Source organism: Budorcas taxicolor, chromosome 14 (genome assembly GCF_023091745.1).
Source record: "Budorcas taxicolor isolate Tak-1 chromosome 14, Takin1.1, whole genome shotgun sequence".
Taxonomy (NCBI): domain Eukaryota; kingdom Metazoa; phylum Chordata; class Mammalia; order Artiodactyla; family Bovidae; genus Budorcas; species Budorcas taxicolor.
Genome location: NC_068923.1, coordinates 54,885,085 through 54,953,439, shown reverse-complemented (window position 1 = coordinate 54,953,439; position 68,355 = coordinate 54,885,085). Strand labels below are relative to the sequence as shown.

The following is a 68,355-nucleotide window of genomic DNA, read 5'->3' as shown; positions in this document are numbered from 1 at the left end:
ACCTTGTTGTAGATGTTATCTGTGGATTTTTGATCTTGCTATCATAGATGCTTTTCTTTCTTTTCTTTGGCGGGGTTGTGCCTATTTATGGGAGGGGTAGGATATTCAGAGATAAAAATCTTCTTTGTAGCCAGCATCATTTCCCCAGAATGTTCTGCCATTCATATTTAAAACAAAATGATAGGAACTATTACCCTCATCCTTACAATAATCTTTACATTGGTTCAGTCTCCTTTTTCAGCCTTCAAGGTGTCCATGACTCCCCACTTTAACATATTAATAACATTGGGCAATGCCTTTCTATACTAGCTCCCTCCTAGTTATGACAGTCTTGTACTCTAGACACAGTCTTCATTACAGATAGGGAATTTAGAAAATAAGGAAACCATGGCTTATTAGCTGAAAGTGGAATTACGTATTATTTTTTTCAGGTAAAAATGTCTTTAGGCCAAAGTTTTAAAATGAATATTGAAAAAATATCCTGGAATCATTTTGCAAAGGCGAATGCCACATAAAGTACACTAGGACTGAATCTAAGGAGTAACATATTTTTAGAGCCTCCAAATTTATAAATTTACTACAATTCTACATTAATTCTTAAGCTGACCGAAGTAAATAATTTTGTGATAAAAATATTGATTTTATTAATATATTTTAGAAGTTTATAAAACTTATAAAAATGTTAAGGCTATATCAGCCTTATCAGTTGTTATTTCTTTTCTAGAATCTTGGATAAAGGAACATTTATTAGAAGGGGAATATGGTATAAAAATGGGGACTCCCAGGCGGCTCAATAGCAAAGAATCTACCTGCCAATCCCTGAGTCAGGAAGATCACCTGGAGAAGGACATGGCAACCCACTCCAGTATTCTTGCCTGGAGAATCCCATGAACAGAGGAGCCTGGAGGGCTACAGTCCATGGAGTTGGATATAACTGAACTGATCACGCATGCACATGATACAAAATGGGAAGCTAATCTAACAGTGAAGATAGCTGTATCTATTCCTGTGTGATGAACCACTCCTAAACTTGGTGGTTTCAAACAGTAGGTGTTTAATCTCCACAAAATTTGGGGGTCAACAGTTTGGGTTGGGACCTGCTGGGTGGATCTGTGTTACTTTTACCTGAGGTGACTACTGAGGCTGTTGTCATCTGGCTACTGGACCAAGGCTGTTTCTCCATGTGTCTGGCCCTTTGGTGCTGGTTGTGGGCTGGGCCAGGTGTCTTCACTAGAGTAGACAGGCTTCCTAACATGGCAGAGTTCCGAGAGGACAAGCTGTAATGCACAAGTACTATTGAAGTTTCAGCACTTGAAATGCCACTGGGTTAAGGCAAGTCACATGACCAAGCCCAGGTCAGTGTGGAAGGGACCTACACAGGGTGAGGAAATGGGAACATTTGCATTGGCGGCCAATAGACTAACAAACTGCTGCAATAATTGTGTAAAGGAAAATACTCCTGAGGACAAATTGTTAAAAAAAAAAAGTTTGGGGAGGAGTGTGCTCCCTTAGCATGGGAGCAAAGGCAGTAATCAGGGGCTACTAAAATCTGAACATCCTTTTATTTTTTGAAAATCCACTGGGATTAAAGTTGTAGCACAGCCATGTTCTGACACCAGAAGAAATTTCCAATTGACCATCAGGGAAGTCTAGCCCTCTTTTTCTAGCCCTTCAATTTTCATGTTCCTTTGACTCAGCATATTTTTAAAATGAATAATGGCTTTCTAGAAAGTTTTTAGTTTATTTTTTCAAAAGAAATATTGACCTCACTTCTATCTACTGTGCCACAAAAATGCCATTGAAAAATATTTCCTCTGTAAAATCTGTTGAATCGCTTACCAAGTGAAATCCTATATATAAACCCAGTAACAAAGAGGCGTTAAGAATCACACTTCATCAACGTTTAAATGTTAATAGTATCCTCCCTCCTCTAAAACTGAAAATAGAATTCCATCTGATTCCTGAAGGATTATTTTCTTCTGTGACAAGGCCTGACTGAGGCCATTTCTTGGTAGTGGAATCTGAGCATAGGGGTCCCTGTCCCACTGGCCTTTGATTCTCACTCACATTTCCTGGGTGAATGTGATGGATGGGCATTCCCTGTGGCTCTGTCCACCAATATTGTTCCTGGTGAAGGTTAATGGCGTGAGCCACTTGAAATCCTAACCAGCAAATTACTGACATCTCAGGTTTCCTATCAAGCTTACCAAATATCTCCCAGTAATTTCTTAGTTTGCACAATATAAAAACACTGATATTGAGCTTAGGAAAGTATGTCATTTAAACAGACACAGAACATTACAAAGTTGCATAAAATTTGTGAGCAACTGCATTAAATAAAGTCTAATATAAATTAATCTAATATAAGTAAACTAATAATTATGAAACTATTGTTTGCTTCAGAAGTAGTGGTTACTGATAACTTCAAAGCTGTTTCTGGAGTTCACTAAGAGGAGCAAGTATTTGCTGTCCGCTTATTTTGGGGGAAGCCTATTCCTTAGTTTGATGCTGATTTGCTTTATGAGTATATGTATAAACTCATAAAGCAAATCATATATATATATATATATAGTATAGTGAAGTCGCTCAGTCGTGTCCGACTCTTTGCGACCCCATGGACTGTAGCCTACCAGGTTCCTCTGTCCATGGGATTTTCCAGGCAATAGTCCTGGAGTGGATTGCCATTTTCTTCTCTAGGGGATCTTCCCAACCCAGGGATCAAACCTGGGTCTACCGCATTGTAGACAGACGCTTTACCGTCTGAACCATTATATATATATAATATAGTAACCATTGCTGGTTCTTCTTTTCCATATTCAATGTGCCATTATAGTTCTATCCTCTTAAGATCTGGATAACTGTTACTGCTACTGTTGGTTGGAGCCTGGGAGAATGTGAGCATGTGATAAGTCACTTCTATCACTTCAGTCTTTGCAATACCATGAACTGTAGCCCACCAGGCTCCTCAGTCCATGGGATTCTCCAGGTAAAAATGCTGGAGTGAGTTGCTGTGCCCACCTCCAGGGGATCTTCCTGACCTAGGGATAGAACCTGTGTTTCTTACATCTCCTGCATTGGCAAACGGGCTCTTTAGCAACAGCACCACCTCGGAGGGGGAAAACGGTACACCAAATGTAATCAAGTGTTAAAACTGTTTAGCATACTCCTGAGAACTTTTTATCTGCTATAATCTTAGAAATAATAATTAAAATTACTTACTGCCTGATCAGTGGGACCACAAGTAAATTTTGGAAGCATCTATGTTTCAGTTATTTCAGCGGATGGGTGTTCCCTGGTATTAACTCTATATCCGTTTATCTGGAAAAGAGAGACCTTTCTCTGTTGAAGCATTTTTATTGTTTCTGGGCCATTTTCAGTTTTCTCTTATTAGGCACTTGTAAAATTTGTAGTGGTTGTTGTTTAGTCTCTAAGTTGTGTCTGACTCTTTTGGGACCCCATGGACTGTAGCCTGCCAGGCCTCTCTGCCCACGGGATTTTCCAGGCAAGAATACTGAAGTGGGTAGCCATTTCCTTCTCCGGCAGTTCTTCCCAGCCCAGGGATTGAACCCTCATCTCTTGCATTGCAGGTGGACTCTTTACCCCTGAGCCATTAGAGAAGCCCTGAAAAACTTACACATACAAACTTATACATAGGCATAAAAAACAAGAAGGGATAGAAGCCTCATCAGAGGATACTGTTTTGTAATAGACACACAAGAGAGATGATATTTTCTGATTGCATTTGCCTCCCCAGCCCATCTCCTCTGTGGAACCTTCACCATTCTGACTTTCTCAGTAGCACACTAATTGGACAGAACCCCACATTGGCATCATTAGGGAACACTGAGGGTCACTCTGGAGACTGTGGTTAGAGCTTATGCACCCAAAGTGCACAGGAAAGAAACAGATCTGTTTAATGTAATACTATGTTTTTCTTAATTAGCACTTATTCCCTGTAAGAGGTTGATTTCTGCTTTGACAGGGAGTAATCTAACTATATCTGCCCAAACCATAAAATTAAGGTTCACATACCTTAGCTTTTCATCTGACTGGAAGAAATGTATGAAATTTAAAGTTATTTTTAAATTGCTACTGTTTAGAATGCCTGAAGCCCATTAGCTGAGCTTGTTAAAGGACAGTGCTAATGAGGGTACTTTTACTTTCCTTCTTTTTTTCCCCACCACTGCACAAATTCTCTGTCCAAAGTGTGCCCTGTTTGCCACAATAGAAACAGGAGGAAAAGTGCAAGTTTGTTACCACTAAGCCATGCTGCTGCTGCTAAGTCACTTCAGTCGGGTCCGACTCTGTGCGACCCCATAGACGGCAGCCCACCAGGCTCCCTCCTCCCTGGGATTCTCCAGGCAAGAACACTGGAGTGGGTTGCCATTTCCTTCTCCAGCGCATGAAAGTGAAAAGTGAAAGTGAAGTCACTCAGTCGTGTCTGACCCTCAGCGACCCCATGGACTGCAGCCTTCCAGGCTCCTCCATCCATGGGGTTTTCCAGGCAAGAGTACTGGAGAGGGGAGACAACTACAAATACTTCTTTCCAGAGTTAACATTAAGGGAAGTCTTCGTGGGAAAGAACTTCCTCTCTTTGCAGAAATACAATACAAATGCCAGTTTTATTCTCCACAATTTCATGACTAGAAAAATAATTTCATGGACCATGCTTTTTATTGGCATTCTAATAACATATGCAGAGTTTACAATAAGCAATAAAGAGGAGATTTTCAATGTAATGTTTCAAGGAGCATTTCCTAGAGGTAGGATCCAGTCCCAACTTTGAGAAATTAGCACACTATGAGATCAAACAATTACCTGCAAAAATTTTCATTGTAAGATCTTTTTCCTTCACACTAGTTTCCTAAAGACACATTGTTACTTCTTGGTAATGTATTAGTCAGAAGTGACTACATGGTAGCCATTTGAGGAAGTACTAACTCTTGAATAAGTGTCTAGTGACCTTACCATTTGTGATAAAAAACCTCTTGGTTTCAGAGGCTTGCGCAGATTTCCTCTCAATAAACTTAATAAGATTTTTCTAGCAATTAATTAATCTAAAAGCAGATTTAAAAATCTACTTCTGAAGCTGTTTTGTTAAGTAATTTTTGGTCACTTCTCTTTCTGATTGGTGCTTCTCTTTTGCCAAACAAATCTATCCCTGCCTTCTGATCACTTGGTATTTCTTGAGATGAGAGCTCACCCCTTCTTTGGGGAAACTTCAGTCGTTGAAATAGAACTTCATTCAAACCAGATCTTCTAATGTCAGTGTAACGCAAATCAGTATGTTATGGTGTGGTTTAGGATGCGTTGTAGCTCAAGTGGATTGAATTATGTTTCTGTGTCACTTTGAACTGGTGGCTCAGAGTTTTAGTAGAGAATCCACCTGCAAAGTGGGACACCTGAAGGGAACGGCTACCCACTCCAGTATGCTGGCCTGGAGAATTCCATGGACAGAGGAGCCTGGGGGGCTACAATCCATGCGGTTGCAAAGAGTCAGACATGACTGAGCGACTTTCACTTTTGAACTGTTTTATTTGAACACTATCTTATCTTCTGTAAAAACACCATCATCATTCACTTACTAATTATTACACAATTAAATGGTGCCTTTTGTTTACTTTCCCCTTTCGATCAGAAGACTCTTTTCCACTCTAGGCTTTGATCTGATTCATCAGATTGTAGCCACTACACTTCTGATTTCTGAAGTCAGACAGATATAGATTCCAGTTCTGGCTTCATTAGTTATAATTTAGCCTCTGATACACTCATACCAGAGCTGGCAATGACAAACTTCTTGCTTCTTCTTTTTCCAGGGTTCTTTGCATTTTAACAGAGGATCATAGCATTGTAAGTAGGATAGGGATGCGGTGGAAGGGAAGAGAATGAAAACATACTTTCAGGAAGGTCTGAAATGCAAATCACATGGAGGTAACTGCTTGAGATAGAAGCGCCCCTACATGAGTATTGTTGATAAAAGTAACACAGGGAGGCAAACATAACTTGTTCACCAAATATTCTTCTTTAGAAGTACAGAATTTACAAGAAAGTTTCATTGCAAATAAAATATATTTATTTTCCTAACAGAAGATACTTGCATACTAGCAGTAAATGTCTGGGCTTCCAGGGTAGTGCAATGGTAAAGAATCCACTTGCCAATGCAGGAGACATAAAGAGATGTGAGTTCCATCCCTGAGTTGGAACAGCAACCCATTCTACTATTCTTACTGGGGAACCCCTGTGGACAGAGGATCCTGGCTGGCTACAGTCCATGGGGTCACAAAAGAGTCAGACACAACTGAGCAACTGAACAACACAAAGTAAATACCCGCTTGATAAGAATCTACACTCTTGAGTACCTTCTGTGTCCCTAGTGCTCTATGTCCACTAAGCTTTATGAACACTACATGGAGGAGAAGACTGACTGAGTCTCAGAGACCAGAAGTAAGAGATGAATCCAAGAGCCTTTGCAGCGTCCATCACACCCATGACTCCGACCAGCTTGTGCTGTGCATCCAGCGAGGTGCTTAGAATATCAGAATGAATATATCTCTTCAAGAGGTTTTTTTAACAGACATTAGATAATAAACTAGTACAACACCTACTGAATAGAACAGGATGCTCTCTTTAAAGCAGAAACAGAGCAAATGCTCATTTAGTATCATTTAAATCACCTTTAAATTCCTTTCGGGATCAACGTGCTTCTACTTGGGAGTATTTTCTTATTTTTTTCCTAGTTCCCTTTACTTGTACCTTCTTTCTTTTTTTCCTTTCCCAGGTGAAATGTTTAAGGTCTCAAAAGTAATTACTTCTTAAAGAAAGTTTTCACGGACACTAAGTGCTGTGCTACATAATGGGAGCCGTAAGCACAGAGTCTGCTAGCATTTGGAGTGTTGTAATATGTATGCCAGGTTGAATCAAGTAGGAGAGAAGGTTAATCATTCTTGTAAATTGGCAGTATTGCTGGAGGTGGATTAATATGCTTTTTGAATCCCTTATGCGCTGTAAAGCTCCTTGATCACAGTCTGAATTAGAGGTGTCTCCTGGGGTCAGTTGGGCCTGACACCCTTAATCTTCTTTGGTCATATTAGGTGATAGTGTTCTCATTTTGCTCCGTGATCTATGTTAGGGGAGTTTTGACTCAGCCAGGTTCTAACATGGGCATCCAGAAAGTGAAAGAATCTCTACTGGTGATTAATCATAACTCTTTTCATTGTGAATATAGTCCTTCCCCTAGGTAAGGCAGGAACAGTATGTACATAGAATGTTCTGGTGTGTCTGTGGAAGCTGGAGTGTGGACCTGTCAGTTCCCTGGCAGAGCAGCTTCACCCAGAAGCCAGAGAACAAAATGTGAAATTGGCACCAGCCGGTCTCTCATTGCACAGGATCTCCCTGTTTAAATTTGACAAGTAGAACATTTTACAATTTGACATTCCTGCAATCTGGTTTTCTTTAGTTTCTTCTTTGAGATGAAAACTCTGAGAAGCTTGTTAAAAAATCTTGACTTCTAATGATGAGGCTTAACCAGAGCTATTGAGTCATCAATCAAGAAATATTGACCAATGCTCACCATTCCCCCAGGTGCTTTAGTAAAGACTTAGACACATCTTAGATAGTGGCCTTGCTCATTCACTGTATTTATAAGACTTTTCTCTAAATGTAACCAGCACTCAGGTAAAGACAATACATTGATTTGAGTCTGAAGTAAACAAAGCTGACTGGTCTGAGCCCTTCAGTTGCCAGAATTATTTCAATTCAGGTAGTAATTTCCCCAGACCAACAGAAATAAGTCCTAACACCTTTCTATTTTTTAAAAAATATTTTTATCACAATAGTCCGTGCCTCTTTGACTTCTATGAGGGGAAAACTAGCATAAGAAACTGAAAGATGACTAGGTTCTATAGGTAAATGCAGATAATTATGAATATAATTGAAAATAAATGCTAAAGGTGGAAGTGTGATTCTGAACAGATTAAGAAAGAGGGTATTTGAAAAATAAGTAGAAAAGATTAAACCTGATACAATAGGAATGGAAATCTGGAAGTTTTTCAATAGGTGAGGAGTTGATACATCTTATTTTTCTTTCCTGTTTTTAAAAAACACATCTGGCAGTTGTATGCTAGATAAAATTATAAGGGAGTTGACCATGTGAATGAAGTCTAGTGAGAACATGGATTCTGTATGCCACTGACGATGTTTTGGAGTTTATTTTTCTAGTACTGTATAGTACTAGAAATTAAGTTAGGAAAGAAAGGTTAATCTGATGTCATTTTAAATGAAATTTCATAAAATATTGGAGCTAAATGGTGTCTTTAGTCACTCAGCCAACACTTGATGAGGACCTATAATGGAGCAGGCACTGTGTTTATGGGCCAGAGATAAAGGAAAAAATAAAGTCCAGAGGAACTCAAAAAAGAGTGTGACTGATTCATAAACAACTCATTAAAATTGTATAAGAAAAGGCTATTAAAAAAGTAGATCATAAAAAAAGTAAAACAAAATTTGGAGTTAATAACCCTGCTTGGAGATATTGACAAGAATGTCAGGAATGAGGAGGTCTTGGAATTAGATTTTGAATGTGTGGAGGAATTATCCAGGTAGAGAAGGTCAGGGACATACCAGGCAGAGGGAACATCCTGGACAAATGAACAAGCGCAGCATATTTAAAGGATTGCGGATGAGTTTTCTTTGACTAGAGCATGGGGTTTGTTCTTCAGTTGCTAAGTTGTATCTGACTCTTTTACGATTCCATGAACTGAATGCCAGTCAGGCTCTTCTGACCATGGGATTTCCCAGGCAAGAACACTGAAGTGAGTTGCCATTTCCTTCTCCCGGGGATCTTCTTCACCCAAGGATTGCACCTGCGTAATTTATGTCTCCTGAATTGGTAGGCAGGCTCTTTATCACTAGCTCCACCTGGGAAGTCCAAGAACATAGAATGTGTGTCTGCTTTGTGATGCCAAGGACCATGGTCTGCCAAATTCTTCCATGCATGGGATTCTTCAGGCAAGAATACTGGAGTAGGTTGCCATAGAACATAGGATACAAATTATAAAATGGTAGAAAATAACGTATGAAAGGTAGGAATAAAAATATAAAGTGTCATATTTCTTATGACATAAGAGGTATTTTCTTACAAAATGGGTTATTTGTAAATATTTTAAAAATAGAGATTGTTGTGTAAGGCTTGAAAAAAATACTAAAAGGGAGCTGTACTGAGCATGGATTTACTGGTAAAAATTTTTGCATTTTGTTTCCAAAGTTGGATACTGCTAAAATTCTTTAACATGTGTTTTTCCTAAGTAAAGGCATATGGTAAAAATATGTGATCCATTTTATCCTGGGGAAGTTTTGTCTTAACTTTTCTTCTATTTATTTTTCCTATTTAAAGTGCCTTAAATAGGAGCAGGTACTTCAAGTATCCAAACTCCATATGATGCATTTTAAAGTGTCACTGATATTTTGACATAATGGGAATGACTAGGAAGTTTTCTCTAAGTTTGAGACTAAAATGAATGCTCTAACATGGTGGTCATTCCTGTAGATGAACCAATTTTAGGCTTGTCTGAGTTATTAGTTAAACTTAATCCTGACAGGTTGACTCAGCTGGAATGACAAGATATTTCAGAAAATGTATCAACATAAAAAGAGATAAATAACAGGAATTTGTATTAAGCACAAAAACAGATAAAGATTATTCACAATTTTTTATAAGATCTTATTTTCTGTCACTTCTTTCTTGTTTTTTTTTTTTTCATAACCTTTCTTTAAAAACTTTTTTTGTTTTTCAGTTTTTGCAATGTTGTTTTGATTTCTGCCATACAATGAAATGAATCAGCCATAATTATACATATATCACCTCCATCTTGAGCCTCCCTCCTTTTCTCCCATTCCACCTCTCTAGGTCATCACAGAACAACAGGCTGGGCTCCCTGTGTTATACAGCCACATCTCACCAACTATCCATTTTACACAAGATAGTGTATTTGATGCTACTTTTATACAAAAAAAGAGGGAATTTACATGATATAACAAAAGATATGCAAAACCTAAGGAGACACAATTTTCTTAATCTTTCAAACTTATCTTTATAGGATGCAGAATACACTTAAAATAATTAAATGACTTAAGCTGGTTCTTTTTTGTTGTGAACAGTTTTAACCCCAGTTAACCAAGCAAGAACCTGAGAGTCATTCTTTACTCTTCTCCCTTCCCTGAACTCTGATTGGAACAGTCCCCAAGACTTGTCATAATTATACTATAAATACATATGTGTGCTAAGAAACAGTAGAAACCTAGTAGACACTGAAGAGATCAAGAAGAGATGGAAATAACTACACAGAAGAGCTGTGCAAAAGACTTTAATGAACCAGATTACTACGATGGTGTGGTCAGCCATCCAGAGCCAGACATTCTGGAGAGCAAAGTCAAGTGGGCCTTAGGAAGTACTGCTGTTAATAAACCTAGTGGGTGGGACAGAATTCCAGTAGAACTATTAAAAACCCTAAAGGATGATGCCATCAAAGTGTTGCATTCAATATGTCAGTAAATCTGGAAGACCCAGCAGTGGCCACAGGACTGGAAAAGGTCCTCATCCCAATTCCCAATAAGGGTAGTACCAAAGAATGTCCTAACCATTGGACAGTGGCACTCATCTCCCATGCAAGTAAGGCAATGCTTAAAATCTTGAATGCTAGGCTTCAGCATTATGTGAAACAAGAACTTCCAGATGTCCAAGCTGGGTGTAGAAAAGGAAGTAGAACTGAGATCAAATTGCCAACAATCGCTGGGTCATAGAGAAAGCTAGGGGATTCCAGAAAAACATCTACCTCTCTTTCATCAGCTGTACCAAAGCCTTTGACTATGTGGATCATAATAAACTGTGGAAAGCTCTTAAAGAGATGGGAATACCAGACCGTCTTACCTGTCTCCTGAGGAACCTGTATGAGGGTCAAGAAGCAACAGTTAGAACCCTGTATGGAAAACTGATTAGTTCAAGGTTGAGAAAGGAGTATGACAGGGCTATCTGCTGTCATCCTGTTTGCTTAATCTATATGCTCAGCACATCATAAGAAACAGGGCTGGATGAGTTACAAGCTGGAATCAAGATAGGCAGGAGAAACAACAACCCCAGATATGAGAATGATGCCACTCTAATAGCAGAAAGTGAAGAAGAACTAAAGAGCCTCTTGATGAGAGTGGAAGAGGAGAGTGAAAGAGCTGGCTTAAAACTAAATATTAAAAAAAAATAAGATCATGACATCTGGCGCCATTACTTCATGGCAAATAGAAAGGGGAAAATGTGGGAATAGTGACAGGTTTCCTCTTCTTGGGCTCTAAAATCACTGTGGATGGTGACTGAAGCCATGAAATTAGAAGACAATTGCTTCTTGGCAGGAAAGTGATGACAAACCTAGACAATGTGTTGAAAAGCAGAGACATTATCCTGCCGACAAGGGTCTGTATAGTCAAGGCTATGGTTTTCCCAGTGGTCAAGAACGATTATGAGAACTGGACCATAAAGAAGGTGGAGTGCTGAAGAGTTGATGCCTTCAAACTATGGTGCTGGAGAAGACTTCTGAGAGTCCCTTGGACAGCAAGGAGATCAAACCAGTCAATTTTATGGAAAATCAACCCTGAATACTCATTGGAAGGAGTGATGCTGAAGCTGAAACTCCAGTATTCTGGTCATCTGATGCAAATGGCTGACTCATTGGAAAAGTCCCTGATGCTGGGAAAGATTGAGGGCAGAAGGAGAAGAGGGCATTAGAGGATGGGATGGCTGGATGGCATCACTGATGCAATGGACATGAACTTGGGAAACCTTCTGGAGATGTGGAAGGACAGGTGGACTGGCATGCTGCAGTCCATGGAGTCACAAAAAGTCGGACACAACTGGGAGACTGAACAACAACACAAAGCTGATCCTTTTGTATTGCAAACAGTTTTAACCTCAACTGACCAAGCAAGAAGCTGAGAGTTATTCTTTACTCTTCTCCCCTCTCTGAACTCTGATTGGAACAGTCCCAGGACTTATTATATTTATACAATATTTATGAGCTAAGTCGCTTCAGTCATATCTGATTCTTTGTGACCCTAGGACCATAGCCCGTTGCCAGTCTCCTCTGTCCATGAGATTCTCCAGGTAAGAATACTGGAGTGGTTTGTCATGCCCTCCTCCAGGGGATCTTCCCTACCCAGGGATTCAACTCACATCTCTTATGTTTTCTGCATTGGAAGACATGTTCTTTATCATACCTGCGAAGCACAGGAGAAGGAAAGCTGTGTATATATAGCCCATTCTTCTCTATGTCCATTGTCTTACCCTTTACATTTCTTACTCAGATATAACATCCCAGTTCACTTTCTCCTCTTTTATTTATTCTCCACATTGCAACTTGAATTTCATTACACTGCTTAGGGCTCTTTGATAGGTTCTCTTTAATTTTGGGAAAAAGCAAGCTCTGTGCTCCTGACTAATCCCACCCTTATCTGGTACCTCTATCCTTACTTAGCATCTCTTTCCATAAATTTTCAGCTACTCAATAGTTTCATGTTTTTAAATGTCTTCTCTTATGCCTAAACTTTTTCCAGTTTATACCATCAATTTGTATCATTCTTTAACCATTCAGTACTTGGGTAATGCACTCTCATCATTTAAAGTTCAAAATAAAAATTGAATCTCTGGTTTTTATGAATTCCATTAGAGATTAAGTTCCCTTTCTATAAGTTCTTATAAAACCTGAATGTCCAGTTACCTATGATAAGTATAGTTATATTTTACAGTTTATTTTCCCTACTACATAGTCAACTCCAGGTGAACAATGTCCTTACCGACCAGTGTTGAAAATACTCAGTGAATATTTATTCTGTTAAAAGATTGGGCATAACTTTCAGTAAAGAAACTGTTTATGTGTACGTTCAGTAGCTCAGTCTTGTCTGACTCTGTGACCCCATGGACTACAGCACTCCACGCTTCCCTGTCCTTCACCATCTCCCGGAGCTTGCTCAAACTCATGTCCCTGAGTCAGTGATGCCATCTAACCATCTCATCCTCTGTTGTCCCCTTCTCCTCCCACCCTCAATCTTTCCCAGCATCAGCGTTTTTTCCAAGGTGTCAGTTCTTCACATCGGGTGGCTGAAGTATCAGAGCTTCAGCTTCAGCATTAGTTCTTCCAATGAATATTCAGGATTGATTTCCTTTAGGATTGATTGGTTTGATCTCTTTGCAGTCCAAGGGACTCTCAAGAATCTTCTCCAACAGCACAGTTCAAAAGCATCAATTCATCAGTTTAGCCTTCTTTATGGTCCAGCTTTCACATCCATACATGACTACTGAGAAAACCATACCTTTGACTAGACAGAACTGTTTATGTTCCATAAATAAGAGGAAATGTACAGAACCAAGTAGTCATAAAAAGTTTGTCAAATTGGACAATATTGAGAGATACTAGGAATTTAGGTTAGATAGTACTTGGTTACTGATAGTGCTCAGAGTCTTCAGTGTCTCCCCAGTCTCCCACTTGGACAACTGTACAAATGGTAGTGGTATAAATCATATGGCTGTGACTGGTGCACTAAGTGCGGCCAAGAGGAGCTACCCCATGTCCGAGGCCAGGGATGGCCGGGAGGAGGGCTTAGAGGAGCCATCCCACGTTGAGATAAGTAAGAAGAAAATGGCCAAATTGCACGAGTCACCAAGTACATAAAGTTAAGAAAAGAGATACCATGAGAATAAAGACAACTTTTGATAAATCCGGCTGTGGCTGGCGCACTAAGTGCAGGTGGCTGCTGCTGAGAGGAGCTACGCCACGTCTGAAGTCAGGGGCAGTGGCCTAGAGTGTCAGGCTGCGATGGCGCAGGAACGGCGGAGAAGAGCTACCCCGCATCCTAAGTCAGGGGCGGCGACTGAGAGGAGCTACCCCGCGTTTGAGGTCAGGGGTGATGGCCTGGAGGAGCTACCCCACGTCCGAGGCCAGGGGCAGCGGCCGGGAGGAGCTGCCCCATACTCGAGGCCAAGAGCAGCGGCCGGGAGGAGCAACCCCACGTCCAAGGAGCAGTGGCTGCACTGGCGCAGGAGGGCCTAGAGGAGCCATCCCACGTTGAAGGTCAGGAAGGGCGGCAGTGAGGAGATACTCCTCATCCAAGGTAAGGAGCAGCGGCTGCTCTATGCTGGAGCAGCTGTGAAGAGGCACCCCAAACCCAAGGTAAGAGAAATCCAACTAAGATGGTAGGTGTTGCAAGAAGGCATCAGACGACAGACACACTGAAACCATACTCACAGAAAACTAGTCAATCTAACCACACTAGGACCACAGCCTTGTCTAACTCAATGAAACTAAGCCATACTCGCAGGACAACCCAAGACGGGTGGGTCAAGGTGGAGAGGTCTGACAGAATGTGGTCCACTGGAGAAGGGAATGGCAAACCACTTCAGTATTCTTGCCTTGAGAACCCCATGAACAGTATGAAAAGGCAAAATGATAGGATACTGAAAGAGGTACTCTCCAGGTCAGTAGGTGCCCAATATGCTACTGGAGATCAGTGGAAAAATAACTCCAGAAAGAATGAAGGGATGGAGCCAAAGCAAAAACAACACCCAGCTGTGGTTGTGACTGGTGAAAGAAGCAAGGTCCAATGCTAAAAAGAGCAATATTGCATAGGAACCTGGAATGTCAGGTCCATGAATCAAGGCAAATTGGAAGTGGTCAAACAAGAGGTGGCAAGAGTGAATGTCAACATTCTAGGAATCAGCGAACTAAAATGGACTGGAATGGGTGAATTTAACTCAGATGACCATTATATCTACTACTGCGAGCAGGAATCCCTCAGAAGAAATGGAGTAGCCATCATGGTCAACAAAAGAGTCCGAAATGCAGTACTTGGATGCAATCTCAAAAACGAAAGAATGATCTTTGTTCGTCTCCAAGGCAAACCATTCAATATCACGGTAATCCAAGTCTATGCCCCAACCAGTAACGCTGAAGAAGCTGAAGTTGAACGGTTCTATGAAGACCTACAAGACCTTTTAGAACTAACACCCAAAAAAGATGTCCTTTTCATTTGACGGGACTGGAATGCAAAGTAGGAAGTCAAGAAACACCTGGAGTAACAGGCAAATTTGGCCTTGGAATGCAGAATGAAGCAGGGCAAAGACTAATAGAGTTTTGCCAAGAAAATGCACTGGTCATAGCAAACACCCTCTTCCAACAACTCAAGAGAAGACTCTACACATGGACATCACCAGATGGTCAACATTGAAATCAGATTGATTATATTCTTTGCAGCCAAAAATGGAGAAGCTCTATATAGTCAACAAAAACAAGCCCAGGAGCTGACTGTGGCTCAGATCATGAACTCCTTATTGCCAAATTCAGACTTAAATTGAAGAAAGTAGGGAAAACCGCTAGACCATTCAGGTATGACCTAAATCAAATCCCTTATGATTAGACAGTGGAAGTGAGAAATAGATTTAAGGGTCTAGATCTGATAGACAGAGTGCTTGGAATGAGGTTCATGACATTGTATAGGAGACAGGGATCAAGACCATCCCCATAGAAAAGAAATGCAAAAAAGCAAAATGGCTGTCTGGGGAGGCCTTACAAATAGCTGTGAAAAGAAGAGAAGCGAAAAGCAAAGGAGAAAAGGAAAGATATAAGCATCTGAATGCAGAGTTCCAAAGAATAGCAACAAGAGATAAGAATGCCTTCTTCAGCGATCAATGCAAAGAAATAGAGGAAAAGAACAGAATGGGAAAGACTAGAGATCTCTTCAAGAAAATTAGAGATACCAAGGGAACATTTCATGCAAAGATGGGCACACTAAAGGACAGAAATGGTATGGACCCAACAGAAGCAGAAGATATTCAGAAGAGGTGGCAAGAATACATGGAAGAACTGTACAAAAAAGATCTTCACGACCCAGATAATCAGGATGGTGTGATCACTCATCTAGAGCCAGACATCCTGGAATGTGAAGTCAAGTGGGCCTTAGAAAGCATCACTACAAACAAAGCTAGTGGAGGTGATGGAATTCCAGTTGAGCTATTTAAAACCCTGAAAGATGATGCTGTGAAAGTACTGCACTCAATATACCAGCAAATTTGGAAAACTCAGCAGTAGCCATAGGACTGGAAAAGGTCAGTTTTCACTCCAATCCCAAAGAAATTTTCACTCCAATGCCAAAGAGTGTTCAAACTACTGCACAATTGCACTCATTTCACATGCTAGTAAAATAATGCTCAAAATTCTCCAAGCCAGGCTTCAGCAATACGTGAACTGTGAAATTCCTGAAGTTCAAGCTGGTTTTAGAAAAGGCAGAGGAACCAGAGATCAAATTGCCAACATCCGCTGGATCATGGAAAAAGCAAGAGAGTTCCAGGAAAACATCTATTTCTGCTTTATTGACTATGCCAAAGCCTTTGACTGTGTGGATCACAATAGACTGTGGAACATTCTGAGAGAGATGGGAATACCAGGCCACCTGACCTGCCTCTTGAGAAATCTGTATGCAGGTCAAGAAGCAACAGTTAGAACTGGACATGGAACAACAGACTGGTTCCAAATAGGAAAAGGACTACATCAAGGCTGTATATTGTCACCCTGCTTATTTAACTTCTATGCAGAGTACATCATGAGAAATGCTGGACTGGAAGAAACACAAGCTGGAATCAAGATTGCCGGGAGAAATATCAATCACCTCAGATATGCAGATGACACCACCCTTATGGCAGAAAGTGAAGAGGAGCTAAAAAGCCTCTTGATGAAAGTGGAAGAGGAGAGTGAAAAAGTTGGCTTAAAGCTCAACATTCAGAAAATGAAGATCATGGCATCTGGTCCCATCACTTCATGGGAAATAGATGGGGAAAGAGTGGAAACAGTGTCAGACTTATTTTTTTGGGCTCCAAAATCACTGCAGATGGTGACTGCAGCCATGAAATTAAAAGACACTACTCCTTGGAAGAAAAGTTATGATCAACCTAGATAGCATATTCAAAAGAAGAGACATTACTTTGCCGACTATGGTCCATCTAGTCAAGGCTATGGTTTTTCCTGTGATCATGTATGGATGTTAGAGTTGGACTGTGGAGAAGGCTGAGCGCTGAAGAATTGATGCCTTTGAATTGTGGTGTTGGAGAAGACTCTTGAGAGTCCCTTGGACTTCAAGGAGACCCAACCAGTCCATTCTGAAGGAGATCAGCCCTGGGATTCCTTTGGAAGGAATGATGCTAGAGCTGAATCTCCAGTACTTTGGCCACCTCATGCGAAGAGCTGACTCATTGGAAAAGACTCTGATGCTGGGAGGGATTGGGGGCAGGAGGAGAAGGGGACGACCGAGGATGAGATGGCTGGATGGCATCATTGACTCGATGGACGTGAGTCTGAGTGATCTCCGGGGGTTGGTGATGGACAGGAGGCCTGGCGTGGTGCTATTCATGGGGTCGCAAAGAGTCGGACATGACTGAGCGAATGAACTGAACTGAACTGAACTGATGGTGAAATTAGGGAGAGAGAGAAGGCAGCTAGAGAATTATTAGGCATCAAGAAAGAGCAGTTTTTTAATGGGGAGGGGTGGCAGTTTTCACATATTTTTACGTCAAAATAATGTCGTTAAAGAGGAAAATCTTAGTGATACTGATGAGATGGGAAAATAAGTGGAAGACACTGAGGAAGTGAAAATAGGTATTTATAAACTATGCAGATAAATTATCCTTGTACATAAAGAGAAAAAGTTAGGGGTGTTTTTGCTTTATGGTCTGTGTTTTCTCTGTGAAATAAGAGTTTGATGAGCGATGGTGTCACCTCTAGATAGGGTTTATCAACTATCCTATGTGCTTAGTGAAATTTTTTCATCCTTCTTTGTAGTTAGACTGTTGTTCTTTGAATAGTTGTGGCCAGTGGCAAATTAGCAGAGTAAAGGGTGTCACTTCTGAGCTTAGATCATTGGGAGCCAGTGTCCCTTTTGTTTGGTACTCTGGTATGGTGACATTGAAGGCCACATATTCCAGAAGACGTGGCTGCAAGATGGCTCAGGACTACGTGATCTCTAAGCGCTTACTTAGCAGAGAAATAACTTACTGGTATTTTCCACTGAGAATCCTGTGTGAAATAGATCTCTTGTGAGAGCTGAAAGAGCGCAGTGAAGGCTGAAATGACGAAAGAAAGAGCGAAAGATTCTGGGAACACGAGGAAGGTGCCCGGCAGTTGAAAAAACAGATAACATATTAAATGGCAAACAAGCTGCTGGAGTGAGAGAGTATTTAGGAGATGAGAAAAAGGCTACCTTTATGCACTATCTAGAGTCAAGGAATGAGTAGAGAAACAAGTGGAAAAAAAGAATGATCAAAAAGAAGCTAGGTGGTATGCCAATAGAAGTCATAAACTTGCTCTAAGATATTAAGGAAAGTAGTTTTAAAGGAAGAACCATTTAATGGAGTCAGTTGTTTCCAAAAAGGAAATGCCTATGGGAACTGAAAAGAAACCATCTGATTTGATGACTAAACTTTCTTCAACAAAAATGGAACCATTTCAGGAGAGTCATGGGAGAAGATGCTGTGTTATAGGGGGGAGAGTAATCAATACAACACGGGGAAAGGTGACTTCACTTACAAGAAATGCCATGTAGGAAGTAAAGAGAGCAAACGGAGAGTATAATGGAAGGATATTAAAAAATTTAACTACGGAAATTTGAGTAATTCCTAGACAAAGGGGACAGTATTAATGAGAGACTGAAAGTCAGAGAAAACTGTCTTAAGATGTTGCTATAAACTGACTTGTGCCCCGTCTTCCAAAATTGTATGTTGAAGCCCTAACCCTTAATTTTACTGTCGGGGATAGAAGGTAATTCTTTTAGGGAGGTAATTGAAGTTAGATGAGATCTCAAGGGTGGGGTAATATGCCAACAGGCACTAATGGTATCCTCATAAAGAGAGGAATGGATTCCAGAGATCTTTCTCCCTCTGCTAACAGAGGAAAGACCACGTGAAGATGTGGTAGGAAGACTGCCATCAGTAAGCCAGGAAGACTGTTCTCGCCAGAAACCAATCCTGACGATACCTTCACCTTGGACTTCCATCCTCCAGAACTGTGAGAAAATAAACATTCAGGCTGTAGTATTTCACTATGACAGCCCAACCAGACTAATGCAGACTTTTATGTACATTGGCATATATAGAACCTAAACAGTGACTATGCATATCTATTGGAGAAGGCAATGGCACCCCTCTCCAGTACTCTTGCCTGGAAAATCCCATGGACCGAGGAGCCTGGTAGGCTGCAGTCCATGATGTTGCTAAGAGTCAGACACAACTGAGCGACTTCACTTTCACTTTTCACTTTCATGCATTGGAGAAGGAAATGGCAACCCACTCCAATGTTGTTGCCTGAGAATCCCTGGGACGGGGGAGTCTGGTGGGCTGCCGTCTATGGGGTCTCACAGAGTCGGACATGACTGAAGCGATTTAGCAGCAGTAGCAGCAGCATGCATATGTATAATGAAAGATCTTAAGGTTTATTTGAACACTTTAAAATTCATATTATCATGTGCTTTATTAATATATGTGTGTTTTTAACAAAGATTTCACATTTCCATTTTAGCATTTGTATTCTGAGAAAGGACTTTTCTTGGCATTCTAAGACAAATCACTTCAAGAATTTAGGAACATTCTAAAATTTTGAGACCACAGTTTTGACTCATTTTACTTACTCTAAAATTATACTTTTAATTATAGTTGGAAAATCTGATGTCAAACTTTATTTCCCTGGACTTTCTAAAAACTGTTGGCATTTTGCTTCAATTTATTTTATCTACAGATAGTCTCAGGATTCTGGAAGGACTTGGGTTCTTTTACCTTTTGAATATAATTAATGAAGTGGCTATAACCAGCACCACTTTTCCTCTGCCAGATTCACCTTGAATGGGCATGAGAATAAACTCAGTATTTTAGGAAACTTCACGTACTTCTACCATACTTAGAGGCTTAATCAGATTATCACGTTTTCAATCATATTTTATTCTGGGGAGAGTGCATTTTTAAAAGAAAATTTCTTTTCTCAAAAGAAAATGTTCTCTTCTTTTTGAGTATTTTGCCTAGTAGAGACTTTGGTGCCTGAGGGCTGCTGCACCTAAGGTCCCCATTGTTAACATCTGTATTATGTCTACTGGGTTAGGGTCTCTGCATACTTAACAGGAAGGCTACACTACTTTCATGAAGTTTCTTCTTTTTCTTCTCTAACTTAAGATCATCCTCCTCTGCTCCTTTGCTTTTTCCCGAAATCTCCCTTCACCAGTTAAGGTGGCTGGTAGGCCTACCCAGTGGAGCTGAAGGTATAGTAAAAAGTGGACTGACTCATGGTGGATACGTCCATTGGAGAATTTCTCTTTCCAAGTAAATACCTTTTTCCTTTGGAAAGTATTCCTTCTTTTCCTCTTTAGATCTTTAAAAAAAAAAATATTCCACGAGATCTGTCATTTAAATCTGCTCCTGGGACAGGTTACAAACTGTAAAAGATCTAGGAAGAAAATTTGAAATGCAAGGAAATGTGGAGAAAGACACAAAGCATGTGGCAGAAAAACTCCAACGGTTTGGATGCTCAGTAAAAACACCCCAAAGATTGCCTCTTTTTAGCATGCTTTTGATCTGGAAAGTTAAACTGTATCTCTCACCTGATAACATATTTTGAAAAGAAATTGCAGCATCTACTGGTTTGGGTAAAGGTGGAAAGAGTCATGGGAGTGGGCCCTGCCCACTTTATCCTACTTTTAGTTATGGATGAAATGCAAAAGAAGGTAAGACAAAGAAAAAGCAGCACTCCATGCATAATAAAAAGGCACAGTGTCTGTCACCAAAAACACTACCCACAAGCTACAAATAATGCTTTTATTTGAGGAAACTTTAGAACAATGTCCCCTTCCCAGTGTTTTCCACCTCTGCTATCTTTGGCAACTTTTAAAAGTGAAAAAGACAACTGCAATTGAACAGAAAAGGAAAACTGCCTATGTACTTTAAACACACACACACGCACACAATCAAAACACACTTTGACATCAAAAAAATTGTTCAAGTGTTCTTTTGACTTTGGCCCATATTGAGACTGAAATTTGTGGCATGGTGTATTGAAAGAGCATATGCTCTGGAAATTGAAAGACTTGGGTTTAATTTCTGGTTTAGCTACTGCAACTGTCATAGTCTGAGTCTCAATTTCTTCACCTGAAAAATGGAAAGAGTTATCATATAGAATTTATAGGATCGCTTCTTGGCCTTTTGGCTAAGATCAAGTGTAGAATTTATGGGAAGTTACTGAAAATGTTATAAAGTAAATGCAGTACAACACCTGGTTTGGCTAATAAAGCAATTTTCTCTTTAATATTTTTAAGGCCTATCATTAATTATTATTGTATTGTTTATAATTATTTAATATTATAGTTAAAATTTTTGAGGACTATCAATATTTTGACTGTGGTGGTATTGGATTATTATTAATGAAATCAGAAATTATATTCAGAATTACCAAATATTATTCTTCTCTGTGAACAGAGGATGAGATGGTTGAATGGCATCACTGACTCAATGGATACGAGTTTGAGCAAATTCTGGGAGGTAATGAAAGACAGGGGTCGCAAAGAGTTGGACACGACTGAGTAACTGAATAGCAACAGCAGCTCTGTGTGTGTGCTCAGCTGCTCAATTGTGTTCAACTCTTTGTGATCCCACGGACTGTAGCCTACTAGGCCCCTCTGACCCAGGAATTTTTCAGATAAAAATACTGGAGAAGGTGGCCATTGCCTACTCCAGGGGATCTTCCTGACCCAGGAATTGAACCTGCATCACTTGTTGCCTTCTGCATTGGCAGGTGGATTCTTTACCACTGTGCTACTTGGGAAGCCCCCATAATATTCTTGATCTTAGCAAAAGCAAAGAATAGATACTATTCCTCTATTATGTACAAAAAAAGCTTTTATAAGCAAAGGCAAGCATGACTAGTTAGAATATTCTAATTTTCTTCAGAAGAACAGAAAAAAAATTCCACAAGAGAAGAGTCAGTGCAAAATCTCTTTTTCTCCCCCTTTGTTTTTAATTATTTATTTTATCATTAACACTTTCTTATGATTTAAAATTTGGTTAAGGAGTCTGAAGTATATTTATGGTTGGACAAAATGTCAAAAACAGGAAGAATACAACTATGAAATACTAGAAATATTGTCATATACTGCAATGATTATTTTGACAACTTGAGTACTAAAAGTAATTATTCCTTTTAAGACAAGAAGTAGCTAATTTAAAATTAACTGTAAACATATGAATATATGTGACAGATAATTGGCTTATGTTAAATATGGAAACTATGTGCAATTGTGAAGAAGTAATAGCAATGAGGTTAGAACTGTCCTGGAGTGTAATACTGAGCAGGAAAATCCATTCAAAACAACAAAAAAAGGCAATCCCAATAAGAGTTAGAGTAATTTAAACATTTATGATAAAAAAGTACTAAGTGAGACAAACTATTTAAGCATCAGAATAGCTAACTGTACTAGAGACATATAAATGGTTCACAAATTAAGTGTATTTCTCAGAATATCACAAAAGGAATCCATTTCAATGATAGAACAAAATAAACATCAACTGAAATTATGTGAATTTTACACATACCCAGGAAAGGCAGTATAATACAGATATACAAAGTAATTTGTAACTGAAACTGGCACAATATTCGCAAAGATAAAACTATGAAGACAGAAAAAGGACGCTGCTATGCTTGGTATGTGATTAAATTATGCAGATAACTTTTACAGCATTTTCTATTTGTTTAAAAAATCATGAGGGACAAGAAAAAAATTACTGCTGCAGAATGAAATGCAGTCTCTTCTGTAGTTGTTATACTTAAAAAATCTAGTACCTGCTGGGTATTGCACAGAACTGAAGTTTCTAAAAATCAGATTCTGTTCTTAATTAGCTATTCCTTTCAAAGGACAAAGCAAGGCCAAGGGAGATTTTACACTTGATGTAGGAGCTTGGCTCAAAGTCCCAGGAAAGAATGCCAGTGAACGTGACTGGACTGATATATGGGCTAAACATGAAAAAGGCACAATGGAAGAGTAGTATGTGCATTTTTATGTTTACGTGTATATGTGGGTAGGGGAAATGAGACAGGGAGAGACAGAGATGTAATGAACACAAAGAGAAACAGAGAGAGAGAAAGAGGCAGCAAGTGAGTTGTTTTTTATATTTACCCATTTGCCCACAAAAACGTGTATTCCAGGCTTCCTTTCTTCACCACTTTTCTAGGAGTTGGGATTTGCAAAATACAGGCATACTAAGACCTTAGCTGTATGATTTAACTAAATATTCTTGTGATTAAACATAGTAGTTCTTCCTTTACAGAATAAGGCTAGAAAGGAATAGGAGAGAAGACTGAACTCCTTCAAGAGGTCAACAGGTAAATTTCTCAATTCTGTTTGCAAATGAAGAAGCCAACAGAAATCTGCAAATTTACATTTGCTTTTCTATTACAGCCAGAATAGTAAAAAACTGCAAATATTTATTATAATGCTTATGTCCCCACCTAACTAAATTCATATGCTGAAATCTAATCCTCGATATATTTGGAGGTGGGGTTTGGGGGAGGGGAAATTAGATCACAGGGATGGAGCCCTTATGAACAGAATTAGTGCCCTTATAAGAAGTATGGATATCACCAGATGGTCAATACTAAAATCTTTGCAGCCAAAAATGGAGAAGCTCTATACAGTCAGTAAAAAAGGACTGGGAGCTGACTGTGGCTCAGATCATGAACCTCTTATTGCCAAATTCAGACTTAAATTAAAGAAAGTAGTGAAAATCACTAGGCCATTCAGGTATGACCTAAATCAAAACCCTTATGATTATACAGTGGAAGTCAGAAATAAATTTAAGGGATTACATCTGAGAGACAGAGTGCCTGAAGAACTATGGATGGAAATTTGTGACATTGTACAGGAGGCAAGGATCAATACCATCCCAAGAAAAGAAATGCAGAAAGAAAAAATGGTTATCTGAGGAGGACTTACAACCAACTGTAAAAAGAAGAGAAGCTAAAGTAAAAGGAGAAAAGGAAAGATATACCCATTTAAATGAAAAGTTTCAAAGAATAGCAAGGAGAGATAAGAAAGCCTTCCTCAGTGATCAGTGCAAAGAAATAAAGGAAAACAATAGAATGGGAAAGACTAGAGATCTCGTCAATAAAATTAGAGATACCAATGGAACATCTCATGCAAAGATGGGCTCAATAAAGGACAGAAATGGTACTGACCTAACAGAAGCAGAAGATACTAAGAAGAGGTGGAAAGAATACACGGAAGAACTATACAGAAAGGGTCTTCACGACCCAGATAATCATGATGGTGTGATCACTCACCTAGAGCCAGACTTCCTAAGTGGGCCTTAGGAAGCATCACTATGGACAAAACTAGTAGAGGTGATGGAATTCCAGTTTAGCTATTTCAAATCCTAAAAGATGATGCTGTGAAAGTGCTGCTCTCAATATGCCAACAAATTTGGAAAACTCAACAGTGCCCACAGGACTGGAAAAGGTCAGTTTTCAATCCAATCCCAAAGAAAGGCAATGCCAAAGAATGCTCAAACTACCGCACAGTTGCACTCATCTCACACAGTAGAAAAGTAATACTCAAAATTTTCCAAGTCACGCTTCAACAGTACATGAACCATGAACTTCCAGATGTTCAAGCTAGATTTAGAAAAGGCAGAGGAACCAGAGATCAAATTGCCAACATCCGTTGTATCATTGAAAAAGCAAGAGAGTTGCAGAAAAGCATTTATTTCTGCTTTATTGATTAAGCCAAAACCTTCGACTGTGTGGATCACAATAAACTGTGGAAAATTCTTCAAGAGATGGGCCTATCAGACCACCTGATCTGCCTTCTGAGAACTCTGTATGCAGGTCAAGAATCAAGCTAGAACTGGACATGGAACAACAGACTGATTCCAAATAGAAAAAGAGTACGTCAAGGCTGAGTGTTGTCACCCTGTTTATTTAACTTACATGCAGAGTACATCTTGAGAAATGCTGGACTGGATGAAGTACAAGCTGTAATCAAGATTGTGGGAGAAATATCAATAACCTCAGATATGCAGATGACAACACCCTTATGGCAGAAAGCAAAGAAGAAATAAAGAGCCTCTTGATGAAAGGGAAAGAGGAGAGTGAAAAAGTTGGCTTAAAACTCAGCATTCAGAAAACTAAGATCATGGCATCTGGGCCCATCACTTCATGGCAAACAGATGGGGAAACGGCGGAAACAGTGTCAGACTTTATTTTCTTGGGCTCCAAAATCACTGCAGATGGTGACTGCAGCCGTGAAATTAAAAGACACTTACTCCTTGGAAGAAAAGCTATGACTAACCCAGACAGCAAATTAAAAGGCAGAGACATTACTTTGCCAACAAAGATCCATCTAGTCAAAGCTGTTTTTCCAGTAGTCATGTATGGATGTGACATTTGGACTATAAGGAAAGCTGAGTGCCAAAGAATTGATGCTTTTGAACTGTGGTATTGGAGAAGACTCTTGAGAGTCCCTTGGACTGCAAGGAGATCCAACCTGTCCATCCTAAAGGAAGTCAGTCCTGAATATTCATTGGAAGGACTGATGCCGAAGCCGAACCTTCAATACTTTGGCTACCTGATGCGAAGAGCTGACTCATTTGAAAAGACCTTGATGCTGGGAAAGATTGAAGGCAGAAGGAGAAGGGGACTACAGAGGATGAGATGTCTGGATGGCATCACTGACTCCATGGACATAAGTTTGAGTAAACTCCGGGAGTTGTTGATGGACAGGGAGGCCTGGCATGCTGCAGTCCATGCGGTCACAAAGCGTTGGACATGACTGAGTGACGAACTGAACTAAGAGAAGTCCAGAGAGCTAGCTAAATATCTTTTTGCCTTGTGAGGGCACAGAGAGAAGTTGGCTGTCTGCAAACTGGTAAGAGTTCTCATCAGGAATCCTATTATGCTGGTACTTGTGTTGGGCTTCCAGCCTCCAGAGCTGTAAGAAATAAATTTCTGTTTTTCATGAAGCACTTGATCTATGGTACTTTGTTATAGTAGCCCAAACTAAGGCAATTCTTATTCAAAACTGGCCTTATATATAAGATTTCAATTGTTAATATATATGGATTTATATATATGTATCTGTAGAAATAGAATATACTATTGATCAAAGTAGAAATTTCTGGAAGCTTTATTCAGCACTTTATTACATGTCTATAATGTTAGATACTAATTTAGACCTGGGATGATATTGGAAGATAATTCTCCAAGAGTCTTGTGTTTCCTCATGTCTTACCAGGGGAGGCACTGAGAGATTTTGTTCTGGATTATCTCTTCAAGAATGTTTGTATAGCAAATAGCCTTGGAAGATAGATAGTGCTTCCCTCCAGAACAGAAGGAAGGTTTGTTGTATAATCAAAGTAAACTTTCTCTCTGGGGCAAAGGGCAGATTTGCTGGCATCCTATTGTAGAAGACTTCAATTAGTCTTGAAGTTCCTCATCCAACATGCAAATTTACCATATATACATCATCTACACTGCCCACACTGCATTGTTCCTGTGGAATTTCAGGGGCAAGTGGAATTGATAAGAACATGAGCTTATGCTTCTTTCTGTGCAGTGAGTAACAGAGTTCAGTGTCCTTGAACCAGGAATCTGTGTCTTCTGTAACCCTCCACAAAACTGTGACAGGTTAGCTTGTTAAATAGCAGAAAGGACAAAATCTCAGATATTTCACAATTAATAAAAATAGAATAAACAAGACAGTGCCCCTTTTCCTATAGCTTAAATTCTAATTGGAAGTTGATTATCAAAAAAAACAAATAATCAGTAATTTCACTTCACTTGAAAAATCACTTGATGTGCTGTCACTTAATTGTATCTGACTCTGCAACCCTATGAACTGTTCAGTTCAGTTCAGTCGCGCAGTCGTGTCCGACTCTTTGCGACCCCATGAATCGCAGCACGCCAGGCCTCCCTGTCCATCACCATCTCCTGGAGTTCACTCAGACTCACGTCCATCGATTCCGTGATGCCATCCAGCCATCTCATCCTCTGTCGTCCTCTTCTCCTCCTGCCCCTAATCCCCCCTAGCATCAGAGTCTTTTCCAATGAGTCAACTCTTTGCATGAGGTGGCCAAAGTACTGGAGTTTCAGCTTTAGCATCATTCCTTCCAAAGAAATCCCAGGGCTGATCTCCTTCAGAATGGACTGGTTGGGTCTCCTTGCAGTCCAAGGGACTCTCAAGAGTCTTCTCCAACACCACAGTTCAAAAGCATCAATTCTTCGGTGCTCAGCCTTCTTCACAGTCCAACTCTCACATCCATACATGACCACAGGAAAAACCGTAGCCTTGACTAGACGGACCTTAGTCAGCAAAGTAATGTCTCTGGTTTTGAATATACTATCTAGATTGGTGATAACTTTTCTTCCAAGGAGTAAGCGTCTTTTAATTTCATGGCTGCAGTCACCATCTGCAGTGATTTTGGAGTCCCCCAAAAATAAAGTCTGACCGAAATCAGATTGATTATATTCTTTGCAGCCAAAGATGGAGACGCTCTATACAGTCAACAAAAACAAGACCGGGAGCTGACTGTGGCTCAGATCATCAACTCCTTATTACCAAATTCAGACTGAAATTGAAGAAAGTAGGGAAAACCGCTAGACCATTCAGGTATGACCTAAATCAAATCCCTTATGATTAGACAGTGGAAGTGAGAAATAGATTTAAGGGTCTAGATCTGGTAGATAGGGTGCCTGATGAACTATGGAATGAGGTTCGTGACATTGTACAGGAGACAGGGATCAAGACCATCCCCATAGAAAAGAAATGCAAAAAAGCAAAATGGCTGTCTGGGGAGGCCTTACAAATAGCTGTGAAAAGAGAAGCAAAAAGCAAAGGAGAAAAGGAAAGATATAAGCATCTGAATGCAGAGTTCCAAAGAATAGCAAGAAGAGATAAGAATGCCTTCTTCAGTGATCAATGCAAAGAAATAGAGGAAAAGAACAGAATGGGAAAGACTAGAGATCTCTTCAAGAAAATTAGAGATACCAAGGGAACATTTCATGCAAAGATGGGCACACTAAAGGACAGAAGTGGTATGGACCTAACAGAAGCAGAAGATATTCAGAAGAGGTGGCAAGAGTACATGGAAGAACTGTACAAAAAAATCTTCACGACCAAGATAATCATGAAGATGTGATCACTAATCTAGACCCAGACATCCTGGAATGTGAAGTCAAGTGGGCCTTAGAAAGCATCACTACAAACAAAGCTAGTGGAGGTGATGGAATTCCAGTGGAGCTATTTCAAATCCTGAAAGATGATGCTGTTAAAGTGCTGCACTCAATATGCTAGCAAATTTGGAAAACTCAGCAGTGGCCACAGGACTGGAAAAGGTCAGTTTTCACTCCAATCCCAAAGAAAGGCAATGCAAAAGAATGCTCAAACTACCGCACAATTGCACTCATCTCACACGCTAGTAAAGTAATGTTCAAGATTCTCCAAGCCAGGCTTCAGCAATACATGAACCGCGAACTCCCTGATGTTCAAGGTGGTTTTAGAAAAGGCAGAGGAACCAGAGATCAAATTGCCAACATCTGCTGGATCATGGAAAAAGCAAGAGAGTTCCAGAAAAACATCTATTTCTGCTTTATTGACTATGCCAAAGCCTTTAAATGTGTGGATCACAATAAATTGTGGAAAATTCTGAGAAAGATGGAAATACCAGACCACCTGACCTGTCTCTTGAGAAATCTGTATGCAGGTCAGGAAGCAACAGTTAGAACTGGACAATGGAACAACAGACTGGTTCCAAATAGGAAAAGGACTACATCAAGGCTGTATATTGTCACCCTGCTTATTTAACTTATATGCAGAGTATATCATGAGAAATGCTGGACTGGAAGAAACACAAGCTGGAATCAAGATTGCCGGGAGAAATATCAATAACCTCAGATATGCAGATGACACCACCCTTATGGCAGAAAGTGAAGAGGAACTAAAAAGCCTCTTGATGAAAGTGAAAGAGGAGAGTGAAAAAGTTGGCTTAAAGCTCAACATTCAGAAAATGAAGATCATGGCATCTGGTCCCATCACTTCATGGGAAATAGATGGGGAAACAGTGGAAACAGTGTCAGACTATGTAGTGTAGCCAGCCGAACTACTCTGTCCATGGTATTTCCCAGGCAAGAGTATTGAAGTGGGTTGCTGTTTCCTCCTCTAGAGCATCTTCCCAACCCAGAGATCCGATTTATGTCTCTTGCCTCTGCTGCATTTCAGGCGAGTTTTCTTTACCACTGAGCCATTCAGGAAGCCCACTGAACAGATAACTGCTTTAAAAAAATAAAGCAGGTAACATCTGACTTCTGGAATGACAGAATAAGGGCCTCCAAATATCTATTCCTCCACAGAAGTAATGAGAACACTGGCAAAAACTATCAAAATTAGTATTTTCAGAATTCTGAAAATTTACCAATGTTTTGCAACAATTAGGAAGTTATTATTCAAGAAAAACGGTTGAATCTTGATACGAACAGCAAGACTTGTAGGGTTTTAACTTGTCTTACGGAGAAGGCAATGACGCTCCACTCCAGTACTGTTGCCTGGCAAATCCCATGGACGGAGGATCCTGGTAGGCTGCAGTCCATGGGGTTGCTAAGAGTCGGATACGACTGAGCATCTTCACTTTCACGCATTGGAGAAGGAAATGGTGACCCACTCCAGTGTTCTTGCCTGGAGAATCCCAGGGACGGAGGAGGCTGGTGGGCTGCAGTCCATGGAGTTGCACAGAGTCGGACACGACTGAAGCGACTTAGCTTAGCAACTTGTCTTAACTCCATGTGCCTTCCCTTAACTCTATGGTAGTCTTAGAAGAACAGCCTCACAGCAATATAGCTGTGAAAGCCACCAATCTAACAGCAACTGGAGGGAGCAGAATCAGTTTGAAGTATCCCAAAATCTCCCCACACGTGGATTATTATATCTGATTTATCTGGCAGGTCTCTGAAAAGCTGTTCTCCTTTCTTGATTTAATCTGACAGAGTCTTTACCTTATATGAGCAGTCAATCCACAAGGCAATTTTCAAGGAAAATGAGTGATGATTGTTTAATTTTAATCTATCTGAAGTAACATTATTGGCTGGGACTAATAAGTTTACCAAAAAACTTGTAAGAAAAACTGGAGAAAAAGATGTCAATATGTTATTGGAAGGGGGAATCCCTTCCAGAGCCTGAATGGGATCTTACCTAATCTATGGAAATGGCTTGTCCAAGGAAACACACATGTTGACAAAATAAGAGACTTTGTTGGAAACGGATACCCAGGTAGACAGCAGTAGGGTAAGGGAATCTAGGAGAATGCTCTGCTATGTGGCTCAGCCTCAGGTTTTCTGTTAATTGGGTTAGTTTTCAGTTGTCTCTGGCTGATTATCATGCTTGGCCCAGAGTCTAACTCAAGGTCATTCCTGGTGGCACATGAATCCCAACCAGAATGGATTCCTGCATGAATTGATCTGGAATCAAGGTTGGTTATCTCTTCTCGCTTTTGGCCCCTGCTGAATTGTCCAAGTTAGTTTTCAGTGGTAGCACCATGTTCCTTATGGGGACCTCCTGTTGTGAGACAACACAGGCAAGTGGATCTGGCCAAAGTGCATGGTTTTGGTCAACAGTCACCTAACAGCTAGAGGCCTTGAAAAACTTCAGCTTATTCTGGAATATTAGAAGATCATGCATCAGGCTGTGTGCTCAAAGGCTGTGTACATGCCTGGGAAAGGCCCCAGAAGCTCTCCTTTTAACTGACCTGGGAATGTTTCCAAAGCGAAAGTGAAGTCTAAGTTGGAGTTAGAAAGTGTCTGCCTAAGAGGTAAAGGTATGCCCATATACATAGACAGACCTTTGGCAAAAGTTGGGAAATTTAAAGAAATCTCTTTAATAATTAACTGACCATTAAGTTAATTGAGCAGTGACTTTAGTGATCACACAGGAAAATAATATATGTGTCATGGGACTAGTACAGGATATCACTCAAAAATAAATATCTGTGACAATAAATGGTGATTGGAGGTTATGGTTAAGCTTGTTTTACTATGTTATTGTTTTGTTGTAATTATTGCTATTATGATGATTATTATTGCTTTTCTTATTCTCCTCCTCTATCTTCTTAGTTTCTTCTTTTTATTTTATTATTATGTCTTCAAGAGACAGAGTATATATATGGAGATACTGTCTCAGGACCTGTCAGCTATACATATTTTTAAAACAGAATTTCTGCCTATTTCTTTTTAAGCATTTATTTTTAACTAAAAAAAAAGATGCACTCACATTGTACACACATCAGACATTTTAAACTATAGTGAATATATTTCTCTTTTGCTCCCTGTCACTGCCCAATTAATTTCTATCCTATCCCTCTAACAGGTAACTCTTGTTTTACTTGTTTTTTACTTCCTACAGACTTTATATAAGTTTTTAAAATGTGCCTATATGCCAATGCAAGTATCTATTTTTTATCTCCCCTTTTAAACACAAATCCTAAATATTTTATTGGGTATTATATACTTTGTGTTTTCACTTGCTATATTTTGAGATATTTCCTTATAAGTATATAAAAAGTTTGGGCTTCCCAGGTGGCCTAGTGGTAAAGAATCTACCTGCAATGCAGGAGCTGTAGGAGACTCTGGGTTGATCCCTGGTCAGGAAGATCCCCTGAAAGAGGGCATGGCAATCCACTCTGGTATTCGTGCCTAGAGAAGTCCATGCACAGAGGAGCCTGGTGGACTACAGTACATAGGGTTGCAAAGAGTCGGACACAAATGAAGCGACTTAGAGTGTACGCACACATGTAAAAAGTTTGTGTTTTTGCATTTATATCGCATCCAATTGTATGGAAATATAATGCCATAAGCTGCTACTCTTATAATTTTTCTTCTCAGTAATTGAAACTGTATTTTCATTTGCTAGAGTCAAACACCTTTGTGTTATATTTGACTCTTTCACATTCCACATTCAATTCCTCCCCAATTTGTATTGGTTTTACCTCCAAAATATAGTCAGTATCAATTTTTTTTCTCACTAATCTCACCACTTATGCTTCTGTCTCAAGCTATCACTGTATTACTTGACATCTTTGAGTCCCACAGGGACCCCAAAGGCTTACCTGTGAGTTCCTCTGCTTTTGCTAGTATGCCCCAAAGACAGTGGAAAAGACACCACACCCAGGTAGTTCCCCTATTAACCAGACCAGGGGTACCCCATCTGGATCTGAACCTAGTATATTTTGCTCCTCTGCTAGCTTGCAAAATTATTCAGACAAACCAATCACATCCTCAAGACGTGAATGGTAGGTGGCACACGTCATTCTTGGTACTGTAAAGCCTGCCTCCTACAGCCCCTGCTGATTCCAAGTGTAACTCTCATGCAGCCATGTGTGGTGTGTGGGGTCTGCTCTACCAGATTATATGTTTGACTAATAAACTGCTGTCAATCTCATTGGTCCAGGGTTGAATGTTGCGTCTTCAACCATTTGTATTATTTAGAGTATGGGATTCATCCTTCACCAATGGGAAAAATAGGAGGTAGTAAAAACAATAACCATCTAGTTTAGTTTTCTCTTCCATAATTAACATGTTGCCTGCCTGAAGTCTCTTTTTAATCTGCAATCAATGTGCTGAAAACATGAGTGAAATCTTGAAAATCCTCTGCTCTAACTCATACAATGGCTTTCCATCTTGTAGAAGCAAAGCTCAAGTCCAAACAGAGCTTGTAAAGCCTGGCATATTCCAGCCATGCTAGACCCAGCCATCTACAGCTCCTGTTCCCATTCAGTCTGATCCAGACATTCTTAACTTGTGCTGTTCTTTCTTGGTATGTTTTCAAATATGGGCTAGTGGCAGCAATCCATTGAGTTCAATGGAAACCACAGCAGTTATTTAGATATTAGAGCAATAAATATGTATTTTTTTTGTTGATTTTTTTTTAGGGAGCAGTTCTTTTTTTTGTCACTGATATTGTTTACACTTGTCAGCACATGGTGATAATAAAAAAAATATCAGTTTCATTATTGGTTTAAGACTTTCTGTTGATGGTGCACACTTTATTGCCTACAACTATAATGAACTACGTACTTCCACTGACCATGCCCTCCTTTACTCTGCTCCTGTTTCCATTTTATAGGAATTTCATTGGCTATTCCCTTTACCTAAAGTCTTTCCTCTGAATTTCATATGGCTTATATATTCACTTTTATCAGGCCTTTACTCACATGGTGTTTTCTTATTAAGGCCTCTATTACTACTGTGTTTCAAATGGAAATCTTATTGCCATTCTCTAACATGATAGACATTAAATAGAAAAGGCTTCAGACTCAGAATAAAATATTTTGTAAATATTTATGATTCTTTCCCCTTAAAATTCCGTTTGGTTTTATTCTGGAGCCCCAATTTTATACCTACATCTAAGAAATCCTAAAAGACCAAAATTTTCATAAGAAATTTGTGTGAAATCCAAATGGCTGTCAATTTAATTACATACTTCATTAGATACAAATTAACCTTCAGACCTTTAACTTGAGAAGTAAAGTTGAGATGAGAATATCTGAAGAATACGGTGTGTTTGCCTCTCCTCCAAGACTTTTGATGCCATTGTCTATTATGGAAACACCCAGAATGTATTGATAATGATAATTATGATGATAATGATTGAGTCAGTTACCATAGGCCAGATACACTTTACATACTTTATTGAATTATTATAATAATTCCACAAGATTGGTATCATTATGTCCCTCTTATAGATGAGAAAAATGAGACCAGTTATAAAATCATTTGACTAAGGTCACCCATCTAGTACCTGGCTATCAAGGTTTTCATTTAAGTCTATTTCCATCAAAAGTCCAAGTCCTTGCTCTTAATTAAAGTACTCTGTGTCCCCTATGTGGAAGCAAACATACCAGAAGAGCAAAGGTTTGTGTCAATAATGCTAGAATATCATTATGGGATAAATGAGAACACATCTATATTCAGTTTAAAGTGGAAAAACAAAATATAAAAATTTCGCTCATGGATTTGGAGCTAGCAGTGCAGGGATCTGTGAATTGCAGTCTATTTATTGATGATATGACTTACAAACATTCATCTTTTGGCAGGTAGAAATACAGCTCCTGATCCGACATTAATGTAATAAATTTAAATGCTACTAAACATTACTTTGGTAATGGCAAACTAAAGGTCTGTAATCATTTGCATGAAATGTATAAATAAGGGTTTTGACTTACATGTTGTCACAGGCATAAATTTAGTTTACTCTTTCTAAAAGCCAGAACTGGCTCTGAACATTAAAGATGACTTGTATGACCATGTTAATCTTTCCACCTCATATTTCAATTTTTATGGGAACTTTATTGCTAAATAATATATCTCCAAGCTCTCCTTTTGTAGTTCTGCTGCCCATTACTTGCCTAAACTACACTCTGTCATTACTTTTAGCAGTTTTATGCCTCATATACTGCACAGCCCATGATGGCTGTCTTCCTAATAAATTCTTCATCACTTTCAATATAATCATCTGCATTGCAGCTTCATTAATATCCTTTCATTCAAAGATCCAGGTAGGCAGCATCCCACTGAGTAAAAGGCTTTAAAAAAATTAATTAGGCCATAGGAACCTGCTTCTGGGCTTTAGTCAATGTCATGAAATAATGCAGTTACTAATATAATACTGGTGGCTTTTGAATAACAGATTAATTAGGGAGATCCTTATATGGAGGCATAAATGGAGTATTCATGACATGATTTTCACTGCAACAATAAAATGCAAAAACTCAATACTCAATCAAGTTTAAACCTAACCTTATTACCTTGATGTGTGCAGGTTTCTGAGACTCAGAAACACACTCCTGCCAGAACTTCTTCATTTAAAATTAACTCACATACCTGTGACTCCATCTACTTCAGTAATTGAAGGTAATGCAATCACGGGTTTTGCCTTATATCTCAGGTACTCTGGTTTACTGGGGTCATTGTTAGAGGCAGAATCACTTACCAGCTAAATTGTGTGTGAAAGGAGGGCCAACACTCCCTTTTCGTTTTCTTTCAGGGTATATCTTGATGATGTCTGGGGAAAGGGCCAAGACTATCATATCTAAGAGACAAGTGTTTGGAAATTATTGAGTTATAAATGGAAAGAATGATGGTATCTTCAGCTCTAAATTAGAAACTCCATTAAGAAAAAAGAAATTCCATTGGTAGGGGGAAACTTAGGAGTGGATAGGTAGTGGTGAATCAGAGGTGATAATATTTGGGGAGTAAACCCAAACTGAACACATGATAAAGAGGATTTTTCAATTAAAAAGTCAATACATGGTATAGATGCATGCTTAGTTTTAATGTCTGTTTAGGAGGTGACTTGGTAAGGAAAATCCCATTTTGATTTTGTAGGCCTTAAATAAGACTTAAAAAAGAATTTAAAAATAAGAATTTTAAGTATCCAATTAAAAAAAAAAAGGTCAACTAGGCAATGTGTTGTCATTCTGAAATACAAATGTGATACTAGCAGTCATTTGAAAAGTAAATCAGGACATAGTTATGCACAGAATTTTACAAAAATGAGAATAAGCAAATGATAGCACTATACAGAAATATGGATGAAGATCACAAGTGTAATACTGACAAAAAGAAGCCAAACCTAAAAAGAGATGTGCTATATGACTGCATTCATATAAAGTTCAAAAACAGGCAAAGTTGAATGACTCCTTCAGCTCCAGCTCATCAGTTCAGTTCAGTCCCTGAGTTGTGTCCAACTCTTTGCGACCCCATGGACTGCAGCACTCCAGGCTACCCTGTCCATCACCAGCTCCTGGAGCCTACTCAAACCTATGCCCAAGGAGTTGGTGATGCCATCCAACCATCTCATGCTCTGTCATCTCCTTCTCCTCCTACCTTCAATCTTTCCCAGCATCAGGGTCTTTTCTAGTGAGTCAGTTTTTCACATCAGGTGACCAAAGTATTAGAGTTTCAGCTTCAGCATCAGTCCTTCCAATGAATATTCAGGACTGATTTCCTTTAGGATGGACAGATTGGATCTCCTTGCAGTCCAAAGGACTCTCAAGAGTCTTCTCCAACACCACAGTTCAAAAGCATCAATTCTTTGGCACTCAGCTTTCTTTATAGTCCAACTTTCACATCCATACATGACTACTCAAAAAGCCAAACTAGACGGACATTTGTTGGCAAGTAACGTCTCTGCTTTTTAATTTGCTGTCTAGGTTGGTCATAGCTTTTCTTCCAAAGAGCAAGCGTCTTTTAATTTCATGACTGCAGTCACCATCTGCAGTGATTTTGGAGCCCAAGAAAATAAAGTCAGTCATTGTTTCCATTGTTTCTCCATCTATTTCCCATGAAGTGATGGGCCCAGATGCCATGATCTTAGTTTTCTGAATGTTGAGTTTTAAGCCAACTTTTCACTCTCCTCTTTCCCTCTCATCAAGAGGCTCTTTATTTCTTCTTTGCTTTCTGCCATGAGGGCGTTGTCATCTGCATATCTGAGGTTATTGATATTTCTCCTCGCAGTCTTGATTCCAACTTGTGCTTCATCCAGCCCAGTGTTTCTCATGATATACTCTGTATATAAGTTAAATAAGTAGGGTGATGATATACAACCTTAATGTACTCCTTTCCTGATTTGAAACCAGTCTGTTGTTCCATGTCCAGTTCTAACTGTCTCAACCTGCATACAAATTTCTCAGGAGGCAGTTCTGGTGGTCTGGTATGCCCATCTCTTTAATAATTTTCCACAGTTTATTGTGATCCACACAGTCAAAGGCTTTGGCTTAATCAATAAAGCAGAAATAGATGTTTTTCTGGAACTATCTTGCTTTTTCAATGATCCAAGGGATATTGGCAATTTGATCTCTTGTTCCTCTGCCTTTTCTAAATCTAGCTTAACATCTTGAAGTTCATGGTTCATGTACTGTTGAAGCCTGACTTGGAAAATTTTGAGCATTACTTTTTTAGTATGTGAGATGAATGCAATCGTGCAGTAGTTTGAACATTCTTTGACATTGCCTTTCTTTGGGATTGGAATGAAAATTGGCCTTTTCCAGTCCTGTGGGCACTGCTGAGTTTTCCAAATTTGCTGGGATATTGAATGCAGCACTTTCACAGCATCATCTTTTAGGATTTGAAACAGCTCAACTGGAACTCCATCACCTCCACTAGCTTTGTTCATAGTGATGGTTCCCAAGGCCCACTTAACTTCACATTCCAGATGTCTGGTGCTAGGTTAGTGATCACATGATCATGATTGTCTGGGTCATGAAGATCTTTTTTGTACAGTTCTTCCGTGTATTCTTGCCACCTCTTCTTAATATCTTCTGCTTCTGTTAGGCCCATACCACTTCTGTCCTTTATTGTGCCCAACTTCGCATGAAATATTCCCTTGGTATCTCTAATGTTCTTGATGAGATCTCTAGTCTTTCCCATTCTATTGTTTTTCTCATGGAAACCACTTATCTGATTTCAACACCTATGTAGTAGGTTTGGCTTTTATAAAATGTCACACAAGTAGAATCTCATAGTACTTAGATTTTTGTATCTGTCATCTATCACAAAACTGTTTTTAAGATTGACCCATATTGTTGCATAATCAGTAGTTTGGTTCTGTGTATTGTTCATTTATCTCATTGCTGAGAATCTTAGAGCATGGATGTGCCATGGGCTTTTTGTCTATATATTTACCTGTTGATATATGTTTGGCTTCTCCATAGATTTTGAATATTATGAATAAATCTACTATAAGCATTTGTGTAGAAGTTTTTGCATGGACCTGTGTTTTTAGCTTTCTTGGTAAATATCTAGGACTTAGATTGAGAGATCTTATATTTAACTTTATTTTTTCACTCTTGGGATAATTTATAGCCTTGAAAAGGACAGATGAACCATGATCAAAAAACCAAGTGAGGATTTTTAGGGAAGCTTTGACAGAAATATTAAGAAAACCATCTAATTCAACTCCAGAGAGAAGTGATACTGAGGGAAAATAAAGTCTTAGCTGATGTTCTGAAACTGGCTATAAGAGAGAGTGGGAGAATGATCCTCTAGGCATGAAATCTTAAGAGCTCTGAACACAACCAGGGCTTCAGCTGATCCAGAGATGGGCTGACCCAGATGACCTGAGTGAGGCCACCCGGCTAGCACACTGCAGTCTGTCTGGCTCCATCAACAGTGAGAGGCCTCCAGCTCCATCACAGCATACTCTCCAGTGTGTTATAGTTGTCCTTAAAGGTCTTCAATTCAAGGAAGTGCTTGGCACGTTTACTCTTCTGACTGGAGGGGAGGTATGTCACCTGGATGGTTGTTGGGGAGGCTTCAGGAGACTGGGTTAGGTCTTTGCTGCTGACTGGTGTTGTCGCTGAGAGCTCCCACTTCGTGCTTTGACCACTGTGGCCAGCTCACTCAGGGCCTCCTGATAGCGCAGGTACTCACTCAGGCCAAAGACCGCTGTCCCATAGCGGGCTGTCTCATAGCAATCCAGCAAGGGTATTAGTGAGGCCCTTGCGCACACCCTTGAAAGGAGTACTAGTGTTTCGAAGATCTAGCAGGTAGGAGCGGAAATTCTTGCCCATTAAGGAATGGAGATGCCGGACTTCCGGCATGAAATGGGATCTCAGAGGCTCGGAGAGCATCCAGAGCTCGACATTCACGCCAGACAGCCAGTTACTGCCGGACGCCATGGCCTCCCCACCCCGCGCGGAACTGCTCCGGTTTAACCCGCTGCCCTGCCTCGTAACCCTGGGCTCCCTTGAGGCAACGGCGCCTGGGTTTCCTGAAACTCCCCGGCCATTTCCTTACGGGGATATACCAAGGCTAACCGGGCCTGAAAACATGGCAGATGTGGGGGGAGGGGGGTGTGTGGGGGCTGGAAAGAAGAACCTGTATTTAACTTTAGAAGGAACTGCCAAACTCTTCTCCAGTGTGTTACATTTTGCATTCCTGCCAAAAATGTATGCATGTTCCCGTTGTAATGCATCTTTGTAAACTTTTTGTATCACCTGTTTTTTGTTTGGTTTTTAAAGCCATTTTAGAAGCTGTGTAGTGGTATCATTGTGGTTTCAATGGGCATTTTCTTAATGAGTAAAATCGTTTTAATTATCTTTTCGTATGTTATCAGCTATTAACATTTTTTTCATTGGTGAAATATCTGCTGAGATATTTTACTTGTTTTAAAAATTGTATTGTTTGTTTACTTATTGTGGTAAATATTTATATATTTTAGATCAAAGTTATTTAATAGGTAGATACATGTTTTGAAACTATTTTTTTTTCCTTTTAAGTGTCCTATGCTTCCATTTTCTTAACAGTGGTCTTTCAAGGATTAGAAGTTACAAATTTTATTAAGTTCAATTTACAAAAATATTTCTTTTATCATTCATGAGTAAAGTATATGATCCATTTCAAATAGTTTTTTATATGGTAAAGATAAAGTTGATGTTTATTTTATTTTTATTTTTGCATGGTGGTCTAATTGTTCAGCACAGCTTGTTTGGAAAGACTGCACTTCCTCCACTGAATTATTTTGATATCTTTGTCAAAATCAATTGACTATACACATGTTGGTCTATTTGGAAACTTTCTCTTTCTATTGATGAATGTATATAATCTATAGCATTTGCTTGATTGTTGTAACTTCATGTCTAGTTTTGAGATCAACTAGTGTGTGTGCTCAAAATTTGCCCCCTTTCAAAATTGTTTTACCTATTTTAAGTATTTCTTCAAAAACAGTTACACAGGATTTTGATTCATACCCCTTTGAATCCATAGATATACTTAGGAAGAATTCACATGTAAACATATCTTCCAACCCATGAATATAGTATCTCTCTTCATCTCCTTATATCTTCTTTAATTTCTCTCATCAAGATTTTTCAGTTTTTGGTGTAAAAGTTTTGCATGTATTTTGTTATCCTTAACTATTTCAGATATTTGACATTGCTGTAAATGGCATTTTAAAATTTAAGTTACAAACTGATCATAACTTGTATATAGATACGCTTTTGCTTTTTGTGTATTCACCTTGTTTCTTATTACCGTTCTTTTTTTTTTTCTATAGGTAGTATATCATCTTTAAATAAAGATAGTTCTATTTCCCCTTTTCAAGTTTCTATGCCTACTCTTTTTTTTTTAATTGCACCGTAATTTTTTTTTATTGTACTGTCTTTGTCTATGTTACTGTATGTTATATATGGTATGAATATAGTTGTGTTTCCTTCATTCAATCCATTGGATCAATTTTCCATGCATTTTCCTTCTAAATATATTATAAACCCCATGCAGATGATACCACCCTTATGGCATAAAGTGAAGAGAAACTAAAAAGCCTCTTGATGAATGTGAAAGAGGAGAGTGAAAAAGTTGGCTTAAAGCTCAACATTCAGAAAATGAAGATCATGGCATCCAGTCCCATCACTTCATAGGAAATAGATGGGGAAACAGTGGAAACAGGGTCAGACTTTATTTTTTGGGGGCTCCAAAATTGCTGCAGATGGTGACTGCAGCCATGAAATTAAAAGATGCTTACTCCTTGGAAGAAAAGTTATGACCAACCTAGATAGCATATTGAAAAGCAGAGACATTACTTTGCCAACAAAGGTCCGTCTAGTCAAGGCTATGGTTTTTCCAGTAGTCATATATGGATGTGAGAGTTGGACTGTGAAGAAGGCTGAGTGCTGAAGAATTGATGCTTTTGAAGTATGATGTTGGAGAAGACTCTTGAGAGGCAAGGAGATCCAGCCAGTCCATTCTGAAGGAGATCAACCCTGGGATTTCTTTGGAGGGAATGATGCTAAAGCTGAAACTCCAGTACTTTGGCCACCTCATGCGAAGAGTTGACTCATAGGTGCTGGGAGGGATTGGAGGCAGGAGGAGAAGGGGAGGACAGAGGATGAGATGGCTGGATGGCATCGCTGACTAGATGGATGTGAGTCTGAGTGAACTCCGGGAGATGGTGATGGACAGGGAGGCCTGGTGTGCTGCGATTCATGGGGTCGCAAAGAGTCGAACACGACTGAGCGACTGAACTGAATTGAATGAATGGTTAGCAGTGTATCTGCACATAGCAAAGTATTTAAAACTGAAAAAGATCAGAAATTAATTCTTTTAAGTCATTTACAGTGTTATTCATTTGTGTTTATTCAACTATTTCAAATGGTATCATCATTCTTTTGCCTAGAAATCTTTCATTTTTGTATTACAAATCTACTTGCAATGGATTCTCTGATTTTACTTGTCAAAAGTATTTTATCTTACCCTAATTTTTACAGATGTTTTCCCTAATTGGATATAAACATTATTTTTGTTTTCTTTAAACACTTTAAAATATCACTCTATTGTCTTCTGACTTGCATGGTTTCTGACAAGGATTCTTAGTTTTTACATTTATTCATATTTGTGTAACATTTTTTCTTTTCTGGCTTCTTTTAAGATTTCCTCATGATCTTTTATTTGATTATGGGTGTGTGTGTGTGTTTATTCTATATTTTGGCTTCTCTGAGGTTTTTGTATCATTGATGTCTTCTATTAATTTTGGAAAATTCATAGTTGTTATTTTTTCAAATATTTCTTCTGGCTCATTTTTCTCTCTATTCTCCTGGAACTCTACTTTCTTATATGTCAGATCATTTGTTTTTGTCTTAGAGTTCTTCAGGTCTATTTCCCTCTCTTTCATCTGTTTTTTATTTTGGTTAATTTCCAATGTTGCATCTTCATGCAGCAATGTGTATTCACTTAACTGTGATCACTTTTCTCATAAATCTGCCAAAGGTATTCATTATCTCTGAGTTAGATAAATTTAGACGAATTTTTAAAATTTCTAGCATTTCCACTTAACTTTTATTTTATAGTTTTCAACTGTGCTGAAGCTCATCATATATTCATGCATGCTGTTTATCTTTTCTACTAAAAGGTATTTTCAATTTTAATTCTTGTTACTATTTTGATTGCTTCTTTTTTCAGTTTTGGAAAAAGTTATTATGTTAATGTATATTTATAACATACAATTTTGTAGTAATAGTTATTTTAATGTCCTTGTCTAATAATTCCAACATCTGTGTCATTGCTGAGTCTACTTTTGGTGATTGCCTGGAGAAGGAAATGGCAATCCACTCCAGTACTATTGCCTGGAAAATCCCATGGACAGAAAAGCCTGGTAGGCTACAGTCTGTGGGGCTGCAAAGAGTCGGACACGACTGAGCAACTACACTTTTTTGTCACTAGAAAATGGGTCATTATTTTTTGACTTTAAAAATTTTATGTTTGCATTATATGTAGAATTACTGTGGAGACGTAACTAAATGTGATTTGATATGGACAAGCTTTTTTTAGATTCTGTGTGACTTAATTCATTTCAATCAGTAGTTGGGATTGTTTGAGTTTGTTGCTGTTTTTACCCAGAGTTCACCACAGGCTTCAAATTCCTTCAGTGGTAGTGTTAAAAGATGAACTGAACCCTTTAAAAATTTTAAGAGTTTCTTTGAGGAAAAATCTGTTAAAATCAGGTAGTGCCAAGTCAGAGGTAGTGAGCGTACCACTTACAGGAGCTCCAAAGAGACTTTGATATGGAAAGGCTGAAGCAAAGCAGTGATATTATTTCCTGACTGTAGATGAAAGCCAAGTTGGCTGTTTGGGGTTAGTTGTCCTTAAGTTTTTAGTTTAATAACTTTGAGACATTTATCGATTTAGAATTTGGTTTGCTCAGGTAAGATGTTTTGGCATTAGAGTTAACTTAGCTTAGTGGCTTCCTTGTTTAGTTAAACTGTGGATTTCTGCTACCTTACACTTAGTGAAGGTCCTTAGGTGCCAGAGGATTCTCTCAGTGTTCCTTTTCAATCCTCTGTTTTTTCTAGTCCCCCAAAACTGACCACCTTGCTGAAGGATCTCCCTTCTCACTGGTAGGTAAACAATTAGCCTTTTAACTGGTTCCTAGAATCCTGGCTGGGGGAGGAGGCCTTCTCAGTTTATCTTGTCCAGTCTCTATCTGAGGCAGTGCCTGTGTACCTAGGCTTTTTTGGAATTTCTATATTTCTCTTATTCCTCCGGATGACCACACCATGCATTGTCTGTGATATACGGGAATCTTGGGTGAGACAGATTTCTGCCCTTTCACAAGCAGGTTTCTGCTTGGTGATATATTTAGAATGTCAGGATCCTAAGCCCAAGAGGTTTCTTGCCCCTCCTCTGGTGACACACAGTTTTAGTTTTGCCCTTTCTTAGGAATGTTGGATCTTTGCTTGGTGCTTGAGAGTGGGAAGAAGATTTCCCTATGTTTACACAAAATGCAGATACAGGCTTTGACAGAAGATACAATATTGCCCCTCCTCCAATGACTTAAATCTTTTCCTTCCTATAATAGGAGACTTCTGGGAAAGGGGAGGGAGCATGATTTTCTCCAGTGGTAGTTGATCATCTTTTACATGTCTGTTGAGAATTTTTAAATGTTATTATCTAAGACATTACGTTCTCTGTTTTTAAATGTTTTGACATAAAACTATTAATATTTTAACTATTTTAAAATAACTGCTTAGTCTTAAGTAATATTTCAGCTTGGGGAGGGCCATTATCTCATTTATTTATTTATTTAATTTATTAATTTTACTCAAACTGGCAAAACTTTGTGTATCTTATTAATTTACGTAAATAAAGTTTTCATTTTATTATTGCCTTATATTAAATTTTTTCCTCAATTTGTTTCTGTGATTTCTACTTATGTCTTTATCATGTCTTTCCTTCTTCTACTGTAGATCAATGTGGTTGCATTTTTTGAATTTAAGTTGGATACGTTATTCATGTTTCTTTTTTTTCCCCCTAATATAAGCATTTAAGGCAATGTATTTACTTCTAAGTACCATATTAGTTTACTGCTTTCCAGGCGGTGCTAGCAATAAAGAACCCACCTGCCAATGTAGGAGACTTAAAGAGACGTGGGTTTATAAAATCTGCTATTTTACTTGCCAAGATTATAATTTTCTCATTATATTTTCAGGTCCTGGAAAGGTAAGTTGGTTCTTTTTCAAATTGGTCTGATCTTTACTTGAGAGTATTCATTCAACAAATCTGCCTACAATGCCAGGTACTTTTAGGCACTTGTGATATTTTAATAATAATAATAATAATAATAAAAGAAAACAAAAAAAAACAGAAAAAGCCCAGGATATTTGTCCACATGAAGCACAGTGGAACAAATGTTAGTGCAGGTACCCTGGTAGCTCAGATGGTAAAGAATCTGCTGCAATGCTTGAGACCTGTGTTCTATCCCTGGGTCAGGAAGATCTCCTGGAGAAGGAAATGGCAACCCACTTCAGCATTTGTGCCTGGGAAATTCCATGGATACAGTCTGGCAGGCTACAGTCCATGAGGTTGAATATTTGCCCATATGAAGCATAGTGGGACAAGGCAGTCAACAAACAACAGTTAAAAATAAGTCCACTGGAGGCAAGAAGTGGTTTGTATGGAAAATATACAGTAAAACATTAGTATGGTGAAGGATATTGGTAGTGCTGCAGTTGAAAGTTGGTTATTGTTTTAAAAAGAGTTGTCACGGAAAGTATCATTAAGAAGGTGACATTTGAGCAAGATTCGGAGATGTGAAGAAGTGAAAGGTGTGGATATCCAAGAGAAGAAAGTTCCAAGTAAAAATGTTAGCCACCGCAGTTGCTAAAATGGCATCAGCACAAGTAAGGAGGCCAGTCTGGCCAGTGCACATACATGAGGGAGCACTGGTGGGTGAGGTAAGGGTGACAAGAAAATGTAGGGCCTTGTAGGCATTGTGATGACTTCAACTTTATTCTGAAGTCCTCACAAACAAAATAAAAGTGATTTTCCTATCCTTTGCTTTATCTGACAGTCCTGACTTTATGTGGGAATCTACATTCTGGTTACAGACTTTAAATAGGCCCAAGGCTTTGTCTTTTGGATCTTGGACTTTTTAATGTTGAATCTCATTGCTGTTGGGAATCAGCAAGCACCCCTGGGAAACACATGGTTAGAATTTCAGTTTCATAATCTGGTTTCCATTTCCTCTTAATTTTTATCTCTAAGGGATTTTCCTCATTTTTGTATCAGTTTAGCAATGCTTTTAAAAGATGTTTACTACATTTTATTCTTGTTGTTTTAAGACATTTAATCTGTTATATTGGAAGAAACACAATCAGAAAAGTTATTTTGCATATTAAAGGGAAGTATAAAATATAAAAAACATTTTAAATAAAAATTAAAGTGAAAAAGCATGCCAGAAGTACAAATTGTGAAATAAAATGCAGATTAAATATATACTTTTATTTATAAAATAAAAGAAACAATATAAAGTCATCAAAACAAAATACAGAAAGATTAGAATAAATATGTAATAACATTAATGGGCTTAAATTTTAAGTATCAAAACTTAAAGGAAAAAGTATTCAATATAATTCTGATATGGAAAGGAAACATTGCTATAAGATAAAAGTTATGATATTAATTTCACCTCTGAACACATCAAACAAATTCTTGTAAATTCGTAGTTTAAACTCATTGAGTTTTGATTCCTGAACATTCATATTTCTATCTGTTGTGAACTTTAAAAAGTACCTAATTACTTTGTGGTTCAGTCTCTTCATAGGAAAAATATCATCAACTTCATAATTTGTTTAGGAGAATGAATGAGATAATATTTACAAAGGAAATAGCCCAATTGGCAGCACATAGTAAATGTTAGATATTGGTTTCATCATTAACTTAGAAAATGAGAAAGCAGTACATTTTGGTAGCAGAGTTCAGGGATTCATGCTTCTGTGTGGGGTTGGGCACACTTGTACTAGGTCTGAAACTGGAGCAGACAGCCAGCTGGCTTTCTGCACTAATTTCCCCATTTAAAGGGTCCTACTCATGGGTTCCTGAGATGCGGCATTAGTGGCAGGCAGACCGATTGGGAAGGTTCAGTGGTGTGACACAGTTTCTTCTTTAAATTCGGACAGGGCTGAAAGGATGGAGAATGTTATAAAGTCCTTTGTTCCCTGTATTTCTGGCACTCTGTTGATCTTGTTTACCTCTCTGCATCAAAGCCAGTAGGATAAGGGGCTTTTGCAGTTTTCCTTGTGTTGAAATACTTGTTTACTCAAAGAAGAACCTCAGATGTTCCTTGGCAAAGTATTCAAAAGGCACATATTGTGATGACCTCTCACTGAACTAACGAGAGAACTAACTAAGAAGAACTGACCTTGTTCAGTTGGCTGCATTTGTTGAATCCGCCATTCATTACCTTGGGGAAGCATTTCTGTGGTCACCAGAATGTGATGATGAACACTATTTTTAGTCTAAACTTTTGGTAGCCTTTTCTTCCCTATTAGTTATGCAAGTGAACATTGATCTTTCTTCTCTCTTAAGGTTTTAATTTTATATATTTATTGACTCTACTTTCAGTATCTACTAGCTTGCAGATTTCTGGCATTATTATAAGCCAGTCTTTGAGCTGTGGTAGAGTTGTATTCTTTCTCAAAAGCAATTATTTTCTCTAGCTTACATTTCCACAGAATAGCAGTATGACCAATGAACAACGCTGTTAAGAAGAAATTTTTAAAAAGCAAAATAGAGTGTCTGTCTCTTTTAAGTTCACTTTACAATTTCTTTTTGGTCACCCCATGCTAATCTATGTGATTAAATGTAGCTGCCCCCTGATCCAGATACCTTTTTTCTATATAATTGTTAATGGAAACTCTGAGTTAGCAGAAAGTAAAAGCAAAACTTTATTAAAATATGAAAAATCACTATGAACTAGAAGTCAACAACCCTAGGATAAGAAAACTTTAAAATACACTAAGATGCTCTGATAATTCAGTTGGTAAATAATCCACCTGCAATGCGGGAGACCTGGATTCGATCTCTGGGTTGGGAAGATCCCCTGGAGAAAGGAAAGGCTACCCTCTCCAGTATTCTGGCCTGGAAAAGTCCATGGGGCTGCCAAGATTTGGACAAAACTGAGTGACTTTCACTTTCACTTCAAGATGCAAAAAATGAAATTGGCTTCTTTTTTGGTAATAATTTTAATTGGAGGTGAACTGCCTCAGTTTAAGTTGGAATCTATATATATTTGTAAATGACATCATTCCTATGAGAATATGCTACCATGTAACTGTTAATAGAATGTATAGTTTACTGAAAACGAAGTGTGATGGATCTTATATCCTGGGGGTTACTCATAAGAAAAACAACAAAACTTATCCCAACCTCTCCCTCCCCAAAAAACATCTCTTCTTTTTCCCTTTCCAGGTGTCTTCCTACCTAATCCTTCAGTTCACTTCAGTTCAGTTTCTCAGTCATGTCTGACTCTTTGCGACCCAATGAACTGCAGCACACCAGGCCTCCCTGTCCATCACCAACTCCCGGAGTTCACCCAAACTTATGTCTGTGGAGTCGGTGATGCCATCCAGTCATCTCATCCTCTGTTGTCCCCTTCTCCTCCTGCCTCCAATCCCTCCCAACATCAGAGTCTTTTCCAATGAGTCAACACTTCGCATGAGGTGGCCAAAGTACTGGAGTTTCAGCTTTAGCATCATTCCTTCCAATGAACACCCAGGACTGAGCTCCTTCAGAATGGACTGGCTGGATCTCCTTGCAGTCCAAGGGACTCTCAAGAGTTCTCCAACACCACAGTTCAAAAGCATCAGTTCTTCGGCACTCAGCTTTCTTTATAGTCCAACTCACATCCATACATGACCACAGGAAAAACCATAGCCTTGACTAGATGGACCTTTGTTGGCAAACTAATGTCTCTGCTTTTCAATATGCTGTCTAGGTTGGTCATAACTTTCCTTCCAAGGAGTAAGCATCTTTTAATTTCATGACTGCAATCACCATCTGCAGTGATTTTGGAGACCCCCCCCCCCCAAATAAAGTCTGACACTATTTCCCATGAAGTGATGGGACCAGATGCCATGATCTTCGTTTTCTGAATGTTGAGCTTTAAGCCAACTTTTTCACTCTCCTCTTTCACTTTCATCAAAAGGCTTTTTAGTTCCTCTTCACTTTCTGCCATAAAGGTGGTGCCATCTGCATATCTGAGGTGATTGATATTTCTCCCGGCAATCTTGATTCCAGCTTGTGTTTCTTCCAGTCCAGCGTTTCTCATGATGTACTCTGCATAGAAGTTAAATAAGCAGGGTGACAATATACAGCCTTGACGTACTCCTTTTCCTATTTGGAACCAGTCTGTTGTTCCATGTCCAGTTCTAACTGTTGCTTCCTGACCTGCATACAGATTTCTCAAGAGGCAGGTCAGGTGGTCTGGTATTCCCATCTCTCTCAGAATTTTCCACAGTTTATTGTGATCCACACAGTCAAAGGCTTTGGCATAGTCAATAAAGCAGAAATAGATGTTTTTCTGGAACTCTTGCTTTTTCCATGATCCAGTGGATGTTGGCAATTTGATCTCTGGTTCCTCTGCCTTTTCTAAAACCAGCTTGAACATCAGGAAGTTCACGGTTCACATATTGCTGAAGCCTGGCTTGGAGAATTTTGAGCATTACTTTACTAGCGTGTGAGATCCTTGTTCTTCCCCCCAAAATGTATTAAAGTGATTGGCTATCCTGTGGCTTTTCATTTCCATTTCCTCCACTCTAACTTCTCACTTTAATTCCAACCTTGTTCCTTTTCGTATCATTCTAGTACAATGGCTCTTGTTAAGGTCACCAGTGACCTTCAGATCACTAATTCCTTGGACTGTTTTTGCAGATTTAATTTATGTGATCTCTCAGCTGCATTCAACACTGTTGACTGTTCCCTTCTTCTTGAGAGACTCTGACTTCTGTGACACCAAACTTTCTAGGCTCTCCTCCTCCTGCTGGCTGTCCCTTCTGTATTTCTTCTGTCTCTCCTTTATAAATGCATCTTATTGTAAGCCAGAAATATACAGAGTTCCATAAGTAGATGACTCTATATTTGTCTTCTCAGCTTAGATCTATTTTCTGAGTTCCAGACTCACATATTTGTGATGGCTCCTTGGAATCTTCTCATAGATTTCTCAAGCTCATTATATCCAGAATATATTCATTTGTATTATTTTCCTACTTCCAGTCTGAATCTTTTCTGTCAATCCCAACATTAGTGAATGCCCCCACACTCCATTTAGTAGCAAAAAGTCCTAAAACAATGATTCAGCCATAATACCTCCATCTCCCTATATGTTTTCTTTAATCTATTTGCAAATTCTTTTGATTTTACTTTGTAACTAACTCTCAAATCTGATAACACTTTCTGATCATCTCTAATATCTCACTAATCCAAGCTGCAATTTTTCTTTCCTAAATGGTTACTAATGTATCTGTGGAAGTGTCTCTGCTTAGTGTATTCAATTCCATATTTACTCTTATGCTGAGATAATATTTTATAAATGCAAGTTTTATCATAATAGTCCCCTCCATACCAACTGGCAATCCTTCAACAGCTCTTCATTAATCTTGGTACAAAGCTAAAAGTTTTAAAAGTTGACCAAGAAGTATCTCTATTGTCTGTCTTTTAATGATTCTTCAAGTTTTATCTCCCATTTGTTCCTCTGGGAACTCTCTCTTACCTTATACTTCCTATCAAAACAAGAAACCACTTAATATGTGAAACAACCTCCTCAAAAAAAAAAAGCATAGTTAATTCCTTGCCGAGCAAGGGAGAGTTGCAATTTCAAAGCACAGTACTTCTAATAAAATGCTAATCTTATAAGTTTTTAGGAAAGAAGGAGTTCTGGAAGTGTTGAGCTTTCAGAAGCATAATTGTTTAGGGATTGGCTGACTGTCACCTGTGGACACATGCTTTCTGAATGTGCCTGCCACTGACTGACTTTTTAAAGCGTAAGCTGGTTCGTGACATTGTACAGGAGACAGGGATCAAGACCATCCCCATGGAAAAGAAATGCAACAAAGCAAAATGGCTGTCTGGGGAGGCCTTACAAATAGCTGTGAATAGAAGAGAAGTGAAAAGCCAAGGAGAAAAGGACAGATATAAGCATCTGAATGCAGGGTTCCAAAGAAAAGCAAGAAGAGATAAGAAAGCCTTCTTCAGCAATCAATGCAAAGAAATAGAGGAAAACAACAGAATGGGAAAGGCTAGAGATCTCTTCAAGAAAATTAGAGATACCAAGGGAACATTTCATGCAAAGATGGGCACACTAAAGGACAGAAATGGTATGGACCTAACAGAAGCAGAAGATATTCAGAAGAGGTGGCAAGAATACACAGAAGAACTGTACAAAAAGGATCTTCACGACCCGGATAATCATGATGGTGTGATCACTCATCTAGAATCAGACATCTTGAAATGGAAGTCAAGTGGGCCTTAGAAAGCATCACTATGAACAAAGCTAGTGGAGGTGATGGAATTCCAGTTGAGCTATTTCAAATCCTGAAAGATGATGCTGTGAAAGTGCTGCACTCAATATGCCAACAAATTTGGAAAACTCAGCAGTGGCCACAGGACTGGAAAAGGTCAGTGTTCATTCCAATCCCGAAGAAAGGCAATGCCAAAGAATGCTCAAACTATCACACAATTGCACTCATCTCACATGCTAGTAAAGTAATGCTCAAAATTCTCCAAGCTAGGCTTCAGCAATACATGAACCGCGAACTTCCTGATGTTCAAGCTGGTTTTATAAAAGGCAGAGGAACCAGAGATCAAATTGCCAACATCCACTGGATCATGGAAAAAGCAAGAGAGTTCCAGAAAAACATCTATTTCTGCTTTATTGACTATGCCAAAGCCTTTGACTGTGTGGATCACAATAGACTGTGGAAAATTCTGAAAGAGATGGGAATACCACACCACCTGACCTGCCTCTTGAGAAATCTGTATGCAGGTCAGGAAGCAACAGTTAGAACTGGACATGGAACAACAGACTGGTTCCAAATAGGAAAAGGAGTACGTCAAGGCTGTATATTGTCACCCTGCTTATTTAGCTTATATGCTGATTACATCATGAGAAACGCTGGACTGGAAGAAGCACAAGCTGGAATCAAGATTGCCGGGAGAAATATCAATCACCTCAGATATGCAGATGACACCACCGTTATGGCAGAAAGTGAAGAGGAACTAAAAAGCCTCTTGATGAAAGTGAAAGAGGAGAGTGAAAAAGTTGGCTTAAAGCTCAACATTCAGAAAATGAAGATCATGGCATCCGGTCCCACGACTTCATGGGAAATAGATGGGGAAACAGTGGAAACAGTGTCAGACTTTATTTTTTTGGGCTCCAAAATCACTGCAGATGGTGATTGCAGCCATGAAATTAAAAGACTCTTACTCCTTGGAAGAAAAATTATGACCAACCTAGACAGCATATTGAAAAGCAGAGACATTACTTTGCCAACAAAGGTCCATCTAGTCAAGGCGATGCTTTTTCCAGTGGTCACGTATGGATGTGAGAGTTGGACTGTGAAGTAGGCTGAGCGCTGAAGAATTGACGCTTTTGAACTGTGGTGTTGGAGAAGATTTTTGAGAGTCCCTTGGACTGCAAGGAGATCCAGCCAGTCCATTCTGAAGGAGCTCAGTCCTGGGTGTTCATTGGAAGGACTGATGCTAAAACTGAAACTCCAATACTTTGGCCACCTCATGCGAAGTGTTGACTCATTGGAAAAGACTTTGATGCTGGGAGGGATTTGAGGCAGGAAGAGAAGGGGACAACCGAGGATGAGATGGCTGGATGGCATCACTGACTCGATGGACGCGAGTCTGAGTGAACTCCGGGAGTTGGTGATGGACAGGGAGGCCTGGTGTGCTGTGATTCATGGGGTCACAAAGAGTCGGACATGACTGAGCGACTGAACTGAACTGAACTGAACTGAAGCTTAAGAAAAAGACTGTTACCGATTGGCTTTCAGAATAGTGTCCCTGTTACTAATTGATTGGCATTCAGAGGCATTGTTTCTGAAGCAAAAGCATGACCACAGCTGGATTAGGATGCATTTAAAGTCAGTTCTTGTGGTTAATGGGCTCCCCAGATGGTGCTAGTGATTAAAAACCCACCTGCCAATGCATGATAGGCAAGAGGCACAGGTTCGATCTTTGGGTTGAGAAGATCCCCTGGAAGAGTGAATGGCAACTCCAGAATTCTTGCCTGGAGAATTTTGGGACAGAGAAGTCGGGTTGGCTACAGTCCATAGGGTCATAAAGAGTCAGATGTGACTGAAGTGATTTACCACACACACACATTCGCAATTGTGGTTAATAATTCACAGCTTGGAACAATGGCCTGAGAAGAATCTCTCTCTTTTTTTTTTTTTAATTTGGAGGATAGAGAGTTTTTATTTTTAGTATATGACTTCTTCTGCCCCATTTCTATTGTATATGTTGTTTCTTCTGAAAGTTTCTTCCTATTTATTCCTCACTTCTCATTATAAATAAATTTCCTGAGAAATCAAAAGGCTTTTTCTTTATGGTCATAGAATGGTTGCTTGACCCTGAATCCTTCCACTTGTTTTCTTCCCAAAGAGGAAAAATGAAGACAGGGAAAGAAACTGAGCCAGGAGACTTCCCTATACATCTCTTTGTCCTGTGCTATGTCACATGGCTTATTCTTTGGCTGAAAAGAAAGCTGGTGATTTAGATTGCTAGCTTTTACATCCTCTATAATGAAGTTAGACAAGGGAGAAAGGGTTAGAAATAGAGATTGAGTCAGGTAACCTACAGTGACTACCATGCGAGATAAAGCAGATAATAGAGCAGCAGAGATTTTCTCCACCGGAAGCTGAAGGACATAAAATCTTGTCCATATAGCTTCCATTTTATGTCTGTTTGGTGGATGGTTGCTGATGTGTATGACAGAGAGTAGCTGATGACATTCATTTTGACTTGAAGTAATCACAGGCAGAATTAATTTTTATCCTATGTCCCGTAGATGAATCTTTAAAGCAATACTTTCTGTGGTGGAATGAAACAAACAAGCGATGAATAAAAAGAAACAAAAAGTAACCTACGATCTCAAACAGTCAAAAATAACTTTTTACTCCATGTAACTTAGAATCCTGGGAACAAGATGCGAGATTTGACAGTTTTGAGAGTTTCAGTGTATAAGACAACTCTAAAAGTTTTATAAGTAATTTTAAACTCTCAGAACCAGTCTATGATATAGGTAGTGTTGTTATGCTCTTATGAAGATGGATAAACTCAGATACAGAAAGGTTAGATCATCTACCAAAGTCACATAGCTAGTAAGGGTGAAGCTGAGATTTGAATCCAGTTATGTGACAGACAGAGGAACCCAGATTTACAGGAATAAAGAAAAACATTTGTGTAATATGTCTAAGTAACAAATGACCACAGGCAGTTCTGCAGAATTTCTGACAATCCAGGGTGGCCCTAAAACTTCAGAAAATGTGCTGTGTTGCTACCAGTGTCTCAGAAATCACTGGAAGGACACAGCCTCCAAGGGCAGCCTGGAAGGAGTTTGGGGCAACACAGCATTGATTATTGAGCCAATACCTGAGGCACAGATGTAAACTCAGATGTCTTAGACGACACTCAGTGGAGATATACGTAGGGTGATACAGCTAACCACCTAAATTATTCAGGGGAAGGGAGGGCCCATCCTCCTCACAGTTGAAAATCTGTGTGTAATTTATACTTGGCCCTTGCTTACAGGGTTCCTCTCTATCTACAGTTATTCATTAGTGGGACAGCCAATTGTAGTATGTATTATTCAAAAGACTCTGACTTTAAGTAGATCCTTGAAGTTCAAATCGTTGTGCAAGGTTTAATGGTACATATACGTGTTTGTGAGTGATAACATAGCTCCGCTATGGCACTTTGATAGTCTATTCCTCCATAATGTCCGTGTCATAGATATAACAAATACGATGGGAGGAGGAAAGACTGAAATGACTAAGGTAACATTTTTAAAATTTTATTTTGTTTGTTCATTTTTGGCTGTGTCGGGCCTTGTTGCTATGCAGGCTTTCCTCCAGTGGCAGGGAGGAGGGGATACTCTCCACTTGTGATGCGGGGGCTTCTCCTTGTGGTGGCTTCCCCTGTTGCGGAGCATGGGCTCTGGGGCACATGGGTTTTCATCGTTGTGGCCTCCCAGGCTCCAGAGCACAGGCTCAACAGTTGTGGCACACAGGCTCAGCTGCTGTGAGGCATGGGGGATACTCCCTGATCAGGGATCGAACCTGTGTCTCCTGCGTTGGCAAGAGAATTCTTTTACCACTGAGCCACCAGGGAAGCCCTAGAGAACATTTTTAACACTTAAAAGAAGTGTCCTCATAACTGAATAGAGCACTTTCATATGGATAAGAAATAATAAAAATGAACAAAAAATTAGCTATTCAATGGTCCTAGCCAAATTTCAGTTTCTGAATAGCAAGATGCCAACTAGTGGCTACTATATTGGAAACACAGCTACAGAGTGTTTCTGTCATTGCCCAGTGACTCCTGACCACTCACTAGTATCCATCACGCTATCTTGTTAGTTTGTCTCTGACCTTTTGTTCATAATTTTCTTTTTCATTATGACAATTTTTCCATTTCCTATTCCTGACAAATTTTATCCCTTTTTATTTTCAAATCTGAATGTTTTCTTTATTTCCTATCAGGTGGAAAGATTTTTCAGAAAAAATAGGACTCAACTTGATAGCTTTTCTCATCCCAAAGACACAAAACCTGTATTACAAATGAATAAACTGATGGAGATCATTTAATTTGTATGGCTTTTGATAACTAGAACATGAAATGCAAGAGGGACTATATATGTTCATGTATATATATTTTCATTTGAAGAAATCTTGTTTTGTGTATATTGTATAGCCAAACCATGCTTATGATTAATAATCAGCACTAGACATAAAAGAACAGAAATTAAATCATTTAAATACTATACTGAAAAGTAGTTAACTGAATCTTGCTTGAAGACTCACTTTATTTTCACTCTGTAGTTCTAAGCTGGTTGAAAAAAGAAAGTATCATAAAATGTACTATCAAGTGACTTAAACATGTCAAATAATTGCTAATTAGTCATCAGTATTAATTTTAAACTGGTGATTATGTGCATGTGTGCTTGGTCACTCAGGCATGTCCAATTCTTTGTGACCCTCTTGCAGCATACAGGCTCCGTTGTCCATGGAATTCCCCAGCAAGAGTTCTGGAGTGGATTGCCAATTCCTCCTCCAGGAGATATTCCAAACCCAGGGATTAAGCCTGAATCTCTTTGTCTCCTGCATTGGCAGGATGATTCTTTACCACTGAGCCACCTGGAAAGCTGTACTATTGATTATACTTCTTTATGTCACTGGTTCTTAGGGTCATGTTTGACAAATGGTCCACATTCTATAAATTTTGTTGAATGTAATTATATTGATGAAATTGATAATAGTTGGAAATATTTTCCAATAAATAATAAATATATCATAAGAAATGATATTTCTCTGCTAAAGCTTTTGGACAATGTTATCATTGTAAAATTAAGTAACTCATCTGAAGCTCACAAAATCATTCAAATGTGTTATTTAACTTAAGCTATATATAAAAGCAGACAGTTCCCTAAATTAAAATAATTGCTTATGGGCAAAGTATTTTACATATTATCTATTTAAAAAACAGTAAGCTAATAGCTGGTCAGTTAGAAAATAAAAGATGTACTGACAAAATTTCCTTTGTTTCAATAAGTAAGCTAATATACAAATGTTTGTGAAAAGCATACTCAATCTTATTGAAATAAACACAATTTTAAAAATAAGAATGGCCATATTGTTGGAAGTGAGGGTCTGGCTGTTCACTGTGTAGCAGCCAATATAGAGGTAAGGTGGTGGAAAAGAAAGTTTGCTTTATTTTGGGGACTGGCAAAGGGGAGGAGCTTGGAGGGTGAAATCCTGTCCAAAGGCTGACTCCACCCCCTGGATATCAGTGGGCAAGAGCTTTTGTAGATGCAGAAACAACACTAATAGTTGACTATCAGAGTCAGCACTGATAGTCTTCTTGAAATTAGCCCTGCAGGAGTCTGATCAGTGTCATCTTGATTGTTTAAAGTGCCGTTAATCTTCATTTCCAGGGTCAATTGTTCCCATTTCTTTGAGGTCAGTTCTCAGAATTGTGGCTGCTTATGTCATGGCTACAACATGGTCATCACATAGTTACCTTCTTCCACCTGGCAGGGGTTTCAGTATTTATAAGACAATTCAAGGGATAGAGATCAGAATACTATGTATAGCCCTTCAGCAGGAACTAAAGGTCCTTGATTTTGCTTAGTGACTTAACTATTATTATTTCATCTTGTTTGACTGTTTTCCTTTGTTTCTGCATTTTCTTACTTATATGATTAAGCTTTTCTTGGCTAAAGCTTTTCTACAGATAAAAGGCATGCTGAGGACCATAGGGTCCTGCTCCATTTCAAGATTAAGTGCATTTCAGAACACGGGACTCTCTAGTCTATGTTTTTAATAAAACTTTATTCAAGATTATATACCATTTGTTGCCCATGTGGTTATTGCTATTGGCCAAGACAACACACAGGTCATAGCAAACACCCTTTCCCAACAACAAAAGAGAAGACTGTACACATGGACATCACCAGATGGTTAATCCTGAAATAATATTGATTATATTCTTTGCAGCCCAAGATGGAAAAGTCTATACAGTCAGTAAAAATAAGATGCGGAGTTGACTGTGGCTCTGATCATGAACTCCTTATTGCCAAATTCATACTTAAATTGAAGAAAGTAGGGAAAACCACTAGACCATACAGATATCACCTAAATCAATTCCCTTATGATTTTACAGTGGAAGTGAGAAATAGATTCAAGGGATTAGATCTCATAGATAGAGTGCCTGAAGAAATATGGATGGAGGTGTCTGACATTGTACAGGAGGCAGTGATCAAAACCATCCCCAAGAAAAAGAAATTCAAAAAGGCAAAATGGCTGTCTAATGAAGCCTTACAAATAGCTGAGAAAAGTGGAGAAGCTAAAGGAAAAGGGGAAAAGGAAAGATATATCCATCTGAATGCAGAGTTCCAAAGAATAGCAAGGAGAGATAAGAAAGCCTTCCTCAGTGATTAATGCAAAGATCTATTCAAGAAAATTAGGGATACCAAGGGAACATTTCATGCAAAGATGAGCACAATAAAGGACATAAATGGTATGGACCTAACAGAAACAGAAGATATTAAGAAGAGGTGGCAAGAATACACAGAAGAAATGTACAAAAAAAGATCTTCACGACCCAGATAATTATGATGGTGTGATCACTCACCTAGAGCCAGACATCTTGGAATGGGAAGTCAAGTGGACCTTAGGAAACATCACTACGAACAAAGCTAGTGGAGGTGACAGAGTTCCAATTGAGCTATTTCAAATCCTGAAAGATGATGCTGTGAAAGTTCTGCACTCAATATGCCAGCAAATTTGGAAAATGAAGCATTGGCCACAGGACTGGAAATAGTCATTTTTTATTCCAGTCCCAAAGAAAGGAAATGCCAAAGAATGTTCAAACTACCACACAATCACACTCATCTCACACACTAGCAAAGTAATGCTCAAAATTTTCCAAGCCAGGCTTCAGCAGTAAGTGAACCATGAATTTCCAGATGTTCAAACTAGATTTAGAAAAGACAGAGGAACCAGAGATCAAATTGCCAACATCCGTTGTATCATTGAAGAATGAGAGAGTTCCAGAAAAACATCTATTTCTGCATTATTGACTATGCCAAAGCCTTTGTATGCGTGTATCACAACAAACTGTGGAAAATTCTTCAAGAGATGGGAATACCAGAGCACCTCACCCACCTCCTGAGAAATCTCTATGCAGGTCAAAAAGCAACAGTTAGAACTGGACATGGAACAACAGACTGGTTCCAAATAGGAAAAGGAGTACGTCAAGGCTGTATATTGTCACCCTGCTTATTTAACTTATATGCAGAATACACCATGAGAAATGCTGGGCTCAATGAAGCACAAGCTGGAATCAAGATTGCCAGGAGAAATATCAATAACCTCAGATATACAGATGACAACACCCTTGTGGCAGAAAGCAAAGAACTAAAGAGCCTCTTTATGAAATTGAAAGAGGAGAGTGAAAAAGTTGACTTAAAACTCAACATTCAGAAAACGAAGATCATGGCATCTGGTCTCGTCACTTCTTGGCAAATAGATGGGAAAGCAGTGGAAACAGTAAGAGACTTTATTTTGGGGGGCTCAAAAATCACTGCAGATGGTGACTGCAGCCATGAAATTAAAAGACACTTGGTCCTTGGAAGAAAATCTATGACCAACCTGGACAGCATAATAGAAAGCAAAGACATTGCTTTGGCGACAAAGGTCCACCTAGTCAAAGCTGTGGTTTTTCCCGTAGTCGTGTATGGATATGAGAGTTGGACTATAAAGAAAGCTGAGTGCCAAAGAATTGATGCTTTTGAACTGTGGTGTTGGAAAAGACTCTTGAGAGTCTCTTAGAACTGCAAGAAGATCCAAATCAGTTAATCTTAAAGGAAATCAGTCCTGAATGTTCATCGGAAGGACTGATGCTAAAGCTGAAACTCCAATACTTTGGCCACCCGATATGAAGAGCTGACTCACTAGAAAAGATCCTGAGCTTAGGAAAGATTGAAGGTGGGAGGAGAAGGGGACAACAGAGGATGAGATGGTTGGATGGCATCACCGCCTCGATGGACTTGAGTTTGAGTAAGCTCTGGGAGTTGGTGATGGACAGGGAGGCCTGTCACACTTCAGTTCGTGCGGTGGCAAAGTGTGGGACACAACTGAGCCACTGAACTGAAGTGAACTATTGTTGTTGCTTAGTTTTTGGACCCTGGTGACTTATCAACTCTACTAAATTTAAGTTCAACTTGGTAACTGCCAAAATGATACACTTCTTTTGGATTAAAAGGAAGCATCTTTAATCTTTCTTCTTCTCTACCCATCCACCTTCCTCACCCCTCATTTAGGTTTAACCCAACAATACATGAGACAACACCAGTTTTAGAAGCTATCAAAGAAGAATTTCCTTCACTATGGGGAACATGTGTGCACCCATGGCAGATTCATGTTGATGTATGGCAAAACCAATATAATATTGTAAAGTAATTAGCCTCCAATTAAAATAAATAAGTTTATATAAAAAAACAAAGAGGAATTTCCTACTGTACTTGATAAGTGCACCTAAGTGGTCTCAAGATTGGTTTTTGGCAAAATATACAGCTTTTCTTTTGGGTTTGAGACCAACTTTGACCTTTGTTACCTGTCCATAGAATTCCATATATCTGTACATATGATTTCATATATAGCTGTCACATAATTGCACAAAATGAGCAAAATGACACCTCCATGGCTTTCCTGCAGGCTTGAAATGCAAATAGCACCTATTCTACGGTAAGATTTTATTATTTTTTATAACATTTCCCAATTTTAAAAAGGATTTAATTATAATTATAACAGCAAATAACTTATGTGGCTTTTAAAATTCTCAATGAAAATCTTTCTAGATATAAACCATTCTAATGACTCACATGCATTAGGCAAGATAAATCTGGATTTATGAATATGTTTATTGTTCTCTAACTAAGCCTGTAATAACAATATCTAAGGAATCCGAATGAGTCACATCTCTTCAAAAGCTGAAGATTAGTCTGCTTCCTGTTATCTTTGTGAGGCTTACTTTTTTTTTGTATGGAAAGTTTCACCAGGGTGATTGTTTTAATTATTTTTATTTGAGTAACAGTACCTAATAAAGCAATCCAGATTGTTACCCAGCTCAGTAGGAGAGAAAATAATAGGGTATCTTCACATCTTCTGCCTAGAAATTATATCCTCTGTTACTCTGTTTCTTCCTGTTTTATTGTTGTGTAAAGACTAAAAAGCAAAGCACCCCTCTGTGGGGAGCTCTTACAAGGAAGGTAACCTGGTTTTACCCTGCTTTTTGGGACTCTGCAGTTTGGAAAAGCACATTTCTCACTTAAAAAAAAACCAAAAACCCGATATGGTAATTTCAGTGTGGATTTGGATTCTCTTTGGTCCCCAGACTTTGTCTGAAAACCTTGAGGAAGGAGGAGAAAGAATCATATGGTGATGGCGCTCATGTGGCTGACTCAGGTGGCTAGGATGGCCCCCTTCTGACTGTGTGATCCTTCAGAGAGATTCTTTCCTACGGTCAGCAGGGAAAGAGGTCCTTTTAATTCTAAACAACAACAATGCAATCTTTCTTTATCAATAATGTGTTATGAGATGTTAAGCTTATTAGGAAAAAAAAAATCCAGCAGAATAGTAAAGTCTGTTTTTTCCCTTCTTTTCATCCATATCTAGCTTTTGATTGTTAGAAACGAAGAGGACCTGTGTGCTTTTGAACTGCAGAGAGAGGTGTGGCTGTGAGAGAATGCATTGCGAATTTATTATACTAAATTCTATTAGAGAAGGGTCAGCATGCAAGGATAAATTGTCTGTTTCCAAACTTAAAAGATCCGTTTTACCAAACAATTCATTTCTGGTGGGAACTTTTAAGAAGGGATCATGGAGAGAGGAAGCTCTTTTTCTAAGCTTTCAAAGGAAATGTACGAACTTTTCTAAGTTAAAAATATACCATTTCCCAAGATATAAGATATCAAAACATCTTTTCATTATCTTTCAAGATCCCTTATAGTGTCTATTTGCTTATACTATATCAGCATAAGAATCAGAGGTTCAATAAATCTTGTCTGAATTATTGATTTTAGCATTTTCATTTTGTTCTTGAAATAGTTTATTTCAGAATTTGTAAAAAAAATTTTAATTGGAGGAAAGTTGCTTTACAATGTGTTGGTTTCTGCCATTCAACAACTTTTTAAAATGTATTTTTCTCCTATTTTGTATATGGTTTTTATTGCCCAGCAGGTGTTTCACTAGCTTTATTGGCTACAAAGAGAACTGAGCAATGCCTTTTATCAGATTTTTTAAAAGTTGCTGAAACAATTGGTTTTCAGTGCAGTTCAGTCACTCAGTCATGTCTGACTCTTTGCGACCCCATGAATTGGAGCACACCGGGCCTCCCTGTCCATCACCAGGTCCCAGAGTTCACCCAAACCCACATCCATTGAGTTGGTGATGCCATCCAGCCATCTCATCCTCGGTCGTCCCCTTCTCCTCCTGCCCCTAATCCCTCCCAGCATCATAGTCTTATCCAATGAGTCAACTCTTTGCATGAGGTGGCCAAAGTATTGGAGTTTCAGCTTTATCATCAATCCTTCCAATGAACACCCAGGACTGATCTCCTTTAGAATGGACTGATTGGATCTCCTTGCAGTCCAAGGGACTCTCAAGAGTCTTCTCCAACACCACAGTTCAAAAGCATCAATTCTTTGGTACTCAGCTTTCTTCACAGTCCAACTCTCACATCCATAGATGACCACAGGAAAAACCATAGCCTTGAGTAGATGGACCTTTGTTGGCATATGCTGTCTGGGTTGGTCATAACTTTCCTTCCAAGGAGTAAGTGTCTTTTAATTTCATGGCTGCAATCACCATCTGCAGTGATTTTGGAGCTCCCCCCAAAATAAAGTCTGACACTGTTTCCACTGTTTCCCCATCTATTTCCCATGAAGTCGTGGGACCGGATGCCATGATCTTTGTTTTCTGAATGTTGAACTGTAAGCCAACTTTTTCACTCTCCTCTTTCACTTTCATCAAGAGGCTTTTTAGCTCCTCTTCACTTTCTGCCATAAGGGTGGTGTCATCTGCATATCTGAGGTTATACTCCTTATTGCCAAATTCAGACTTAAATTGAAGAAACTAGACCATTCAGGTAGGACCTAAATCAAATTCCTTATGATTATACAGTGGAAGTGAGAAATAGACTTAAGGGACTAGATCTGATAGATAGAGAGCCTGATGAACTATGGAATGAGGTTCATGACATTGTACAGGAGACAGGAATCAGGACCATCCCCATGGAAAAGAAATGCAAAAAGCCACATGGCTGTCTGGGGAGGCCTTACAAATATCTGTGAAAAGAAGAGATGCAAAAAGCAAAGGAGAAAAGGAAAGATATAAGCATTTGAATGCAGAGTTCCAAAGAAGAGCAAGGAGAGATAAGAAAGCCTTCCTCAGCTATCAATGCAAAGAAATAGAAGAAAACAATAGAATGGGCAAAACTAGAGATCTCTTCAAGAAAAAAATTGGTTTAGAAGAGGTTAAAATTTTAAAACAATTGAATATATTTTAGAAATGTAATTTATATGAATGAGTGGAGATGGAAAAAGAAAGTAATCAATAGAATTGTGTAGTTCCCTCATATAAAGTTATCAACAATACAATTCCCTGATGGCTCAGAGGTTAAAGTGTCTGCCTGGAATGCAGGAGACTGGGTTCGATCCCTGAGTCAGGAAGATCCCCTGGAGAAGGAAATGGCAACCCACTCCAGTACTCTTGCCTTGAGAATCCCATGGAGGGAGGAGCCTGGTAGGCTACAGTCCATGGGGTCACAAAGAGTTGGACACGATTGAGTGACTTCACTTTCACTTTTCACTTTCACACTAAAAATAGGGGTTCCCAGGTGGCACTCGTGGTAAACAACCCTCCTGTCAATGCAGGAGACATAAGAGACATGGGTTTGACCCCTGAGTCAGAAAGATCCCCTGGAGGAGGGCATGGCAACTCACATTTCCCACATTGGCAGGCGAATTCTTTACCTAGTCTATGGTATTTTGTTATAGCAGCCTAAGCCAATTGAGACACTCATTACAATTTTTAAAAATATTTAAATCCTCTAATCTACTTTAAATTAATTTTTTGACATTTTTTACAGATTAATATTTTTACTTATAGATAGATTTTCCAACTCAAAAGTTGATACTTTTTCTAAAACTATTCCTAGTCTTAACTTCTTTGTGTCCTTTTATGTGGTGACCAGTGAACTAATCTAATAGCCATATATATGTGATAACTAAATTACACTTTCTTAGGTGTTTGTGGTAAGCTAACATGGTTTGTGCTGTGCTCACTTATTTATAAATTACAGTGTTCATGGTGTAGATGATGATTAGATAATTCAAATATCCATCAAGGCTGCCCTTAGAAGCATTTCTTAACAATTTACTGCTAATAAACTCACATACCAATTTATCTCTTGGAGACATAGGAAGCATAATATAAAATTTTTAGCAGTAGCTAAGTAGCTTAACCTTCTGATGAAGCCTAGCAGTTTTATCTGGATGAAAACAACAGTTTACAAATGGGTATTATCCCTAAACTAAGGATATCTTTAATATTTTGTAGAAACAGTGGTAGATTTATGGAACTCAAACAGATTTAGCCAATTTTTTGTTGATAAAATAGTGGTATACATGATCATGAATTCAGAATCTTTCCTGGAAATATTGCATGGACAATGAAAGAATAAAAATTCTACTAAAGTTGCCAAGCTGAATCTATAATGGCCTCATTTCCCAGCATGTAAAGTGTTTGTCTCCAGATAGGGAGAACGAGGCTCATTTGCAAAGAGAAACAGGTTACCCTTTGTGATATTCTTTTTCCAGCTACTTTTACCAACAAATTTCCTTTTTAACTTCAAAAGGATTGATTTACATTTTTTGTCTTTTCAAACAAAAGGTCCTGGTGATTGCTTTATTTAAATATGAATGCAGAAAGTATTTTTCATGTTTCCTCTTTATGGCTACAAAGCTGTTTTATCTAAATCCGTGTCATTAACAATAGGAGTGCCTATTCTTTTTGCCTGGTGTAACTCTGTTTATTTCCAATCATTTGATTGCCTTGTACTGTCTCAGCTCTTATACACAATATGTGTGTGGTATGATATTTTCTCTTTGAATACATTATTACATGTTTCTATATTCTTTTTATATTTCTTGGCCCTCTTTGTTCTGTAGGATGTTTCCTATTTTGTATCTTTTTCCCCATAGTGTTTTTCACAATGTAAGTTCCTTAAGGGTTATTTGGTGGGTGGTTTCTGGAAAATGATATCTACTTCGTCTGAGCTTAGTACACATTCAGCATTGGAATGAAGGTTATTTTAAAATGTTCCATTTTCTCTCCATATCTTATGTTTTTCTTCTCAAGTACTACCACTTTGAGTCCTGATCTTATGACTTATATTTAAACTGATGTTAATTAAACCTCAAACTAATTAATTGTTGTATAAAAATACAAAGCAACATTCTTTTCTTTCCCTGGAAAATTACTCATATAATTCAGATTATATTGACTCCAGATGTACCTGCATCAATTTCTTTTCTGATCCACAGACAGTTAATTTGTAAAGATCTGCGTCTATGCCAAATGATTATAATGATAATTCTAACCAATGTTATAATTCTCAAAATGAAGTGAAGTCATTCAGTCATGTCCAACTCTTTGCGACCCCAAGGATTCTCCAGGCCAGAATACTGGAGTGGGTAGCCTTTCCTTTCTCCAGGCGATCTTCCCAAACTAGGGATCAAACCCTGGGCTCCTGCATTGTAGGTAGATTCTTTACCAGCTGAACCACAAGGGAAGCCCAAGAATACTGGAATGGATAGCCTATCCCTTCTCCAGTGTATCTTTCTGACCCAGGAATCAAACTGGAGTCTCCTGCATTGAAGGTGAATCCTTTACCAACTGAGCTATCAGGGAAGTATAAATATGTGCCATATGCTACACTGGTTAGCTACATGCAAAATCTCAACTCTTATGACAGAACAGTTAATAGATGCTCATTTCATAAAGATAAAAATATTATCAAGTAAATTATATAGTTTTTATTGAAAAGAAGTGATTTGGAGTAAGAAATAATTTCAAATCCTGTGTGAAGTATTTTCTAGATGCCCTTAGATGAGGTATTCAACCTAGATAAGTAAACTTGAATTTTCTATAAGATGGGAAGTTAAAGCTGTACCTATCTCTGAAGGTGGTTTTGATGATAAAGTCTATGTACTTAGAATACTCAGCATGGTAGTCAGTACATTAAAATTATTAATAGACATTTTTGTTGTTTTTGTTTATTATTGTCATTACTGTTTCCAAATATGAATCCTAGTTCACTTAAACCTTGGTATCTCTGAAACAAGTACTTTTTGTACTATATCACTTATCATGAGCTGTACTTCTAATGATAACTTTATCTGCAGGTAGTGGATGGCCATTTTTAAGCTACACTGAGAATACTTCCCTTTTACTGGACAAGAGTCATACAGCATGATAAACAACTTTCACTGGGTCCCGTAAAGACACTTATCTTGTGAAAATTGCCTCCCACCCACTGTAGAATCCTGTATGCTACCCTGAATATTCACTGGAAGGACTGATGCTGAAGCTCCAACACTTGGGCCACCTGATGCAGAGTTGACTCATTGGAAAAGACCGTGATGCTAGGAAAGATTGAAGGCAAAAGGAGAAGGGGGTGACAGAAGGTGAGATAGTTGGATGGCATGGACATGTGTTTTAGAAAACTCCAGGAGATGATGAAGGACAGAGAAGCCTGGCATGCTGCAGTCCAGGGGGTCACAAAGAGTCAGACATGACTTAGCAACTGAACAATGGACAACAGAAGAAAAAATAGCCAAGCTTGAGAAATAGCATCTTGATTACTTATGAACTTCCAGATTTTGAATTTGGAACATTTTGTGTCTCAGAAATGTTATTTTAGAATCCTTTATATTTCATCATTGTTAAATTTTTTCTTCTTTTATTTTTGACTTGTGTTATTTTGACTGTTTTATTTCTCCCTATAGTCAGATATACCCTAAGACACATGACAAGAAAAGAGCAGATTTGGGATTTTAAGCCAGATCTATCTGAATTATAACTCCATGTTAAGAAACCAACAAACAAGAGCAAGAATATAATTTCAAAAGATACGTACAAGAAGCCAGTTTGTCAGCTGCAGTCCTGGCTTAGAAAAACAGAGAGGGTTACAAATAAAATATATATTATTTCCTGGAATTTAAGCTTTTATAGGCAGTTACCCTTTAACATAAATTGCAGCAATATCTTTTTCAATCCATCTAGAGTAATGGAAAAAAAAAAAACAAAAATATATGCAAGTTCCAAATCAAAACTTAGAGTGGTTATTATGACTCTCTTCCAACACTGTCTACCTGTGATATATTCTCCTTCCCAATAGTTTCCTTCTCCATTTTATTCCTTTTGTTTAATAACAATCACAATCCAATAGTCACCAAACAAGAAATAGGAATGTAATTCTACACTCTGTCTCCCAAACCCTGAGTTATTCCTCCATAGCATGCTACAGTCTATTACTCCTTATTCTGTTCTATTGTTTCTTTACATGTCTAGATCTACTGAGGGATCTTGTATTAATCATAGTGGTTAGTACTTTGTGATGTAGTTCTACTGAGCTGGCCAAAAAGTTGGTTTGGAATTTTCCATAAGATATAGTGGAAAAACTCAAAAGAACTTTTTGGCAACCCAATAGTTTTTTTTTTTTTTTTTTTTCACTTGAGCTTATAAGTCCAACCTAAAGGAAATCAGTCCTGAATATTCATTGGAAGGACAGACGCTGAAGATGAAGCTCCAATACTTTGGTCACCTGATGCGAAGAGCTACTTCGTTGGAAAAGACCCTGAGGCTGGGAAAGACTGAAGGCGGGAGGAGAAGGGGATGACAGAGGATGAGATGGTTGGAGGGCATCACTGTCTCAAAGGACATGAGTTTGAGCAAGGTCTGGGAATTGGTGATGGACAGGGGAGCCTGGTGTGCTGCAGTCCATGGGGTCGCAAAGAGTCAGACACAACTGTGCAACTAAATTGAATTGAACTGATAAGTCCTACCTATACAGCCACTGCTGCTGCTGCTGCTAAGTCCGACTCTTTGAGACCCCATAGACGGCAGCCCATCAGGCTCTGCCATCCCTGGGATCCTCCAGGCAAGAACCCTGGAGTGGGTTGCCATTTCCTTCTCCAATGCATGAAAGTGAAAAGTGAAAGTGAAGTCACTCAGTCGTGTCTGACTCTTTGCGACCCCATGGACTGCAGCCTACCAGTCTCCTCCGCCCATGGGATTTTCCAGGCAAGAGTACTGGAGTGGGTTGCCATTGTCTTTTCCATACAGGCACTGGTAAGAGAAATAATTTCTTAAGTCATCATGGAATCATTTTGTTAGATAACCAGTAAATATTTTTTGTGTCTCTAGCATATTTAAGACTTTGGACTGTTTGTTTTTTGCTGTTCAAAAAGGAACTCAAGTTTTTCTTGCTTGGACAGGTATTGGAATAACGCTGGTGAAAATTTACAATTGCTTCAGCAGTGATTTTTTTAAGTTCCAGGAATTTACTAAGTTGAAATTAGAATGAGTTTATATATCTTTCATTAACGTCTGTTTTCAGTCCTCATCCTCTACCTTGCGCTTTATTCAATCCATTCCATTTAGTGCATAATGGAGTCAAGTGGACAGAAGGAAGAGCACAGATCTGGATTCCACTTTATAGTCTGGCCTCACCTCAGTCCATGCGTGTGTGTGTGGGTGTGTGTGCTCAGTCACTAAGTGTTGTTCAACTCTTTTGTGATCTCATGGACTTTAGCCCACCAGCCTCCTTGTCCATGGAGTTTTCCAGGAAAGAATATTGAAGCAGGTTGCCATTTTCTACTCCAGGAGATCTTCCTGACTCAATGTTTGAACCTGTGTCTCTTGAAATTTCTGCATTGGCAGGTAGAATTCTTTACCATTGAGCCACCAGGGAATCCCCTACACGACACTTGAATCCCTGGTAGTGAAGTTTAAAGAAAAGCCTTTATTTCTCTCCGCTAGATTCCCTTGATCGAGGGACTTCAACTAGAGTGATATATGTGGCTTAAATTTCTACCAATCTCCATTCCTCTCTAAGGAAGAAATGGTGACCTGGCTTAGTGGTGAGTCTTGGAGAAGAAATAGATGCGCAAAGCTGTGTTCTCAGTCTCACTACTCTAAACCAGCAAGTGAGGGCGATTGCTGTCCTGCACTGGTGCATGTGGGCAACCATGTAAACGTTTAAGTTCAGATGTAGTCTGTTTGGGGCTTCTCAGGTGGCGCTAGTGGTAAAGAACCCACCTGCCAATGCAGGACACATGAGTTGTGGAGTAGATCCCTGAGTTGGGAAGATCCCCTGAAGAGGGCATGGCAACCCACTTCAGTATTCTTGTCTGGAGAATCCCACGGACAGAGGAGCCTGGTGGGCTACAGTCCATGGGGTCGCAAAGAGTCGGACATGACTGAAGGGACTCATCCATTGTGTAGTAATGTGTAAATGGGTAAGATCTAATGTTCTATATACTAAAACCTTATTATTGCCTAATACCCAGGTATTAAGCTATAATCTTATTTATAAGCAAACATTTATTGAATGACTATTATTTGCCATGTTTTATATAATGGGG

At 38.9% G+C, this 68,355-nt stretch overlaps 1 pseudogene; it reads right to left on the bottom strand.

The window, feature by feature from the left end:
- Positions 1 to 38,278: 38,278 nt before the first annotated feature.
- LOC128059189 (protein C1orf43 homolog) lies at positions 38,279 to 38,767 on the bottom strand (annotated as a pseudogene).
- Positions 38,768 to 68,355: the final 29,588 nt, after the last annotated feature.